Below are 72,089 nucleotides of genomic sequence, written 5' to 3' on the forward strand. Positions count from 1 at the left end.
AAAGATAAATTTTGAAAAAGATAAAATTTATGATGCATGCCAATTAGATAAGCAAACAAGAGTTTCTTTTAAACTTAAGAACATAGTTTTAACTTCTAAACTATTAGAAGTTTTACATATGGATTTATTTGGTCCTACAAGGACAATTAGCTTAGGAGGTAAAAGATATGATTTTGTGATTATCGATGATTTCTTGTATTTACTTGAATTTTGTTTTTAGCTTCTAAAGATGAAGCATTTTCAGTTTTTTCTAAGTTTTGCCGAAAAATCTCAAATGAAAAAGGTTTACCAATTGTTTTAATTCATAGTGACTGCGGTACCGAATTTGAAAATAAGAATTTTGAAAAATTTTATAATGAAAAAGATATAGATCATAATTTTTCTGCACCTAGAACACTCCAACAAAATGGGGTTAGTAGAAAGAAAAAATAGAACTTTTGAAGAAATGATCCGTACCATGCTATGTGAGAGCAATTTTTCAAAATATTTTTGGGTAGAAGCTATCAACACAGTATGTTATATTTTAAATCATGCTTTAATAAGATCAATTTAAAAAAAAATACCTTATAAATTATGGAAAGGTAGAAAACCTAATATAGGGTATTTTCATATTTTTAGTTGCCGTTGTTTTGTTTTAAATAATGGTAAACATAACGTAGAAAAATTTGATGCTAAATCTGATGAAGCTATCTTCCTTGGCTATTCCACTTCTAGTAGAGCTTTTAGAGTTTTCAATAAAAGAACTCTAGTAGTGGAAGAGTCAATCCATATAGTTTTTGATGAGGATAATGATCTTTCATCAAGAAAGAAAGAGAGTGCTGATGATGTAGGTATCATAAAAGAAGAAATGAAAGAGCTAGCCATCAAAGACTCAAATGAGCAAAACAAAGACCAGCTGGAAGAAAAGCATGAGGATGAGAGCATTAATGATCAAAATGTTTAAGAACAACCTCAAGGTATAAGTGATTTTCCAAAAAAATGGAGGTATATCCATAATCACCCCAAAAAATTAATCATTAGTGATCCAACACAAGGGGTAAGAACTTGATCTTCTCTTAGAGATGTATATAATTATGTAGCTTTTATTTCTCACTTAGAACCTAAGACAATAGAAGAAGTTGAACAAGATCATAACTAGATTAATGCTATGCAAGAAGAGTTAAACTAATTTGAAAGAAATAATGTATGGACTCTTATTGCTAGACCTAAAAACCATCCAATAATTGGAACAAAATGGGTATATAGGAATAAACTAGATGAAGATGGTAATATAATTAAAAATAAGATAAGATTAATTGCTAAAGGATATAATCAATAAGAAAAAATTAATTTTGATGAGACATTTATATTTGTTGCTAGATTAGAAGCTATAAGAATGTTGCTTGCTTATGCATGTTTCATGAATTTTAAACTATTTTAAATGGATGCTAAAAGTACCTTTCTAAATGATTATATTGCTGAAGAGGTATATATAGAGCAACCTCCAGATTTTAAAAATCATAAATATCCAAACCATATATTTAAATTAAACAAAGTTTTGTATGGTTTGAAACAAGTCCTTAGGGTTTGGTATAAAAGACTAAGTAAATTTTTATTAGAAAATAATTTTTCAAGAGAAAAAGTAGATACAACTCTTTTTACAAAAAGAAAAGATGAAGAGATACTAATTATACAAATATATATTGATGATATTATATTTAGATCTACTAATGAAGCTTTATGTCAAGAATTTGTCAAGCTTATGCTGGGAGAGTTCGAGATGAGCATGATAGGAGAATTTACCTTCTTCCTCGGACTCCAGATCAAGCAAATGAAGGAAGAGATCTTCATCACCTAAAGCAAGTACATAAAAGAATTATTACAAAAATTTGGGATGGAGAGCTCTAAAAATGTAAGTACTCCTATGATTTCTTCTTGTAAATTAGATAAGGATGAACATAGTAAGTTTGTTGATTCAAAATTTTATAGAGACATGATAGGTTCTTTGTTATATCTTACAGTTAGTAGATCTGATATAATATTCAGCATATGTATGTGTGCTAGATTTCAGTCTAACCTTAAGGAATCACACTTGAATACTGTTAAAAGAATATTTAAATACCTAAAAGGAATACAAAATCTAGGACTCTGATTTTCTAAGCAATCTTCTATAGATTTAATAAGTTACTCAGATACTGATTTTGCTGAATGTAGATTAGACAGTAAAAGCACTAGTAGAACTTGTCAACTTAATCTCTTGGTTGAGCAAGAAGTAAAATTCGATGGCATTATCTACGACCGAGGTCGAGTATATTACAGTCGAAAGTTGCTGTACTCAAATCTTGTCGATTAAGCAACAACTCATAGATTTTGAGATTGAACTTAAAAACATTCCCATAAGATGTGACAATACTAGTGCCATTAATTTGACTAAGAATCCAATCCAATATTTTAGATCAAGATATATTAAGATTAGACATCACTTTATAAGAGAACATGTTCAAAATAATGATGTAATGCTTGAATATATAAATACTGAGAACAATTAGCTGACATATTTACTAAAGTATTAAATGAAGATAGATTTTGTAAAATTAGAAGAGAATTAGGCATCTTAGATCTTTTTGCTTGATCTCTCATCATGGTTCTTCTCTCAAAATTCTTCCAAAATTCTTTACTTCATCATCTTAAATTTAGATGGCATCTATTTTTTATTTAAGATTTTTTTCAAGCCAATTAAAAATCATCAAAGTTATTCAGATATGATCTTAGATTTTTTTTCGTTAAAATTTTTTATCAAAAAATCATATCAAAATTTATTTGAGCTCTACAAGATCATCTTAAGTTGATTCAAGTCTTTTTCAATTTTTTTCTTTGATTTTTCTCTTGTTTTTAAATTTTTTCTGCATTGCCTGAACCAACCCTGAATGGGATGACCCATGGGACGTCCCAATTGTCGAGTAAACGGGTTCGACTGTGGGTCGATCTGTTTAATTTTTTTCTAAAATCCCAAAGGGGCCGGCTCATCTACTGTTCATCTTCTTCCATCTTTGTCTCAAATTAAAGCCCCTCTCCAAGCTTTCCATCAGCCATAAATCTCTAAATCTAACCTTTAATTGGCTGAAAAATCCCTAGAATCTACCATAAAAACTCAGGTAGATACTTTCTCTTAGCCTATCCATGATCAAAATCAATTCTTTCTTGATCTTAACCGAACTGTTGAAATCTTTCTTTCAAAAATCTTAAACGTAGACCATCCATCTCTAAATTCTTCATTTCTCTTCATCCCCATTATCCTTTCATACTTCTTTTCTCTCTTGACCGATTCTTTGGCCCTTATTGTACCAAATGGCTCCTAAGATGTGACTGTCCCAAAGAAGAAAATCGATGAGGTCACTAGAGGCAGAAGAAAGAAGAAAGAGGGTGACTCAGATCCCAGCTCAAGTCTCTCCTCTCAGGACTCCTAGTAAGGTTCCTCTTTCTACCAAAAATTTGCTTTAGGGAGAAATATAGATTTTGGTTTCTTAAGAAGAGATAATTTTTCAATTGGAGAGAAGATAGTTAAACAAGGATGGAGGTTCCTCTGTTGCTTGTCTGAGCCGGTGTACATAGACTTAGTTAAACAATTTTACTCAAACTTAGTGATTAATGATGGATTTCTAAGATCTGTTGTAAAGGATGTTGAGATTGTCTTGAATGCTGCAAGGTTGGGTAGATTGCTTCAAATACCTTGTGAGGGAAGCTGTCTTGATGAGCTGCCTAGGAAAGAGGATGGACTCAGGTCCATCCTAGGGAGAGATGATGTTGCAGGTTTCATGACGTTAGAGGTAAAAGACTTGAGTGTGGAGATAGACTACTCCACCATATGATCTCTAGGATCTTCTTCCTCAGAGGGAGAAGATATGACTTGATGAATGGATGGGATATATGTCTGATGCACCATGTAATATCTGAGTCTCCATTGAATCTTCTGTTTCTAATGATTGATGCCATGAAAGAGGCCTTGAATAGATCCAAGGCTTCCTTATCTTATGGAATGGCCCTGACAGTTATTTTTAGATAGTTTGGTGTGAGTTTTGAGGAAGAGGCTGTGTGCTGGCTGTTGAACACTGACACTTACAGCGACCATTCCCTTCAGCGTATGGGTTTCATTAGAGTAGATGGTCATTGGATCAAGGGTTGTGGTGCTGTAGTTGTGGAGGAGGTGGAGAAGCATGCTGAGGGGGAGGATCCCTCATCACCACTTGAGCCCAGGCCGAGCCCTGATATTCATTTCGTGTTGGAGCCTGAGGCAGATCTTTCAGTTAGTGCACCCCCATCTACGAGCCATACCGTGCCATCGTTATCTAGATTGGGGGAGGATAAGATGGGACTGCTAGCTAAGCAGATAGCAGACATTCTTTCCATCTAGCAGCAGCTATTCTAGGAGCAGCTCCTTCAGCAGTTTCAATAGTTTCAGCAGCAAATCATTCAACAGATGCAGCAGCAGCAGTATCAGCCTCCTTAGTCGAGCTCATTCTCTTCTTCCTCATCGGATCTTTCAGTTATGCCATATATCTTATCTTTAGTACAGTTGTTGACTGACCTGAGCTCCAAATTGGAGAGTATGGAGAGCTCTATGCTCAGATTCAGTGACAGACTTTTCGATATAAAGAGAGAGATCAGATTGGTCTTGGCTTCACTGTCAGCAGGAGCGAGCACCTCGAGCAGTTCTTCATCTCAGTTAGCTGATCTTGCTCAGGAGTAGAGAGAGTTCATGGCTTGCTCAGATCGACACTTGAGTTGATCTGGTTGATATTAGAAACTCGAGGAATTTTGTCTCATCTGATCTTGAGGGGCTCAGAGCTTCGGTGAGAGGTGCCTTATCTCAGCTAGATACCATTAAGACTTAGCTCCAGTTCAGATCCTGTGTATCCACTGAACCTACTCTTGTTCAGTCTATCGCCTTTCATCCCCCGACCTCTTCCACTCAGACCAGATCATCCAGTCGAGGCTGAGGTAGACGTGGTCATGATTCTACTTCGGAGTCATTTCTTTATTTTATTCCTTCTGATCATGAGCCTGATGCCTAGTCTCCCTAATCATGATTATGCTATTTTGTATTAGATGCTTTAGGTCTCATACTACTTGGTTATTGTATTTTGTTAAGTATACGAGAACCTGATGATTATAGATATGTATGGTAATGTATGGATGTATTATGACTTGATTATGTATTTGACTTTTGTAACCTCCTATTTTATTGTATTTAAATGAGGTTATCTATTATCATCTTTTATGTTGTTAACTTATGATTATAACTTCTCAGATATTTGTAAATAAATTTTTATTCAATTAAAAGTTACTCTGATATCTGCTGTAGGACTGAAGCCCATAACCTACTTCTCTCACTTATTAAAAATTTTACTGTTTATAAACTCTCTTTAATTCATTTTTGATGATGTCAAAAAGAGAGAGAAATAAGAAAGAGAGAAAGAAAGTAAGTATTTTTGCAAGTTGGTTATGTGACTAGAAAGGGAGAGAGAAAGAAAGAAAGTATTTTTACAAAATAATTATTTTATCTTTTCATATAAGAAAGGGGGAGAATTTTGCTTTTAGAAATAATTTTTGATAAAATTTTGATATTTCACAAGCAATTTTCAGCAAAAATAGAAAAGTATGGTTTAAAACATCATAACTTACTGATAGTGTGGAACTCATGATTCTCTATAACTTGTGTTCAACCTTTGGTATGTTCTCTTAACTTTCAAGTACTTTAAACACTCAACCTTTTGTGCTTTATTGATCTTTCTTTGTGAACACTCAAATATTTTATCAGTATCAAAAAAGAAGAGATTGTTATCTCAAAAATTTATTTTGATGGTCAAAAACCATTTGAGGAGACTATTAATGAGTTTCTTATCCTTGAAGAATACTTTAGTGTGGTTTCAGACAGTCTAAAAATGTTGAGTTTGAAAAGCTTCTTCAAAGATGCCAAAGTTGAAGATTTTGCATGTTAGAGATGATTTTGAAACCTTTTGGGAGTGTCAAGCTCATTCAAATCCATTTAAGAGTGTTTGGTAGTGTTTTGATAAGTTTTGATCTTTAAATATATGAAAAACTGGATTGAAACAGAATGGGATGATCCATTAGGACATCCCCTTGCAAAGGAGAGCCTGCACGCATCTGTCTTGCCCTTTGGCATGCAGTGAGACGACCCATGGATCGACCCCTGAGAGCCTAAGATCAAAATAGAGAGCATGATTCTCTATCTGACCAAATGGGAAACTCATGGGTCTACCCCTTGCTAGTGAGTCGACACATTGCAGTGCAGACGCATGTAATGGCTAGTTTTCAGTTCATTTTTGATGCATTTAATATGCATTAAACATACTCCAATGGCTCTTAACCGATTCTAAGACTCTCTCAAGACTTAATGAAGACTATAAATACTTTCTAGAGGTAAAAAATCAAGACAAGATGAGAGGCATTCAAGCTCAAATCCGAGAAAGAGAAAGAAAATTCTAGAAAGAAAAAGAAGCATTCAATCAGCTCACCAACCACTCTCCAGCTGCATTCAAGTGTTTAAATCATCTAGGGGTGTCCAACAAAGACTTCTACTCTTTGAGTATTATATTTTTATAATTTTATTGTGCTCATTTAAGGAGCTCTTTTATACTGAAAATTTTATTCATTTACCGTTGTATTTTGAGTTTTGGAGGGTTTCAAAACTCAGATAGATTGAACCGAACCTGTAATCAAAGGATTTGTGGATTGGCTTGTACCTGAAAAACAAGCGTTCTTGCTTGGACAGCAAGGGTCGGTGTAATCTGATGAATTGTAATTAAAAATTCTTTTAGTAGATTGAATTTTTAAATTAGGATTTGGAGAGTGGATATAGGTACAAGGTTAGCATCAAATCACTATAAATCCTTAGTGTTTGTTGTGCTTGCATATTTTCTTTTCCTTATTGAGCTCTATACTTGTTCATTTGTTAATTGTGTTTGATTTTTTGTTATTATTAATTAACTCACCTTACTCATCAAGTTGAGCATATTCGTTGTGAGCACTAATCACTAAAAATTTTAAGAGACCCAATTCACCCCCCCTCTTGGGTTTCATATCTGGGCAATATTGGTACATGATTTTATCAATGGATAATAGTAGTTGATGCATGATTCTGCTAATGGATGATAGTTGTTGGTACACGATCTTGCCAATGAATAATAGTAGTTGATATTTGTCGATGATGGCCCTATCATGGGTATAATAATAATCTTAGCATTTAGTCTGAGAGAATTATTAAAAATTATGATGTGATAAAATGATATATGATTTATGACTTTATTCTATAAAGTTAACATGATTTATAAATTTATTTATATTTTACATTGAAAATCATATTTATAAAAATTGTATGATTTATGCATATGCAAAAGTACGATTGATTTATGATATAATGTTATTATGAAAGTTTTATATTCTAATGATAATCTTCTCTAAATGATTTAGTAATGTATGTAAAAGCTTATACTTGATCTAGATAAGATAGTGTAAAGTTTACTTACTGAGTTGGTGTAGCTCATATTTTTTTTCTTATTCAGCTAAGATGAATAAAGTTAGGAATGAAGGTTGATTCAGGTTTGAAGGTCAATGCTAGTGAGCTTGAAGATTTTATAGTTGAATCTTAATTTATAGGATAATTATGGACTTATAGTCAACTATTAATGAATATTTAGATTTGGATTTTGGTATTTGATATTGGATTTAGATACTCTAAACTAATCTTGATTTCATTACTTGATGAGTTAATGATGGAATTGAAGCTTTTATTATATTTTATTTATGATAGATTTTAGTTGATTATGATTAATTGACTTCATATTATCGAGGATGGTACCTCTCGGTAGTATGGCCGTATTATACTACGACCATCTTATTGTTAAGTAATGCTTGCCGATGTCTAATCTACACAAATTTAGAAGTGCATATAGATATCTTAAACTACATTGTTTGCTAATGTTAACATTGCTATATAATTATTGAATCATTATGACATCATGATATTTATAAATTTGAATCATGTATTAATTATTTTCTTAAATTTCAAGTGTATATATATGCTTCTAATACATGTGTGCATTTTAGAAATAAAGAAAAAATTAGAAATACTAAGTGTGTCAATGAGGCTGATATTTGGCTAACATGATGTTAGTCCAACCTAAAATATTTGGGTTTTAAATTTAATGTTGAAATATTTATCGGGTGATATAGGTAGGGAGGTGATAACACGAGCTTCAAAGTAGCACCGATGCCTTGCTATAACTTGCTATAATATAATAAGAGATAACTAAATTAGAATTAAAACCTAAAATGATAAAAGATTACTAATAGGCATATCTCACTTTTGAAGGTCTCCGTCAAATCTTGGGATCCACCATTATCTTTTAAGGATGTTGCAACTTGCCAAATTCTAATAATACAATGATGATGTTTCTAGAATCTACTGGGGCTTATTCCAAACTCCATCAAAACTTGCATTAATTCATTGTACAAAAAATAAATAATGAGTAAACATATCCTTTCACATCACCCCAGTGATGTGAGTTAGGTGATGTGATCATCTTATTTGGTATTATAAAATTCTATCCAATGATGAAGGATTCAGTGATAAATTCAGTGATAGCATCACTGTATTATGTAGTGATGCTATCACCATACATACCTTAGGTGATAGCATATCATCGAGTGTTGGTGATGTGCTGAAGTTATTGTAGGATAAAAATATCTCTAGTCATTAAATTGTGGAGAAAAAAATCCTCCTCATCTCTTTTTATGGATGCCTATCTATTAGATGCCTATTTTATTTTGATTGACAGGTTTCGTTAAATTGCATAGATACCTTTTATTTATTTATTTATTGGATGTCTATTTTATTTCTGTAGGTAGATATAGTTAATTGATATGGATGAATCATGCTAAACCCTTCATGCTTTTCTTTTCCTTATTTTGTTTTGATGGACTAAATCATTCCTAACGGGCAGCTTTGATATTGATGGTCAAAATTGACTAAACCTAGCCAAAAATGATGATATATAAATATTATCATAATATCATTTTAATAGCCTAATCAAAATAGATACCTATAATAATAATAATAAATATTATAATTATTATAACTACTACTACTTCATATTTTTGTGAGGAGTTGTGAATGAAGAATATTTAATCAAATTGTAAAATAATTATTATATACTAATGTATAAGGCTATTTATGATATTTTATATATTATTACTATTATTACTTATGATATATTAAATGCAGTGAAGTTTTATTTCCAGTGATATTCCAATGATATACCAAATACAGTGATCACACATCATCTTAGTATTTACACATCACTCCCGTGCTTACATTACTTCGGTGGTCACATTGTCCTAGGGATCACATCATTAGTGATATACCAAACAGAACCTAACTAATTTATTCGAATACATGAGGAGGATACTTAGAGATTTAGATTTTGTATACTGATGATGACAAATAGATGTCAATATAATCGATCTAAAACTCAAATTAGATCTACAGATAGACTTCTTGGACAAAAACAACTTGGATGATAGTTACTCCGCCATCCCAAATTATTCGGAAACATGCTATCTAGACTAATTAGGTAGCACCCGAACTACTATTGGATGACTTCATAGTCAACTAGGATTTCTTTTTTTTTCGGGGGGTGGGGCGGGGAGGGGGGGGTGTGTAAAGTCTCACAATAGGTTTTTGGTATCCAAACTAGTCGAACAACATGGTTGTTACCATTTTTGGCTGGACAACATTGACATTATTTAAGTAATTGGTTGTAACTTTTTCATTCAAGCTTCAGTTGAGACAATTTAATAGAATTTGACAACAAAAATCCAATCTGGGATGCAATAGAAGTAGTTTGAGCTTCAAATTTTATCTATGAATATCATAATAAAGTCATCTTTTGAGCTGACATGCTCTAGACAGCTACTATAGTTTGCAAGTGCGCTAACCATTGGACTATTTTGCAAAATTTAAGTCCATTGGAAACTTGTGAGTCAAGTATCACATTTCTATACCCTCTTTAATTGGACTATGAACAATAATTTGGTCATCTAGGGGTATGCTAGTGGAAAAGAGGGCAGGCATGACCTTTAGTCCTATTTTTGAATAATTTTTGATGCATCCATAATATATCCTTCATCTTTAAGCAGTCTTTGGACTTCTGGGACAGTTCTTTTGCCCTTTGCACCAAACGTATGGTGGAGAGTCATAAATTTTGATGTGAAGGACTAAGCTTACGTTGCCACATGGTATAAGGTTTCTAACCTGCATCAGCTCATCCTAGCTTGAAAAATCTGGCTCCTGATGATAGAAGCTGTGTCAGTGCTCGAGGATTTTTAATATGTTTCTCCAAGGCAAGCTAAGCTAAAGATTAAGCATGTTAAGAGGAGTGCTAAAGCTCTCTACCTTTTTCTTGAGTAGGTCCTCAATGGTTTAGGTGCTGGTCAAGTCTTCAGGTGGTGCTGTGCTAGAAAGAGCTTTGGATGCCTTCATCTTCTCATGGTCCTTGAGCCTGCAATTGTGCTTCTATTTGCAATGGCATTCAAGACTGACACTGCGTGTGCAAACCTATTGCTCCATCAAGCAAGGGTTTAGTTTGGAATATCTGCTGAAAATTTATTGTCCCTAGTTTGAATGGTGGGGCCGTCATCAACTTTTAGTTGGTGCTGAATCTTCAAATGATGACTTTGTCCTTCTTTGATCATTTGGCAATTGTTCCTTCTTTTCCCCATTGGATGTTTTTTCTGATGATGATCAAGTGATTTTGGAGGTTCTAGCTCTATATCATGTGATGTCTCGATCTCGTTAGCTTGGACATGGCTGTCTGCTTTCATCTCCTAATCAAGTTCTTCAATAGAGAAGACTGCTTGTTCTTCTGTTGTCTTTGGTTATTTTATTTTATCATTTTCTTCTTCAACCTCTTATTGGAGAGTAAAAGAGTAAATGTTGTTTTGGACATGGTAGGTGACATCATCATGATCATATAGCCACGACCGACCCAAAAGGAGGTAGTTAACCCTAATGGTTAGCATGTCATGCCATGCATAATCTTTTTATCTTGTATTCTACCTAAAGGTCATGAGGCACTGGTGGTTGATTGGAATGGGTTAGCTATTAACTCAAGCAATTCGCTGACCCTTGAATGATGTATGGTCTTGAATCCAAGTTTGTTCATGAGCTTCTTGGAGGCCATGTTCTCATTGCTACCATCATCAATGATGATTATAATGTAGGGGGCTAGAGGCCCCAGTAGATAAAACATATTGTTCCGCTTTTAGTTCTATTTGTTCATGAGCTCCTTCAATAAGGTTATATTTGGGATTGTTGTGGACAAAAGAGCTTTTGAAAGTAGAATTTTAATAAAAAATTATTTACTGTTTGATAACCATATTTATAAATTATTTTGAAACTTTAACATATGTTTGGTAACTAAAATAAAAAAATATTTTTGATATAATAAAATGATAATAAAAAATATTACATAGTATTGTGTAGTGGAGAATAATATAATATAATCTTATATATTATTATGTATTAAAGTATTATTATATTATATAATATTATTATCATATAATATAACATTAAATTGTAATATAATATAATATAATTATAATTATAATATAATTTATAATGTAATACAATATATCGATTATAATCTAATCTAATAATAGATTATAATATATATGATATTATTATAATATAATAATATTATAAAAGTTTATATTATATATTTATAATATTAATATTATTTTTTTTAACATATTATTTTATTGTATAATATTATTATCATATAATGTAATATAATATAATATTATGTTATATTATAATATTATTATAACAATGATGTAATATATAATATAATATAATATAATGAATTATAATCTAATCTAATAGTAAATTATAGTATAATAGATTAATTATATTATTATAATAAATGATATTATACTATAGTTAATATTGTTATATCAAATTATATTTATATAATATAATAATATCATAATAGATTATGTTATATATTTATAATATTAATTTATTATTATATTATGTTATATTTATATTATAATAATATAATATGATATGATATAAGATATATTTATTAGATTTGTTAGTAGGTATTTTTATCATTAAAAAAAAATTAGTTAAATCAATATAGCTTTTCGATATTAGGCAGGAAGTATTTTTAGAAAAAAAAATTAAAATAAAATTTTTTTCAACTAGATTTTTTTAGTTTTTTGATAAAGTTAAAATAATTTTTTGATTTTTTATCAAATATCAGTATACTATTTAAAATATTTTTGAAAGGATAGAAAGTATTTTTTGGTATTTTAAAAATTTAATCAAAGAGGATAAAAATTTTAGAAAAAATAACGGAGATTCAAGAGAGTTGTTGAGTGCGAGAGAGGTTAGAAAAATGTACTTGCATGTCTCCCTGGATACCGTTTATATAGAGCGAAGGTTAACACCTTTTTACCGAGTAACATTAAAGTTGGGTAAATAACTTTTTTTTAATATTAATTAGGAAAAAGACTCGTAACATTAAAGTTGGCTTTAACTGGTCAATAACGGTTTGTACGTTGTGCATGTCATGGGTCCGTAGCTGCTCAATTATGCAGGACAAGCTGCAATCGCCCTACAGCACCCCATAAATGTTAGGATCATAATCATGCATTTAATCGGTTTTAATTACCTTTAACATACTTTGAATTGGAAACATTTTGTTAGTTACAACCGCAGGTCGACCAATCTACGCAAGTCAGCATGATGGTTCAAGGCTATAATTCGGTCGATGTGGAGATCGGCAATGTGATCAATTCCCATGGTTGGTGGCCCGATCGATGCCGAGGTCAGACGATGCTGAGGTAGGTTGACGAATTGGATGCATCTCATATCCATACCAAATGCATAATCTGCCATCAAAATCTGTTAAATTATAAATTCTGCTACCATACATACTTTTATGCTAAGATTAAACACGTCATGGTTTCTTTTGTCGGAACATATGTAATGTCGAACATATAAAATTCTTTTAAAACATTTCTCGCTACAACAAAGAAATGGGAGCTCGACGATCCACTAATGCTTAACCTAAACACAGAATAATCCCCCAACCTCGTGACACGTACCCCCTGTTTTATTTTATTTTATTTTATTTTTTCAATTAAATGCATGCATGAAATGGACTTTCCAACCTTGCAGCCATCGTTATATTCGCTCGTACGACAACGATTCATTTTAATATTTGATCCCTCTGCTTTCTAAATATTGTTGTCTAATTATCATTGTTATGTGCTACATATGATCCAATAAACTGGCGGCCATGGTCATCAACTACTCCTACTCCCTTGGCCTTTTGTTTTTTTGCATGTGGGATGAATTGAAGCATTAATTATTGCCATTTTGTCCACCTCCACGGTCATCGGCAAGGAGGTCACCATGAAGCGATATTAAATTATTGGTGATTCGTTTAATCTAGTTGCAAAACCTCCACATTATGATGCAAGCTTAGACCATCCCGACTTCAATGATGATCCCAAAGCTTTTCATGTTTGAGTTCTTCCTGCAATCACCAATCGATAAGAAAAATAATAGTTCATGTGAAAGGAGTTGGTTGATTGGAAGGAGTAATCTCTTTATTTGTTTAAAAGTAACAAAATTAAAATGTGGGTTTTTAATAAATGAATAACCAATTCATGTTTCAATCCAAATATTATAGAGGACTGAAAATATCAAAACCTTTATTATCTTGTGATCCTTTACGTACAATGAAAATGTCCTTTACCTGATATCATTATTGATCCAAATTCTAAAAGCACTCAAAAATTCTATCGGTTTGATTAATTTTAGAATAAATAGCCTATATTTATATATAAATAGAGAAGCTTCCTTCTTAAATGTTGTTTGGTGGCATGACTTTAGTCTTGCTTCGATATCACTCTGTAGTATCCCTCAGCAGGCTAAAAGAAATTAAGGTTTGTCTTTTTTTCTTGAATAAAGCTTCATTCTAATAGTAATGGATGATGGCAAACATTAAGATATACCCAACTTAATAAAATAATGAAATGTATCAAGAGAAAGGAATGTTTGATAGATACCCATGATGCTATCAATTACAAGATAATATATAACATATGTGATGGGTGTGACAATGCAAAAAGAAAGAATATTTAATAGGCATACACCAAGAATGCAATTTAAGATGGATTCTTTCTGAATCTACGCATGCAATCCGCTCACAAGATAGGGTTGCATCGAGATATTATAAATTTGAGTTAGACTCAACCTCAAAAATCCCAATTTGAAAATCATCCTCAACCTAAATCATCCGAGCTGCAGCCCTAGCATCCATAATAACATCAGACGATAAAAATCTACTACAATAATGCAAGCACATTTCTTAAAAATATTTTATCGGTATTTCTAACCACGTATCCTAAGTGCTCTATCCATTGGAAAGTGGTGCAAAAGAGTAGTTAAGGCTAGAGTATTTTTGAAAATAAAAATTATTTTATAAGTATAAAAGCTGTAGAGTTGGGCAACAACATCCAAGGGCCTTGAAGTACAAATAATCAGCTCAAACAACCATTGTTTGCTTAATGGATCTATGGTAAGCAAAATCCCAAGCTACATGGATGAGGCTTGTCTCAAGACCCCTTAGTTGCTGGAAAACATGAGATCCAAGGCCATCATTCCCCTAAGGGACAAGAAGGCGCCCCACCTGAGGGAAACACAACATGCAGGATTGGACCTCTTGCCGGCCAAAGAATGGGAGTCCAGCTAGTAATTTAAAGATGCCATCCAGCTGCAATAACAAATGGCGTATAAAATTCTAATATATATGCGTACCACAACCGAGAACTGAAGCCAGATCATTTCTCCTCTTGACAAAGTATAAAAGAGATTTATTTAAGTTGTTTGCCAGCCATGCATCATTATGCATATGCATGATAAGGACATGAACTTTATGCGAAAAATGAGACCAATTCGGCATGATTTCAGATCCGAACCGACAATAGAGCTCAACATTTAGACCTTGTTCGGAAATTGAGCCCGTTGGTCTATCCAACTCACATCTTCTAAAAATTTATATAAGTTTCAATCTAAATTCTACCATGTGGGTCTCTTGGCCTGAAAGAATAAAAAAACGTCAGAGGATTCAGACTGAAGATCTTGAGTTAATATGAGCCATGCTTAAATTGGCAGAGCAATATTCTACGTCTTATAGGAAATTCAATCCAATTTTATTGGATTATCCAAATCTGTTAAACTTATCAAACTGACGGACTGCTGGCATGCATGAATTTTCAAATTTATAACCATTGATATTAAATCTCACATAGAGCTTGTCGTTTGATTTCTGGCCAGCCAGGTTGGAAATTTGAAACCAAATAAATGTTGTGCCATGGATATAATTTGGTAGTTCACTTAAGATCAGAATGATTCACTAGGAGGGAAGGCCATGCTAGGTCTCTATTAAGTTTGGTTTGCTATTTCTATGAGAAATGTGCCCTTGCATTCTAAACTTTTAAGGTTATGCAATGCTTCTACTCAACTCTTTTGCATGCCCTTTGCTCGATTCTTGATCTTCCATTTGCTTAAGTCATGCTCATGTTAAAAAAATATTAGTTATGACCTAAGGCTGGTAATATTTCTAGTGAGAAACTCAGCCAGATCTATGATCTTTCTTACATATTGTAGCCGCCAAATTTGAGCACCTATTTAAATGTCCTGTATGTAACTTAATCTCAATTGATGAGTTGGATTTGGATGTGACTAAATGATCACTAATTCCCCTTTTTGTTAAACAATCTAATTTGATATGGAGATCAGTTTGTTAGGATTTGATGCCTCGAGATTTGATCCACTTTGAGCCCATAACGAGATCTGCGACGAAAAATGGAGTTCAACGAGATCAAGATCACCTCAAACGGAGCTCGGACAGAGGAGATACGAGCTTTTGAAGTCGGCACAGAACTCAGGGTAGTGGAGGACCGCCGGTGGCTGACAGCGGGCCAGTGTGCGGTCCAGGCGTGGCCAGTGTGCGGGCTGAGCCAACGAGACCAAGATCACCTCAAACGGAGCTCGGACGGAGGAGATACGAGTTTTTGAAGTCGGCACGGAACTCGGGATGGTGGAGGACCGTCGGTGGCCGGCAGCGGGCCGGCGGAGAGGCGGCGGCGCCATCGCACGTGGCAGTGTGTGGCCCAGGCACGGCCAGGATGCGGGCTGGGCACGCACAGGGTGCGGCCCAATGGGCGGTCCTGGCCCAGGCCTGGGCACACGGGCGCGTGGGCCGGCCTAGGCCTGGGTGCGTGGGGCTCGGCCCAGCCCAGCGTGCTGTGCTGGGAGCCCAGATCCCGGTCCACTGTGGATCGGGTGGTCTGTGACAGGGTCTATGTGCTGCAAATCCATTTTCCATCAGTTTTGCGTGGTCCACAGCACTGTTTCGTAGACCGGCACGCGATCAAACATCCTAGGTGACTCCCGGTGACGATCCGACGGTCTGAGGCTTAATCTGGAGTTTTATGGCTTGGTTTAGGAGTCCTAATACGGATCTAATTAGTGTTTAAGCTTTATAAAAGGCCCTGATCGTAGAACGGAAGAGCAGGGGGTGCTGAGGCTCGGTTTTACGCCGCAGGATCCGTGAAAACCCGTGGAAGAGAGAGAGGGCCGTGTACATTGAGAGAGAAGGAGCAGGAGGCTCCTGGACAGCGGACGTCGGTCACTTCAAGGGTTCAGGGGGTCTTCTAAGAGAGAGAGTTTTTATGAGGAAGAACTTTCTTTGAGAGAGAAATTGGGTGTATGAGGATTGAGGGTGAGATCTTCTCTTGTAAAATTTATTTTTCATAGTGAAGTTTGCATGCTACGTGGAGGTGAGTCCTTTTTTGGCTGATCCACGTATTTTGATTATTTTGTTTTATTTCTTCTTTCTTCCTACTATATCGTGCGGTACCGAAAAGATTTTGGAAGGTGGTGTTCTGGCCAGACATCCATCCAACAAGTGATATCAGAGCAAGATGGTACAAGGATGCAGATTGCCATGGTGGTGAGCAAGACTGAAGATGGAGAAGACAAGAACAATCAAGATGAAGATCAACAAATTTGATGGTAAGAGTAATTTCTCCTTATGGCAGGTAAGAGTGAAAAACGTGCTTATTCAACAAGGGTTGATCGATACTCTCTTATGTGATGAGAAGCCAACCACTATGGAAATGCAGGATTAGAGATGGTTACAGATGCGGACAGTGAGTACCATCCGCATGTATCTTACGGATGAGGTGGTGATCCATGTGCTGAGCGAGACTTCCTCGACGGTGTTGTGGTCGAAGCTCGAGGAGTTGTACATGACGAAGTCTCTCACCAACACTCTTTTTCTCTAGAGACAGTTTTATCAACTGCGGATGGTCGAGGGACAGAGCATGTAGGAGCATCTAAGCCACTTCCAGAAGATCCTCACCGACCTCCTCAGCGTTGGTGAGAATGTTGAGGAGAAGATCAGGACGCTGGTTTTACTAGCGTCGCTTCTCCCTTCGTACGAGTTCTTGGTGACTGCTCTTCTAGTGGGGAAGAGCACCATCAAGATGGACGAGGTCACCGTGGCGATACTCCAGAACGAAGTTCTCAGGAGGGAGAACCCAGCTTCGAGCTCAGGTGGTGGTAGCTTAGCTTTGGTGGCTTCTGGAGGAGCAGGAGGTGGTGGACGGAGTGACAGGAGATCGCGATGAGGGCGGTCCAAGTCCAGGAGGGACTTGAGCAAAACCAGGTGTTACCGGTGTGAGGAGTTGGGGCATCTAGCTAGAGATTGCCCTCAACTCAAAAATCGGACGATGGCTGCTGTAGCGACGGTTGGCAGCGATTTAGATGGAGATGTCTTGGAGATATTTGATGAGGTATCTACTTCTTCCCAGTAGTGGATATTAGATTCTGTATGTACCCATCATGTATATTGCAGAGAGGAGTAGTTTGACTTTCTGGAGAATAGTGAGGGCACTGTATATCTATTGGATGGATCGAGCTGTGCGATTAGAGGCATTAGGATGGTCAGCTGGAGGACACATGATGGTGAAGTGAGAAGATTGGGGGAGGTCCGATACATATCCGATTTCAGGCGGAATCTTATCTCACTTAGCAGATTAGATTCGAGAGGCTACAGGACGGTAGCTAGTGGAGAAATCCTGAGGGTGTTACGTGGCGATAGGATTGTGCTGGAGGGGAAGAAGGGGAGCAGAGGACATTATTACCTGATAGGGAGCCTAGTGCGAGGTGGAGCTTCAGGAGCCAAGTGGAGCCCAGAGCGAGGTGGAGCTCCAGATAGAGATGGATCGGGCACGAGACAAGAGACTCGAGAGGAGAAAAGGCGATGTTGCAAGGTGAGATTCCTATTACCACAGGATGATGCCCCGAGTAGGTTTCAAGTCAGGAGGAGCACAGCATATGATGGAGATGGGATCGAATGGCTTGGCTCGACTCTCATATTTGTCCATCCATGATCAGCAGGCGATTGCCCCAGGACATGGGGACGGAGAGATCCAGAAGCTCTCGGAGTTAGGAGGAGGCAGAATATTGAGTCGAGGTAAAAATTATTAGGATTTGATGCCTCAAGATTCAATCCACATTGAGCCCACAGCGAGGTTCGCGATAAAAAACATAGTCCAACGAGATCAGGATCACCTCAAACGGAGCTCAGACGGAGGAGATACGAGCTTTTGAAGTCAGAACGAAACTCCGGACGGCGGAGGACCGCTGGCGGCCGGCAGCGGGCCGGCGAAGTGGCGGCGGCATGGCCGCATGTGGCGGTGCGCAGCCCAGGCGTGGCTGGGCGCGGCCCAGCGGGCGCGCCTGGCCCAGGCCCAGGCACACGGGCACGTGGGCTGGCCCAGGCCTGGGCGCGCGGGGGTCGGCCCAGGCCCAGGCGTGCCTGTGCAGGCATGGCCCAGGCCCACACGTGGGCCGGCCCAGCCCAGCGCGCCATGCTGGGAGCCCAGATCTCGGTCCATCGTGGACCGGGTGGTCCACGATCAGATCTGTGGACCGCAGATCCATTTCCCATCAGTTTTGCACGATCCATGGCACTGTTGCGTGGACCGACATGCGATCAAATGGCCTGGGTGACTCCTAGTGACGATCCGACGATCTGACGTTCCGAGGCTTGATCTGGGCTTTATGGCTTGGTTTAGGAGTCTTAATATGGATCTAATTGGTGTTTAAGCCTAATAAAAGGCCCTGATCGTGGAACGAAAGAGTGGGTGGTGCTGAGGCTCGATTTTACGCCGCAGAGGACCCGTGAAAATCCATGGAAGAGAGAGAGGGTTGTGTTCGCTGAGAGAGAAAGAGCAGGAGGTTCCTGGACAACGGATGCCGATTACTTCAGGGGTTCAGGGGATCTTCCAAGAGAGAGAGCTTTTGTGAGGGAGAATTTTTTGTGAGAGAGAAATTGGATGTACGAGAGCTGAGGATGAGATCTCTTCTTGTAAAATTTTTTTTCATAGTGAAGTTTGCATGCTCTATGAAGGCGAGCTTTTTTTGGCTGATTCACATATTTTGATTGTTTTGTTTTATTTCTTCTTTCTTCCTGCTGCATCGTACGGTACCGAAAAAATCTTGGGAGGTGGTATCCTTGCTAGACATCCATCCAACATAATTGAACATAATAGTCATGATAACTAATCCAATTAGACCATGTTTATGAATTTTAATTTGCAAGTGCGCTAACCATTGGACTATTTTGCAAAATTTAATTCTATTGAAAATTTGTGAGTCAAGTATCACATTTCTATACCCTCTTTAATTGGACTATGAACAGTACCTTGGTCATCTAGGGGTATGCTAGTGGAAAAGAGGGTAGGCATGATCTTTAGTCCTATTTTCGAACAATTTTCGATGCATCCATAGCATCTAGTTCATCTTTAAGCAGTCTTTGGACTTTTGGGACAGTTCTTTTGCCCTTTGTACCAAACGCATGGTGGAGAGTCATAGATTATGATGTGAAGGACTATGCTTACGTTGCCACATGGTATAAGGTTTCTAACCTACATCACCTCATCCTAGCTTGGAAAATCTGGCTCCTGATGATAGAAGTTGTGTCAGTGCTCGAGGATTTTTAATATGTTTCTCCAAGGCAAGCTAAGCTAGAGATTAAGCATGTTAAGAGGAGTGCTAAAGCTCTCTACCTTTTTCTTGAGTAGGTCCACAATGGTTTAGTTGCTGGTCAAGTCTTCAGGTGGTGCTGTGCTAGAAAGAGCTTTGGATGCCTACATCTTCTTATGGTCCTTGAGCCTGCAATTGTGCTTCTATTTGCGATGGCATCCAAGACTGACACTGCGTATGCAAACCTATTGCTCCATCAAGCAAGGGTTAAGTTAGTTTGGAATATCTGCTGGAAATTTCTTGTCCCTAGCTTGAATGGTGGGGCCATCATCAACTTTTAGTTGGTGTTGAATCTTCAAATGATGACTGAGTTTGTCCTTGATTATTTGACAATTGTTCCTTCTTTCCCCATTGGATGTTTTTCTCTGATGATGATCAAGTAATTTTGGAGGGTCTAGCTCTATATCATGTGATGTCTCGATCTTGTCAGCTTGGACATGGCTGTCTTCTTTCATCTCCTAATCAAGTTCTTCAATAGAGAAGGCTACTTGTTCTTCTGTTGCCTTTTGTTATTTTATTTTGTCATCTTCTTCCTCAACCTCTTACTGGAGAGTAAAAGAGTAAATATTGTCTTGGGCATGGTAGATGACATCATCATGATCATATAGCCAAGGCTGACCCAAAAGGAGGTGGTTAACCCTAATGGTTAGCATGTCATGCCATGCATCATCTTTTTATCTCGTATTCTACCTAAAGGTCGTGAGGCACTTGTGGTTGACTGGAATGGGTTAGCTATTAACTCAAGCAATTCGCAGACCCTTGAATGATGTATAGTCTTGAATCCAAGTTTGTTCATGAGCTCCTTGGAGGCTATGTTCTCATTGCTACCATCATCAATGATGATTATAATGTAGGGGGCTAGGGGCTCCAGCAGAAAAAACATATTGTTCCGCTTTTAATTCCCCTTTTGTTCCCTCCAAGGGGTAGTAAGGAATCAGTGAACGATGAGAGTAGCAATAGATTAGCTGTTTCTCATCATCCATGCTATATCTATCCAGTGTCTCTCTTGAGGTCCTCATTAATAAATATGACTTCTTCAAGCATCTTGGTCTACTCTTTCCAACCTAGTTGATAGTAATTTAGTGATTTAATGGGTTGCTGAGAAACTATTTGTCCATAAATTCATAGGACTAGATGATAGATATAAGTTGCATTTGGAATGGTTTGGGCCTTCAGCTTCTTAGCATTGGCCTTGGGTGAGTCACCTCTGCAAGATTCTTCATGGGTGGCTTTGAGGTTGCCTATGTTGCATTTGAGTTTGGCACCCGAGAAATTCTTTGTGCACTCGCCGTGGTATAGAAAATCTGACATAAAGTGCACCACTTTATCCTATTAGACTACATAGCCATCTCTTTCCAATGCGCATTTAATGTCTGCAGTTCTATTTTTTCGTTTGAAATTTTGAATGATAAAAATATCGTTCTTAAAAATTATGACATCCTTTCTTAAAAATTATGATATTCTTTTTCTTCCAAAAAAAAATTATGACACCTCTTCATAGAATTATAACACCTTTCAAAAAAATTATGATATCCTATAAAAAAATTATGATATTCTATGCAGAAAGTCATAATTTCAAAGCAGGATGCAATAATATCAGCATAGGATCGATATCATAATTTTTTCGGAAGGGAAGGGATGTTATAATTTTGGTGAAGAGGTATCATAATTTTTAAAAAGGAATGTCATAATTTTTAAAAAGAATATTTTCATCGTTCAAAATTTTAAACAAAAAAATAAAATTACAAATATTAAATACGCGTTAAGAAGTGATGGCTATATGATCCAATAGGATAAAGTGGTACACTCTATATTAGATTTTTTACACCACAAACGGTGCACAAAAAATTTTTCTTTGGCACCCTGGCTCATAGTCATTATATGGGCTTTGTTGTTTACTCGGCAGGTTTCCTTTAGGTTGTTAATTTCGGCTAACACAATCTAGTCCTGGATTTTCAAGTGAAGGCAGTTGCAAAATAAAGTACAAGTCAGATATAAAAGTATATATATAAGTACAATATAAGTCATATAATTAAATTTTATGATCATAAAATTAAAAATATTATTAAATAAAAAATAAATTTAATTAATAATATATTAATATAATCATTTATTTTTATTAAAAGTTCATTAGTGCTAACTAAAATTAAATAAGATTATAAATAAATTTGAATGTATAGATTATATGATTACCTATCCATATCCATATTCTACTTTTAACACATATACCAGTCAAATGCTCGACTTTGCAACTATAACCAAAAAGATTCAGATTTGAAACTGATTTATCTAATATGCTCCAGCGTCACTTCAGCATCTCTCTTGTCCTTGGAAGGACACCGATTATTTTGTTTCCTAAGTAAGCCAATTTCCGTACGAACACAGCTTATATGCATGCATTGCCAAATTAACGGAAGTTGTAGACATGAAGGACTACTCTTCTAGCATCTCCCAACAAATATGCTGCTTGTAGCCACCTTTCACCATAAGAAACTTTGCCATGTTATACCACCGCCTGTGTCTTGGAACGCAGTCTCACAAGTGGTCACATTGGGTCCCAATGCTACAACTGGTGATGCCACAATGGGATTGTCAATGAAGACACGCATAATTTTGCTGGTCCAAGCTATGTGAGGACACAGTCGTGCTAGGACCATGATAAGATTTGTGAAAAAACACAGGCACAGCACCCTAATACAAACGGGCGTTTTTCCCCAAGGTCAGGTTTAGAGGTTTTGTCCCAAGTTTCAAGGGTCCCACCGGCCTTTTGGACTGCTTTCGCTTTCAAATTTGTAGTAAAAAAAAAAATCTGAAAGAGAGATTTTAAAAGATCAGTTGGAAGGACATCCCTTGGTGACTCCTGTCATACGCTTAGATGCACAGGTGCCATAAAGTTATAATCCATGCCTCCATGGCAACTAGTTAAGGTGTTAATTCATGTTGGAAGGTAAAAATACAACAGATTAGACAAGCACCTTGTGTTGGAAGAAATAGTTTGATCTTGTCTTCAAAGTGAACCATTCTTCTTCAAGTACAAGCTTTATGCAGTGCAAAGTGCATTAAAGTTAACAGCAGAAACATATCATATTATAGCTATGCATAGACAAATATGAATTTTAAGTTTGAAGGGTGAAAAAAGGGATCTACAAAAGGACATGTACAAAGCTAATGACATGATGGTAGCTTAGTGGGAGTAGGGTCATTTTTCCAGCAGGAGGGTGCTGTTAGACTATTAGCACATTATTAGTCTCTTCCAACTTCATATGGGAGTAAAGACACTTTATTTCATAGTTCTCAACTTATGTAAAACACTCTGGTACTCCACCATACACCAGGGCCGAGAAGTGAACTATTGGCATTTAGTAGATAAAAATCTACATTAACAAATTTAAGAAAGTCTAAAGTTGTAATATTTCCTTATCAGTTAGAGTAACAAACCAGAAAACAGTTAAAATACTTTGAAGCATATAAGTTATATGAAACATGAGAACACAACAACAATCTTGTTATTTAACCCTTCAATGAGTATTTCTTCCCAGTAAATGCCTGGAACTTCGGCTCTTCTTTCTTTGCTGGCTCTTCCTTTGTTTGTTTCAAGACCTACAAAGATAAGAAAACATACACTATGTTTAATAGGAGATTGATACAAGAGCTCTAAAACTATCAACAAAGAGGTCCATTCAAATTCATTATAAAAGCAAATTGGTTTTAAGGATCGACTTGGCATGTCCATGCCTCCACATGGTCAATATAATTATGTTATGATTCCATGGTAGGAAAGATGAGAGATTTGAAGCTATATATATCTTAGAAACAGGAGCAGAAAGTTAGATCCACATTGGTACATTCATATGAAAATGTCGCACACCTGTGCTTCTTTTGAAGCACGATTTGCATTTGAACCAAAGACAAGCTTTCCCTTAGTCTGACGGGAGGAACTGCTCTCGGAAGTGGATGCTGTTTTCTTCACACCATTGGTCGTTTCAGACTGTTGTCCCTTTGCTGAGGAAGAAACAGTTGGAGCTTGATGCTTTAAAGGTTTTCCATCCAATCGTCTCCCAATGCCAGTAAATGGGGTGAATTTTGGTTCAACTTCAGCTTCAGCTTGAGCATCTTCAACTGAATTTTTCAAGATAAATCCCATTTCAGACGGGAAAGGCCAGTTGCATTTTAGCATGAAAAAAGGCAAACTCCTGTTACTCTAACTTTTCCAGTTAAACATGCAAGCTGAACCACAATGAAAATATCTGTTCTACAAGAAAAGGACATAAAAGTAACACTAAGAAAATTGCCTGACAACAAGGATTCAAATCAGCAATTTCCAGCATTACCAGAACATAAGGAAATAGGTCTGCTGATCACCCAATCCTGATTTTTTTTTTTTTCCGAGATAATGAAAATCATCCCTTCAGTAGATTTTGATATCAAAAAAAAAAAAAATCTGAACATGAGTGATCAGTGACCTCAACCTTGTAAGTTCCTTTTTTCTTTCTATCTCTAACAAGGTGACACCCATTGTCAGATATAACATGGATGGGAAATCCAAGCATCCAAACAGGCCTGGAGCATCACTATGTCATGCATCAATTTGACTGATCTGCACAGAATATGAATCATAGGTATTAAATAGCAGTGCAGCATGCAGAGAAAGGTTGTTCCAGATACGCAGATGGAACTTACCAGTCACTGCAGACCATATTCTCAAGACAAGTGAGACTGTCAGTCAGCAAGCTAGACAACATGTCCCATTCAACCACATCAACTAAAATAACCAATAGTATCATAATTGAAAATACATGGAAAGTAGTAAATCAACTCTCTATTAGGGCAGGAAATGGAAGGCCCACTGGCCAGTATTTATTTGGACTGGGCCTTCAGGCCTTGGGTTTCCATTATCTGAGCCAGCCTTAAATATAATGAGTGAGCTAAAATACAGTTGTTTGTCATAAAAGATAATTGACTAATGCTGGTCTGAAAGAAATGTGTCCTGTAACAGAATGATAAATCCATTACTCCACTAGAATCAATCACAATAAATGCAAGACTCAACATGACAATTTCACATGCATCTTCAACTCCTCGATATATCACAACAGCTTGGTTTAAAATATCAGTGAGTGGTGCTGCACATAACATAGGTGAGGATAATGTATCTAATAGCTGTGGGATAACGGGAATCAATTATATTTAAATTTAGTTATCAATTTAGTGTATTTTCTTTTATTTCTGGTTTATTTTTAGTTTTCAGTGGGTTAACTTGACACAGTAGTTCAGATTAAAAGATCTTAAATCTTTTGACAATTTCATGTATCTGATTTCTGCTATGGAACTCTTCATGCTGCAACATAACAATAACCATTCCTCATAAGGCTTAGTAATGAGAGAAAGAAAAATTGTTAAAACATCTTTTTTTGTTATAAATAAAGTTCTATGTAATCAGTTAGATGGCTGGTTAATAAGGAACGATAATCTACAATGCACCTTCTTGTTCCCTTGTGCTGTGATTCTCCAAAGGAGAAGTGAGATCTTCAAACCCTTTGTGTGATTCTTAGGCCCTAAAGTCACTTCTATATTATCTTTCCTCACTCTTATTCTTTGTTACTTTCTTCATTTTCATTTAGTGTTTCTCCATTCTTTTCTTTTTCAGATCTGGTTTTGTTTCCCCCTTCTTTTTCAGATCTGGTTTTGTTTCCCTCTCCTCTTCAACTAGTAATCTTCAAACTTAAATCTATTGATCCACAACTGGCCTTCCATCTAGTTTTAACCCTTTTACACCAATCAGTTGTTGAAAAGCTCCTTCAAATTCTTTACTTATTTTTCTTAAGATATTAATCCACCAGTTGAACCCTAAGTTCTGAACCCTAGGCCCGATTCTAGTCAATTGATTCCTCTTTCCTATAGAAAGTTCACCTTCTTAGTTCAGTTAATACAGGAAAACCAGATTTCAACAGCATGGTCAGCAAATCATTAAACGTATGCCAAGCACCTCAAAACACATTCTTCCCGAGTTAAACCCTTCATAGTCTTAAGATTCAACACCACTTTTACCATCAATTTTGCTTTGAAACTCCAATATTCATAGTTCAACTGTAAATAAAACTCATGTCTCAATTGAACTTTCCAACATTTCAAGCGTTAAGTGCTATTTTAAACCCTAGAAGTTCCCCTTCCACAGACTGTCTTACATCAATATCCACATCCACTGACGCATCAACCACCAACTCACACAAGCATCCACATACAATAATTACCCAAATAGATTAAAATAAACTTTGAGATTGTCCAAGAGAGTATGACATGTCAACCTCCATAAAGCCTGACTCGTCATGCCTGTGTGACTGTCTGTACATTATGATAGAATCAGTGGTTACCCCAAAACTCGAAAAAATTAAGACCATCGTGGTGATGTTAGACTAGCAAAGTGGCATGTGCAATGCACATGGGAGGAAAAATATTCATAAAGAAAATATGCAAAAAAAGTAAAATGGCAATATACACTTAACATATAAAAACAGAAAACCTAGAAAAGGAATAAAATGGCAAAGTACATAAAAGATAAGCAAGCATAGAACTTAGTAATGAGAATAGCAAATTTCATGCTAATTATTTTATATAAATATCCATCTTATCGGCGTCTAATCCTCACCTTCAGCTTATGGCTGATGGTCTGATTGGTAAACATTATTATTAATGCATTGAGTTGGATCAACGGTTTGCCTAATCTAGATGCAACCCACTTAAATTTGAATCCAACATGTTATCCAATCCAACCATCTTCTAAATTGAGATGTGTCAAACTGGGTTCCCCATTTTATTTATTGGAACCACTGGTGACAATGGGTTAGATTGGGTTTATCCAAATCCAAACACAACTCCATATTCTTGGGGGCGAATTAGAGTCAGGTTCAGGTTAAATAAATCTCAGGGTGAGTCTCTCTTTCAATATGTAAAGATGGAGAAATCCATCACCAATTCATTGAGAGAATAAAGAGGGAGGTCGGGATTTTTCTTTAGAATCAACTGTGCTCTAGCATGTGCCATGCACATGAAAACACATAGAGAAAACCTTAAAAGCATGGATGGTTATGATCTGTTTATCTCACTCAAGATTTATTTTATACCAACGAGAGTCCAGTTTTTTAAGAGAGAAACGGAAACCTTATCGAGATACAAATTTTTTAGAGGATTTATGAGTTGGGAATTACAAGCCTTGCTGCTCCGAGAGTCTGATCATTGCATGCCTTTCATTTTCAGTTCATTTTTCTCCCTTTCAATTTTTGCCTCTCAAGATGCTTATTTTTTTCTTCTTTTTAGGTATATGAGTTGGAAGTTGAGAATGGCATTTTCTTTTGATTTTTTAGTGAGATGAGAGTTGAAAATCCTGTACCTCAGAAAGTACAAGAGTCAATGCAGATAGAATTGATCTATTCATCTCACTCCTGAAAAAACATGTTTCTCCCTTCAAAGAAGAAAATTCAGGATTCTTAGAAAGAATCCATCAAGATCTAGCTTTCCTTTTTAAGTTAGAGAGACAGGCTTCTAAAAGAGCACAATATATTAGATGCTTGACACATTTTAACTATTTCTATCATGCAGAATTTTTCTCACATGACCACTTGTGAAGTCTGTTGAATGTCTGAGTTACACGAAGGGAGAAGGATGGATAGCTTTGATTAAAGAATGTGAAAGAGAGAAACACAAGGTATGATGTGTTTGCTTATTGGGAAGTCGTGCTCATCCTAATTTTCCTTCTCTTGGTTACAACCTCAAATCTCAATTAGAAATAGTAGTTCTGATTTTCCATCTCAATTTGTGTGAGATTCTTATTGTATTCGTATTAAAGGAGAAAATACATAAATTATTAATCTTCACTCCTTTTTAGTCTCAAATCCTAAAAGATTATATATAAATGGAATTTTGGGAAACATCGATGGCATTTATGTAGTTCGCTTTTTTTCCCCTGGTTTGCAATATCGGCATTGGACCCAAATAGGTCACATTTTAGTATAATGTTGGTACAGTTAGTACAGGGGTCGATTCAGCATATTGATACTCGGTATGCTCCCTATACCATGTACCACTTTTGGTACCAATATGGTATGGAAATGCCCAGCATGCATCGGTATGGAGCCAAACAACATACCATGTTTTCCCAGATCTCCTTAAGTTCTTTTTTCCATTTTTGAAATCTAAATATTTTAAGAGAGAGAGAGTAGATCAGCTGAGTTGCTAACTTTCTAAGGATTTGAGTAAGGAGTAGGTATTCTCAATAGAGTCCAAGAAAGAGCAATTCTTTCTTTTTTTTCTTTCCTTTTTCTTTTTATTTGACATGTTGCTTCCTCACATGATCAAACATGAGACAGAAGAACAGTTGACAACAAATAACAGACATTTTGTAGGGAGTTTGAATTATATCTTAAGTAAAATAGTAGTTAAGCAAACACTGACTCAACTCTTGTTTAGGTACCAAAAATGAATGTGTGTAATGCAACTTATAACCAAACAATCTCAGATAAATGCATCTGAGAATTTTTCATTATAACTCAACTAGTTGATAACATGGGATAACAAACAAGATGAAATACCTTTGTAACTCATAGCAATGCCATGCCATCCAACTCAAATTCATAAAAGAACAGTATGTTGACAGATGGCATACTAAATGTGCTAAGTTATTGGACTGACTGACATATTTGACTCCCCTTGCTATGGTAGCCTAGCATAAATATATCGATATTTATGTCTGTGCATGTACATTGGGGAATTGGGTTTATGTTGGGTCCATACATGGAATATCTAAGTCTAACCCCAATAAAGATGTAGACCCGGGACCCAACATTCCACACGGATTGTTTGATTTAGATCTTACCCCAAGAGATTCAGATCTTATTAGGTTGCAGTTTGGACCAGATTTTAGGGTAACACAAATCCCAATCCATTTGCAGCCTACTACTAAGGGCTTAAAGTCTAGGATGATAAGATTCAAAATCTAATTTGCATTTGAATGGGAACAAAGAGGTCCTATTGAATGGATATTTAATGATTTGCTTCCTTTCTAGGACAGTATGACAAGAGATTTGGAGATTTGATACCATTTTACCGTTTTCTTTTTTTAAATTTAAGGTGTAATTAATTGAAGGGCACTTCTATTAAAATATTTGAAAGACAAAAATCAAAAGGAATATTCCAAAATTTAAAACTCCTTTGGTATAGTATGGTATAGATGACTGTCATTGGACACTGCATGCTATAAGTGCCAAGTGATGGTATGGAATGATCTCACCATAGCTGAATTTAAGGATGGGCATATAGTGTTTATAAAGTGTCCGAGCAACCTTACTGTATACATATCAAAAAAAGAAAAAAAAAAAAAAAAGAGTTTCCACATAATGTGTATTACTCATACTATTGAACCAAAAATCTAATCATGTGCAATGGTACATATTTGAGCTTTCTAGTGTGCTGGAGCAACCTGGTGTCTAAGTGGTACGAGATAATAATACCAAATATTGTCACCAGGTAATACTGATAGTTCTCACACCACCATTTCTCCTTGTGATAACCATGAGATCTACAAAGTCTATGGAAACTTCGTAGGCAAGTTGTAATGTAATTCTGATGCAAGTTCATTCTTAAGGGATACATTCTTTTTATAAATGTTCAAGATTCAATCAAATAAAAGCATTTTGTCGAGAAGGTATCTTACAGAGGAAGCCAGTCCTGGCTCTTAGGGGTTTATTGTAAGTGGTGACATAGTGGACTCAAAAGAAAGTTTATTTTTTGCCTCCTCTTCTGATGGATGCGTGTTAATAGGTAGAATCTGATATTCTTCTGAAAGGAGACATTGTAAGAATATGAAAATAATAGCTTTGTTTCTTTCCTCATTTCAGAAAAGTGATTTTAAATCCTTCCATGAAGCTGAGGTTTGTGCATGCATTGATAAAAGTTCTCCTCAAAGGTAGATATCCAAGCTAAAAGCTGCATTAACCCACTACGATGTAATTTTTTCACTCATTTAATCCTTTTCCCCATTCTTTCCATAAGCATCATTTAAAGAATAAAACAAACTAAAAAATAAAGGAGTACTACGTCACTTCTATCAAACTTTTCAAGCAAAAAATATTCTTCATTGTCCAAGATTGTGTTTCACAACCAATATCTTAAAAATAAAGTCAAATATTGCCAGTTAACTATAAGCTTGAAAAGTCTAGCTTATCGGTGTAGGTAAATCAGACAAGGGAAAAGAAAAAAGATGCAAATCCTGATTCATATGTAAAAATGCAAGGTCTGTCCCTATGTTCCTCATAGCAGCGGGGGTAAACTACTCAAAAACCACTTGAGATAATCATCCATGCATCACTAAAAGGAAGTTTTACATCGATGAGAAGGCAACTTTACATTTTCACAAGCATGGGAAATTGAGGAAAACTACAACTTTATGAGAATATTGTTGCTCCCTATATAATTTATTTATGAAAGTCCTTGGATTTATCAATCATTTGCTCGCAAATGAATGCTTCACCTTGCAAAATTAGTGAACCACAATATTCATTTTTTTCTTTGCACTTGGTATGTTTTATAGTCTTCATACATAACTCATCTTAAGGTTAAACCAGTCTTCACATCAACAACAAACAACTGTGGGAGTCTCTCATGTATGGTTTGTTTTGTAGCACCCCTACATGAAGATTGTTTAGGGTGTTAAATTCCTGCATGGCATATTTAAGACAACCGCCTAGCTGACACATTTCTAGAATCTCTCTAGTTTGAATTGGTTCTAGAAGATGGAAAGGATGGTTCACCTACTACTCCTTCCCAAAGTTTCGGACTTCCCAGCTTGTTGCTCAAGGATTTTAGAGTCACAAGTTATAGTCTCATTTTATTTTTTTTCAAGTCATGGGTTCTCTATGTACCAAAAAAAAAAAGTCATGCATTCTCTTTCCTTTTGCAACTCCAGACTTTCCTTTTATCTTAACTAGCACCTGAGCACATGCAATGCACGTTTTAGAAAAATATAACATAACTATTTAAGTTATAGCATATGAATTATTAAAAATAAAACTAAACCAATAATTAGATTTTTCCCTATATATTTACATTTTTTTGTTCTTTTTCTATATTTATCTACTCTCACAAATATAGTAAGTAAATATTTCCTTATACATCTAAGCTGGTATTTCCTTTTTTTTTTTGCTAATATGTTCTCTCATAAATTTTTATTGGTATTTTCTCTATTTACTTCCAACACAATTTTAAGTTATTTATTTTATTTATTTATTCCAACAGAAATGGCGGTGAGAGATTAACAAAGAGAAAGGACTTTTGTAGTATGGTCTCACCAAAAGGGAAATATTTCATTACATTTTCGTACTTGTTTATAGTTGGTATTTTCGATTTTCTCTTAGTTGTTTTCTACCACATTTTTTTGTTAGGACCCTTTTGTTATGATTTCTTAACTGTTTATTGCGATAATTGCAACTAGGTAAAATTTCTTTATTCGTCTAAAATCGGGGTTTTAATTTTGTTTCCTTATTTGTTTATAACTGGGATTTTGTAGGCATCTAGAAAAGGAAAAGAATATTTTTGGGATCAAAAAATGACAGATGGAATCTGGAAGGAACATTCCCAAATTTCAAAATTCATATTTTTATATAGTAAAGATGATGATAATACAACATGTAGGTCTTGATCTAGCAAGATGAAAAATTAGATGTGTTTATAAGTATAATCCTTCAGCCAAAGAGTTTAAAATATGTCATCTTTTCTACAGATAAAGTAGAAATGTAAAAAATGCTCCAGTGCATTACATTCACAGCAAACCATGGCTTCAAATATGAAGATTTTTTGAAAAAATAGAAACAATAGCCAAAATGAGAACCTGGAACTGGTGCTTTGCTTGTAGGAATAGAAGGTTGTGGTCGTTCAGGCTCTTTATAGTCAAGTGGAGGAGCAAAATCGACTTCACAGTCTGTTTCAATGATACTGATTGCAGAGGAGGGCTTTGTTTCGACAATGTCTATGTAGTATTTCTTATTATTATATGCTACCATGATGCTGTCACCAGTGGTTAAGCAGGAGAAGTTCCTTAGCGTTGTTTCCAAGCTGCAAATGTTACGCAAAGAATATGTTAGTATCCTTACAAACAATGAGTAATATTAGAAATCAATATTTTTAATGCAATAAATTCATTAAAAATGACATGGGGACGGAAACAAGGGGTGTGGGAACAAGTATAAAAACAATATCAAAAAGTTACTAACATGGCTTTGGGATTTGAGATATCTAAAAAGTCTTTTGTGTGAGGCTGCAGCTTGACATACGTTCCCTTAGGGAGGGTGGCATTTTTGACGCGCACAGTATCTCCCTCTTGCAAAAGTAAATTTTGCATCATCTTAAAAAAAAGCAATAAAACAAAGCAATAAGGCCCTATTCACAGATAAAATAGAATCAAGTAAAAAAAAAGGGGGGGGGTGCAAATTAGTAACAATATATTCTTGACGAGACTTACCCAATATGGCATGTAGATCATGCCTTCTTCTGCAATGAATTCCAGCACACCACAATGTGAAACTCGCTCGGTGGCAGAATTCCGCAATTCAAATAACATCGGATAATCAATGTGCAAAGATGCTGCATGGTAAAACAGAAGCAGGATATGTTCACAGGTAGAGCACATGAATTGTCCACCCAAAAAAAAGGAAACCAGAACATCTTACTAAACATAATCACAAGTATTTATTATGGAAGAATATCAGGAATAATATCCGCAAAGAAAGATTAAACATAAACATAGGCTCGACTCACCAAGACGATCAAGGGCAGAAGGAGGCATTATAACTGTAAAAACACAAAACATGCTCAGTCATCAAGGTTAAGGGAGTAAAAAAGGAAGTCCAATGATGATACCAATAAATAAGACTCATAGAAGGCATACTTTTATCACCACTTTCCAGCTGCGGCTGCACAGACAAAGAAACTACAATTATGACAAATATTGCAGCTCCAAAATCCAAATATCAGCTTTCACAAAATAAATGTCATGTTCCCTCAAAATCAATTGGAAACACATTCGGTAAAACTTCTACATTTAGCCATGATACTTCAAAAGCTGACTCCATAAAGTGAAATTTGAATATACAAGAAACCACAACCTAATGACTTCCAGAAGAGCAGTGTCATTAGTCTGTAGCATGAGTGGAGCACCAACTTGTGAAAATTATTGTGCACACAAAAGTTTTATAATTTTGGAGACTTCAATCCAACAAATGCAAATGATTGTTGCATTTATTAAACATCGGGAATGCAAATCCCTTATATAAAATGCAATGTCTCAAGGTGGGGACTGAGCCGGCAACCTATGAGTCTCTCCTTGTAGCTCCATGTGAGACTAATTACACATGCATTTTTACAGTAGATAGTTGTCTTCATCCTTTTATCTTCTTTAAGCAAGTCTAAAGTGAGAGAGAACAAGGGGCTATTTGATTGTTTTTGTGTTTTTTTTGTTAAAAAAAAAAAGGAGGAGTGGATAATCATAATAGCTGACATTTTCTAAAACAAGTCTTAGAAAAACAGGGAGAGACTGCTCTATGGATAAAACTTATCTTCCAATTTTGATGACCTGTTTGTTGTTACAGAACAGGTCCCATGAAACGCCACCAAACAAATATTGCCAAAAAGAATCACTCATTTTAGGCTTTGTGAACCTATTTTAGTAGAATCCAACAACCAGACGGCCCTAACGGGAGTGCATCAAATTTAAAAGATAATCTACACACAATCATCCAGTCAACCCTTCACCATAGCCCTCCTTAGTCCTTATAGAGCTAGAAAGTGGCACAGCGCAGCTCAGTAAGGATTAGTGCATGCCTCATTTAGATGCCAGACCAACTGATAGTCACAAGGTTTGAAACAATCTCAAGTCAAGTTTCAGCCACCCTTTGCCCAACCTAAGCCTAGTCCTAGATCTGTATGTACAAACTACTCATTATCTTTCCTTTGATGAAGACATACAGACTAATGCAATAATGTCAACATTAGTGAATAGGTGTAATTATCAATCTCGTTTTGGGATTTTTTTTTTTTTTATCTTGAAAAGGATCTTTGCTCTTGCAATAGAATGAGTACTTCTAAATATTTAAGCAGACTGTAATATGTCTCAAAATGAATATTACTATTTTCACTGGATTGGAAGGAACACAACCTTTCTCAATATTAGATGCTCTAATACCTTTTTAATGACTTACAAACTCTGGGGACCTTTCCCATCTCTTCGCGTGAATGTCTGTGTTTCTTATTGCCAGTTTATAGAGCTCATAAACTTTTACTGGTGAGGCTTTACAGGTGGCAGGGACTATAAACTTGTGCATGGGAAGTATGCTTAAAGAAAGCCTAAGAAAAGGAACAATTAGACATTTCATGGCAGTGAAGATTGTAGAATGTCTATGGACGAGCTTGACATTAGTAAAGTACACGATGTGTTTAGCCAGCGGGATGAGGCTTGTTCTCAATCTTTATATGTTTTATTAGCAGAGCTCACGTTAATTGGCAAAAGAATGGAAATAAAATAAAGTTTGTTCTGCATGGTTGATTGTAGGAAATTGGAGGGATACAGTGGATAAAACTTAGGGAACTTCCAATTCTCTGTATGAAAATGTAGACAGACTGAGAATGCATAAGCAATGGGCAAAAAGACGTGACTAAACACTTGATCATAATAAACCTTTTTGTACCAAATTTATCACATTCTAATAAACTCATGACTCGTGAGAATGTTCAACCAAGATTATCACCAGAGAAGATGTGGCATACCAAGATAGATATCCAACAAGCATTTCATTTAGAAACTCACTATTTTTCATTGTCATCATCACATGTACCAAATTATTTAGAAATTAATTTTGGAAGTCTGGTGGCAAAGAAGTGTTAGATGGTTTGGAAAAATGCAAGATATAACACCATCATCGAGTATTATATCTAGAGGTAAGTTGTGAACTTAATTGGATATATACTAAACCAATAAGACTCTGACAACAAATTGGTTGGGCATACAAGTTATCTAGCTTGTATCTCGATAGAGTATGGTTAGCCTCATGCAAGGCATACCAGATCCATTTTTCAAGGCCAAAGTTGCAATGATGATCATTATACGTAATTAAACTAATGTTTACAAAACCATACCAGATATGCAAAGTTGTTCAATCTGTTTCCGCCTGGTTGAAACGGACAGTTTGCATGGTCAAATATGATAAAATGATCAGCAAGTTTCTTATTCATCAATTTCTACCATTTTTCATAATGGCATTTATTACTCCAGTGGTAGAGTTTTGTTTCATCTAAATGCTTGTGTTTGGATCTTCCATCAACAGTATTCTGAAATTCTCTATTCCAAACCACTTTTTAAAACCAATAAGGTCACTCCTATGCTTTGTTCTTGAATTTCCCCAAATGTAAGATGGTTTACCCAGCAAGAAGAACCATCTAATATGAATGGTTCCAACAATGTACAGTTTATTATGGGGCCAGAGTAGAGTAGTGAGTGGTTTTAGTTGACCCTGCTTTGACCTGCTGATCCAATTTCATTCCAGCAACATTGCATTCAACAAGCAAGTTTTAAGTTTCATTTTTTAGGTATTTTTCCTGAAAAGAATGTTGATTATAAAATGTCTAAAATGGGTTGAATTTAACCATTGCCTGCAAAATGGGGAAAAATTGCTTAGATATGTGAAAATTAGATGTGTTATATGTGAAATAGTGATAGAAAGAAATGGACCCATTTATATTAGGGTTCACTAGCAGTTGTTTTGGGAAAAACTTGTTCATTTAAGCATAATATATGAAGATATGCATTTAGATTAAAAGTCAAAATGACTCCTTAATTAGGTTTAAAGCCAATATTTTTTCAGACAATAAAAAAAATAAGTATTGACTGATATATTTCTTTGTTTCAAACCAAAATCTTATAATGATTGTCGGCTTGCCTCTGTTCTTTATTGACTGATTTGCAATGTTACCTGGATAGGGGAACAGGTGTGAAGTGATCAAGTGCCCATAGAACCTGACATGGCAATCTCAATAATAAGACATGTTGATACATACATTCATTCATACATATATTTATATTAATATATTATGTGTATATATACATATACCATATGTATGTATGTGTGTGTGTGTATATACATACGGATATATATACAGTCATACATATAATACATATATAGTTCAAGGTTAATATTTTGTGCATTTAAATTCTACTTGAAAAAAACGAATAAGATTTTTAATGAAATCTGGCAGCCATATTAAAATTTCAGCTTTGGGAAACATTAAATGGGTTTTAAACATGCTATATAGCACCATTGCATGCTAGCTCAGCTCATTTAATTACTTGTCTGATACAGCAGAGATGTGCCGCTCCATGAATGTCTCAACCCATGTGAATTGCCCTTCTCTTGGTCCTCACGCTTCAGAGGCCACAAAGAAAAGACGTAGTCAGAATATTTAGAGACTTATAATAGCCCTAAGCTAACAAGGGCATTTCCAGTGGCCCAACCAATGTGAGAGACCCTGCCCCATCCCCTCCCTTCCCTCAATTGGGTGAGTGAGTGTGTGTGTGTGTGAGAGAGAGAGAGAGAGAGAGGATGAAAAGGAATGGATGATGGCTTGGAAGCAGCGAGACAAGCTCGAAGAAAGCCATGCACTCTAAGCTTACACCTCTTTTTTTCCTATTTTATTTGTTTGGCATAATGTTGGACTAGGAAGACAATGGAATCAGGATTGAGAGGGATCTTGCCAGCTTAGAACTTCTTTTAATTTTTTTAATCCTCGTATTCTCTGAGAAAGAGAAAAGGAGGTGGGTGGAATAAGGATCTCATCTAACTGGGATGGATGAGGATGGGCAAGATAGTAGATTAAGATAGTCTACTGCAAGCATGTCCACCGTGCAATTGAAAGGTGTGAGAGTCCAGTGTAGTCATGTCCTCCACGTATAATGGCATATTTTGCTGTGCCATGTCCTGTTCCAGTGGGAATAAGGCAAAAAACCCAGAAATAGCCATGTCTGGGTAACACTGCTGCTTTGAGACCTAACCATTGTCTTTACCATGCTTAGCTTTCGTTGGTGGCCTATCTTGCAATAGCATTTCCTATGCAAAGTTTAGTATCATTTCCTATGGTGATTTTGATGGCTATCTTTGCTCTATTTGTGCCAATTGACTTTTCAGAACCAACTTATTCTATTTGCAGCTTTGTGCTGTCAGCCTTCATAGTTCGCTGTTCTCTACTATCATAGTCGCCATTTGATGGAGGACCACCTTAGGAAGTGCAGGCTATGCATTAGAAAACTTGGGAAGGACTAGATGAGGGTTTGGAGTGATTTGGTTGCTCATTATCCAAAACCTGAGAAGTGGACAACAATGAAAAAGATTTGAGCTTATAGGCAAATTAAAGGTTAAAAAGATCTGCCTAAGAGTTTGTAAATGAGGGAGATGATAACATAAGCTTCTAAAGTTTTTTGGGCTCAATTGAAGGGCCTAAAGTAGTCTTATGACCAAAAATTCAACAAATAGGGAACACAGTTTTAGCAACATAATAGTAGGCTTGAGAAAAATTATAACATAACAACAGTAAATTAAGATAAAATTTTCAATTATATAAAAGAAAAACGATTTATAAATGCATGCATGGTAGATTATAAACCACAAATAGTCAAGAATGAAAGCTGAAAGAATCACAGTTCTCCAACAGAAGTAAGATGATGTCAAGAAGAGATAGAGAAGAGAAACAAAGAAGTGAAAAAAAGGGAAGATTGGAGAGGATAGAAATAAGCCAGACAAACCTGGGAAACATACATACATACATACATATGTATGTATATATGTATACATATATGTTATATACATGTATGTATAGATATATGTACATATATCTATATACATATATACATTTGTATGTATATGTATGCATGTATACATATATATGTATGTATATATATATATATATATATGTATGTATGTATGTATGTAATGCATGTATGTATGTAATGTATGTATGTAATGCATGTATGTATACATACATACTTGATTTTTCTCATGGATTATAATGCATAACCACCTCTCTTGTAGCTCACCAACCCCTCTTATTATAGGCCCAGCCAGCCCATTATCACTTGGCTTATTAAGTTAATGGTTGTTATTATGCACTTCGACCTCAATTGATTAGTCGTTGACTCAATAAATCCAGGATCTTTAGGACTCCAAACTTGGAAAGGAATGGAATATCATGGGCACTGATATCTTGTTGATAAACCCAGGATCTTCAAGACTCCAAACTTTGAAAAAAATGGAATATTGTGGCACACATATGTTGTTAATTTGGCATCCGCATCATCTATTCCTAGGCACATACAACTCCATCATAAAAGGACAAAATGCAAACTGGCTAAACCATGGACTTCAATTATTTATAACCCCTAGAAACTCCAGTCCGAGGATCAAAGAACTCCAGAACAATGACCAACATTGGGCTGTCAAACATGATGGTTATTGCAATCATCTCAAGTGTTAGTGATGGACAGCATGATAAGGGCCAACATTATCTCAATGATGAGACAGATTTGAATGATGAAACTAATGGCCATTAATGACCTCCTCTGGTCCATAAAAAACCAACCTTAATTGTAGCCGCATCACCATTTTAGTGACTCTCCAAGCCGTTCAAATTATTTGAGCCTTGTGGCCATAGTTGGACCTTCCATCATAATGTGACACTTGGTCACCAGCTGAACCTTATATCATTTCTTTCAGCACAATTATAGCTAAAGGCAATAAGGTCACATTATCTTATTGACTTATTAGCTTCAATAGTGCATCATGTGATTATCTCTCCTTTTCATCACCGTGCATCCTCAAAGATCTTTGCATCTCAACTCATGTGCTTTACACTTTAGCAACCTCCTATGTGGTCGCACTCTAACGTGTTTTGGATTGCTAAAAAGCCTTCTTTTACACTCCTTTACTAGCACATCTACTACTTGCTATATAGTCTATCTTAACCTTTTATAAGGAGGTCTTGTTTGAGTAGGCATTGGGCCACCCATAGGTCGATCTAATTTAAGTTAACAAAAGGTAATGCCAAACATGAGATAGGCCTACACAACGTTGGCATCAAAGAGGAAGAGATTGGAGAGGCCAGCTGTTGACAATGATGGTTGGTGGATGAGTATAGAAGTTTTTTGTGGCTAGAGGTAGGCTAAGAGAGAAGGCTAGCTGGTTTAAAAGGAAAGGAGGGAAAATAATAAGAAGAAAACTGCAGAGGTGAATGGCAATGATGATGATCGGTGAGCAAGTTAGTGGTCGGTGGTGACAGTGAAGATAATAGGTGTAGATCTAACAACACGATGGTGATGAGCAATGGTGGTTGCAGAGAGGGATAAAAGAAGATAAAAGAGGGAATTCATTTAACTACAGATTTCACACATGGAAATTAGTAATCATTATTTCAAGATAGTACAGTCTGCTTGAATTTTTAACCAAGTAACCAATCAACTACAATACAATGGATGATGAGTTCCACCTCTTCAATTTGTTATCAAACCCATAGTTGTTGATCATAAATCCTCCATAGTCCCTCGTTCTTTATAAAGAAGTCTAATTCTTTAAATGCACATAGACACTCCACTCAATTATCACATAAACTCTTCCTAAAACAATACCATTATGTTGGATTGGTAGGTACATGAACCATCATTAAAAATCCACAAGGCATTGAAAATAAGCAATTTTTTAGCCACTAGATGCTTACATAAATGATATCCAAAATATATAAATTTTTAGATATCTTTAAACAATTATGAAGTTTCTAAGAGGGATCATTTTCAGTATTTAAGATCACTTATTCATAAGGAAGATTGAAGAGGATGTTATCCACAAAATTAAAATGGATTGAATAAAATAGAAAAAAGAATTGTGCGATCATTTGATACCTACTAAGTTAAAGAAAAAATTTCATAGGACAGTCATATGACTTGCTATGCTTTATGGTATAGAATGTTGAATTGCTAGAAAACAACATGTGCATAAGATGACTATGATAGAAATGAGAATGTTGAGACAGAGATGTTGTAATATAGAATAGAATAAGAAATAACATCATTCATAAAAAGGTGGAGATAGTGCTAATTGAGACAAACTGAACGGACAACTTAGATAGTTTAGACACGTACAATATAGATCGAGATAAGGTTCGCAATCTCGATATTAGGTACCAAACCAATATCTTATCAATTCGGTACGATACAGTCAGTACTATATAATACACACTTTATATCAAAACAACTCTTTAACCATATTTCTACCTATATTTCTACCTTTATCCCAGTATGCCTCATTATGGATCGATACATGCCTCAGCACACCTTGATATGGGATGTACCCTTGGTACAAGACGATACAGGGTTTGCACTGATCTGAACTTAAGCTTCGTATTGGTTCCTATCCGGTTCGATACAGAATGAACCATATCAGGCTACACAGAACGGTATGACGGTCCATGGGCCAAGAGATACACCAAAACGAAGAAGTGATTTGATACATATAAAAGGAAAGAGGGATAGAGGTAAAATGAAAATCATATGAGATAAACTAGTAAGGACTTGAAATCTCAACATTTTTCAAAAAGTATGGCCCTAGATCGAGCAAAATGGAGGGAACTGATTCATGTAGCCGAATCCAACTAGTTTGGAATTGAGGTTTAGTTGAGTCAAGTTGCATACCTTTGATGTTGTAGATCATTAACAACGTGGATCGCCATTTTAGAAAGCCTGTGGTTGATTTTACATTGACTATATTGAAGCCTCAATGCGCTTAAGCATATACAGACTTGTCTACTTCATAACTATATATGAATATGAGTTTTTGAAACTCAACAAATCGACCCCCCAAATGAAATTGATCTAGCATACCATTATTCTTTTAAAAATCTGTTGCTTTGACTGCGATAGCAATTTCAACCTGAAACCTCATTTGCTAAGTATCATAGCAGCATATATCATGCTGGGGTATGAAGCGGCCAATATATCAGGCTAAAATCTACTGCAGTAACCAAGATTTTCAAAATCATACCAAACCGCCTAGTACACCCCATACCGAGCCGGACCGACGGAGAATCGGAATGGTTCCAACATCCAAATTGGTTCTCGGAGGGACAAAAAAGAAAGAGAGGAAGAGAGAGAGGAGGGGAGAAGGAGAGAGAGATGAAGAAAGGGCCTCCGACGGCCATCTGACGTCTTGCCCAGGTCAGTACGCGTGGAGGGAGGGAAGGAGAGAGTGGGATGTCCTTATCGGGCCTCCGGACGGACGATGCCTCCGTCGCGAGATCCCCAGTGGCTGGTGAGCCCACACTGATGGGCCTGAGAGTGGCCAAGCCAAAGGAGGGCCGCCGCGGCTCCACCCCCTTTGTTTTCAAAACAAGGGTTCGCTCCGGTTTTAGATTCTTTTTTTGATTTTAACACATGAAGTCAGCAACCCACTTGCCAACTTCCCGAATTTTTTTTTTTAAATAATATGGAGTCGGCATATCATCTGCCGATTTCGCCTGTTTAAAAGAAAAAAAAAACATGGAATAGGGGCGAACCCTTGTTCCGCATGAGAGGAGCACAAAGGCCATCCTCGATGCGCTCGACGTCAGCCGCCCTCGACGCTCACTCACTAGCCATCGAAGAAGTTGCATCGGCGTTGGCATCCATCTGGAGACATCCAACGACCTCTGATGATCCGATGAGTCTCTCCCTCTCTCTCCTTCCCTCCACTTGTCCTGAGCTCGGAAAGAACTCCGACGGCTGTCAGAGGCCCTCTCTTCCTCTCCCTCTCTCTCTCCTTCTCCCCCCTCTCTTCCTTTCTTTCTTTTCTCCCTCTAGGCCCTTCTCTGTCCTGTCGGTTTCTGCCGGTCTAGTCCAATACGGATCCGTACTGGCTCGTACCACCGGCCAGCTGACACGAGTCCCGATTCTGGCTCCGAGAACCTTGGTAATGGCAGCTATGCTAAGGGTTTAAAGCAGGTGATCTATTCCATAACAGGCTAACCAATTTCCAAATAGATGATTTGAACACCTTTAGTTCTAATGCTCAAATGACGGACCAATATAAGCAGTAGATAATGATTGATCATTAAGATAGTCAATCATCAATTTGTTATTTTTTTGTTTAGACTCTAATGGAGTCTTATTTATGGATGATGATGCTTTTTCTTAGTATGTTATATGATTACCGACAACTTTCTTCTATTGTTGATGCTTTGTGATTGTGGACATCCTTATTCTATGGACGATATTATGTGATTATGGACATTTTTATCTTATGAGTGATATTACCATGTTTGATGGATGATAATATTTCTCATGAGATTGTGGACCTTTACATTTTATGGATTTTGACATAATATCATGATGTTGGATGGATGATGTTATATAGTTTCGCACTTAATATTTTTCGCATTATTTTTGAATAAAGATTAAAATATTAACCTTCAATACATAGCAAGAAAAATATTAATATGTTTTAGCAGCTTGCTTTGGGTACACAGCAGCCACTATAGCACTCACTATTTGATATCTGCTATGAAAGCCCTTGATAGCTAAACGCCCATTATCCACTTTTTAATGCATTGCATGCTAGTGTCTTGCGCTGCTTTATGTGAGCTGCTTAATGTCAGGCATGACAGTTACCAAAAAGAAAATAATTCCTTTAAAAATGGGCAGATATAAATTAAAAAACAAATACAAACAGTTTTAGGTCAGTCCCAATGTATCCCAATCTAAATCATCATTCTTTAGAAAAAAGAACTCCCGAAACCAAGAATATGGTCTATAAAATTCACTAAAATGAATGTCTAAAGTCAAATAGTGATGTGTGTTTGGACTTCAATGATGGAAAGAGAAAGTTATGGGGTACCAGGTAGAACAAGAGCTCTTATGATTTGACTTGCATAATATGTGGTCAGCAAAACAAAAAAGGTTGCTTGTAGTTTTTTAGGAGGCCAACACATACTTTGATTCTTTCCCTAAGACTTAGTGACTTCTCTATCAACTTGCCATCAATTTCCAAATCCCTCAATATCTGATCGGCACCAATTAGATCACTGATACCTGGATTATGGGCATCATCTAAAGATATAGTAATGTCAGCCTTGTAAAAGCTGTAACTAACAGAAATCCATGAAAAGTTGTGTAGCAATGGCCCTCGTTAGTCTTGTTGAAGGCACTCCAAGCACTTGCCTACGCGCTCAGGCAAAGGGAGAAAGCCCAGGAGTGCCTCAATAATCCCCAAGCAAGGGGACTTTACTAAGGCGATACCTAGGCAAGCACCTGGGATGAAGTGAGAGGCATTTGAGTAAGTTCGTCTATGATGTCCGGCACTATTCTTCCTATCCCTGTTGGAGCTTCATTAGCTTTAATTTGAGAGCTATTTTTGAATAAAAGGATTCTTTAGAATGTTCGATGATTTTTCTTGTGCTGTATTATTTAGAAACATCGAATATGTTTTGCGAGTTGTATTTTGCTATCATGTTTGAATCTTGAAGCTGCTAAAGGATGTCCAGTGGTTATTTTTGCTGACTCTTGTTTAAAAACATGAAATGGGAAGTGGCATGTTAATGGTCAAGACTATTATGATTTTTGATGTTCAAACTTGAATAACTAAGCTTATAATGCTGGTATGTTTTCATATACATAAATTATTTATTTCTAATGCATTTATTGAGTTTTTAATAAATTTGAGCCTTGCTTTCCTCAGGCAAGCACCTCTTTGGTGCCTAGTTCCTCAAGAGATATCAGGGTCCTATTGCCTTAAGGGCGTTTTTTGCTTTTGACAAGCTTGGCCCTCATCCTAATGAGGTGGGGTTCAGGATGAGATGGGCAATACTCGTATGTTAGTCAATTATTTGACAAACTAGATTACATAGGTCCTAACAATCAATTAGAATGCATTAACTGAATATCATTAAAAATATTAGGGGAAAAAGGAAGGAACTTAGCAAGCATAATCTCTAGAATTGTCTAGTTAGTGTGCGATAAAGAGAACCATGTCTTAGTGTGAGAATAGAATACCTTATCGATAAATGATGCAGGGTAACAGCGATATGTCTGCTCGAAAGAATTTCCATGATAACCAAATCCATCAAAAAATGGATACTAGAATTAAAAAAAAAAATCATAGAGTTAAAGACATATACTGGAAGAATTAAGCAATCAAGAAGATGTGCTAGCAAAAGAATAATAAATGAAAAAGGAAATAAACTTCTCATCCCAAAATCATCTCAAGCCAATGCACCAAAGCACAAACTAAGCAAAAAACAAAAGGAGAGGGGGACAATTAGTACTCAATAGCAATGATATGCAAACAGCAGCCAGCATCTAGAAAATTTGTCTGCTAAATAGATAATCTAATCACTAAATTTAATGGACATTACTAGTGGCAATGTTGTTGAATTCTATACTATCAAAGAACACTGTTTACCCTCTATTCATGACATGTTTTTGATGGAATCATGCATCATAAATTACTTACTTAAGCAAAGGGTAAAAAAAGCAGGAAACAATATTAGGGCATGTTTTTTGATTGGGAGGAGTTGAACTTTGGAATGAGAATGGGAATAAGTAACTTCCATTCCAGCCATTTGGTTGCGGGGAATCCCATTCCCATTCCAATTCTTAAGGGGGGATGGGAATGTCCTAATCCCCCAAAACCCAATCGTTACTCTCCCCTCGGATTCAAATTTCATTCCCATTTTGGTCATGAACCAAATATGTCAGGATATGGCCATTCCGATTCCCATTCCGATTGATTCTGATTCTAATTCCGGTCACAAACTAAACACGCCCTTAGTGTAGAAATGGCAGGTAGGTTAACATGGTTGCCCACATTCAGTATCAGAATGTGATCCTTGTCTTTAGAACAAGATATTACCTAAGAAAATTTCTTTGCCACCCCTGATACAGTTACAGACATCTTATTCAACAATTCCTATTGTAGTATTTGCAGCTTGTGGTAGACAATTTCCTCTTCTAACATGTAGAATATCATAATGTTTTCCTCATTATAGCCCTACCAACATGGCTAAGCCATCTAGTTGGGTAACAGTATCAGAACAGAGAAAGTAAATGAGACTATTATCATATGTGGGACTGCATCTCAAATTCTGGGTTAACTGCATTAAGAAGAACAGCATTCTCTTTTATTATGACTCAAGCATGTGGCAAGATAAATTTGTGCATGCACATTTCTTTCCCTCTTTTCCCCTCAATGTCTATCTCTCCTCTTTCAAAATTCCCATCTGTGTCCTTTTAGTTTCAAATTTTCACAGGCCGATCCTTTTATTATATTGTTTACTCCTTTATTTTCTGACACAAATACTCTGACTTCCCCATCAATTTATACTGGGTCTTCAATGATTTTCAAGCATTTAAGCATTCAAAATTTCAGATCTAATGTTACTGAAGCTCTCTCAAGCTAACCATAAGTAGTAAACTTATATTGGTATAGAAAACCTTGTTTACCATCCTCTTACACTTCTCCTCTTCACTTTCCCACCTCATAGCATAAAATCCAATGTAGATAGCATAAAATATTAAGCCCTTCAAGATTATTCATCAGCTTCAAGTGCTTCCAACCCACTTTTGATTTCAACCTAAACTTTGTAAGGGTAAATTGCAGGTAGGCATAAATGTAGGTCACTCAGTCATCATTTCCAATGGTGTGTGGTGACAATAAGATACAGGTAACCTTAGCAATCTGATGCATGGTTGAAAACACACAGTCAAGAGACATTAAAATAGCTTGGGTGCATAGGACAAATCATTATACTATCTTACTATCTTATAATTTGACCTCTGGAAGTTCCTTCTTAGGACACATGTGAGATAATGTCATAGTCGAGAAGTGATGCAATTCATGTTGAAGAATATACTTTGCAAATGAAAGCAGGTTGTGAACAGGCATAAAGATCACTCCCTGCAGCCCTTCAGTCAATAAATAGACCAATGATGTGACATCTACTGAGGAATGTGAGAGTCTTGTCCTGCCACAATGAACCCGTTAGGAGAACTAAAACCCAACATCATCTAGTAACCTCAATTCATCACTAACTGAAGTAGTTGTCATGTCTAGTTTCTTCAATAGGGCTTTCAGGGGTAAGATTGAAATAAAGGTAAGCCTCTTATTTATCATTGGATGACTTTCTGTTTTATTTATTATGCTATTGTAGGATGCCCAGGTGAGAGGGTACAGATACCTGAAGTAACTGATATGGGTGTCATATTTTATTGTTGTAATGTTGTAAATAAAAAGCCTTTTAAGGACTTAAAGTTTGCTTCCAATCCAATTTAAGAGAGACTTTAAACAACCCTATGGTCAGTCACCATACAATGTATTTGGCCTTACATCCACCAATGCTGCATTGCCAGTCATTCTCTAAAAGGCCCGGTATCAAGAGACTTAAATGCAAATAACAGAATCACCTTATGAAATTATCTCATGAAGTTTTAATTTTAGAAAGTTCATCTATAATGCTGTTTTGCACGTTGTTTACAACTTACATGCAAGCATTGTGAAGATCAGGATCATACGGTAAAATTGTAGAAGGTGGATCAGAATTTCAGATTCTTTTTACATAATATGACGTTGCTACTAAATATAGGAATTGGCAGCATCATTATGGAAACAAATAAAACATATTATGTGGCATTACCCACAGGGTAAGAAATGCAAACCCACTCATCTTTGGACAAAGAACAACAGATTTAAAAGGATGGAAAATGCACAGCATTTAACAAACAAATGATCCTGGATGTAATGGATAGTGCTTAAATTTCAGATTCTGCAAAAGATAATAATTTGGGCTCAACTAGGATAGCAAGTAAATATATCAGAAACAAAAATGCTACTAAAACGTTTGATTTTGAAAGTTAAGGCCATGTTGCATACCATTTTGCTTAGATCCACGTGCTTGACTCTTCAGACCTCCTAAAGGAAGGCAGCAAATCAGAATAATTAAGAAGCATAACTTCAGGATTAAACTGTACATGCAAATCTCGCAAAAAAAACTAAGAATTGAAAGTAAGATACTAAAAATTCAAATTATAGTATAAACCCGGACTTTCTTATGCAACCTGCAACCGTGTTTATGGAAGACCAATTATTGAAATAGTATGATAACATGTTATATACAATCTGTACAGCTATCAAGACTTGCAAGCAGTCTAATTGTCAAAGTTCCCCAAACCAACCAACAACTAACCCAACTTAAGGCTACTCTAGAATCACAACCAAATACTTGTCTTCACATTGCATAGTTGTCAAATAGCTCAGGCAAGTCTCAGTGATGGACCCTCCCATAGCCTTGGCAATAGACCAGCCAAATAGTCAACCACCCAGGCAACATATTTTTTACAGCATTCATCAAATAATTTATATTCATATCCCCATTATTGACTAAAACTTGCATCCACAATAAATTATCCACATCAGATAACCCAAATATACATGGGTAACAATTCACATATGACTTAACTTATAATACTTCAAAGTCTATTACAAAATTATTATTTGATCTAAACTCATAGAATACAACTACCAAAGGTTATTGTTAACAAGAGTATGCTACTAGTATACAACAGTAGTAAGAGTAGAATTGTTGATACTATTGAAGATATATGAAAAGAAAGCAAAGCAATGTTTCTTCTTTCTATAGCATGATACAACGAAAAAATCAAGAATAGAGATCAAAATGTATAAAACATAGCAGAATATTTCTAACAACTATTTTGAATAGAGCAAAAAATTACCAAAAAGAAATTGAGAAAACTGAAATCAGCCATGTTTCCGAGAAAGAAAAAAAGGGTATCAGAGCATTCAAAGGTCTTTCACAGACAAGGAGGAGAGGGGAAAGAAAAGAAAAGAAATAAAAATCCCAGCCTATTTTAGAGACTTCGACCAATCTTATTCCTGAGGAATAGCAACAAGGAATAAAAGAAAAAAAGGAAAAAAAAAAAAAAGGAAGAGAGAGAGAGAGGGAAAAGAACTCGACTCACTTAGCCAAGATCGAGCGAAGTAGGATCGTGCGACTGAGAGGTAGACAGAGCGAGTCCCCTCTTGTGCCCTAGGTCAGATGAGAGCGAGAGGCGTTACCAAGTTGAACAAGATGAAGCAAAACATAGTAATATTGGAAAAAAATATGGGATAATTCGGAACTATGGATAAGATTCAACAACAAAAATTTAAAAATATTTCCAAATAAGAAAGAAATCAAGGGATAACCAAATGAGTAAAGGAACTAGATCGAGCAAGTTCTTCGGAGCGATCCCAACAAGGAGAGTCAAGGGAAGAATAGGTACCTTTGGAGGAAAAGACGATCGCATCGAGAGGAACCGGAGAATCTGGGTAGCGTAAAAGCGAGGGGAACAAGGTGGTGGTTGATTAAGAATCGACCGGGCCGGCCAGCTATCCGAGCCGGGGCCGGAATTTTATTTCTTGGGCTTGGGGGCGGATTTACGTTAGAAAATTTTAGAAAGCCGGGGTTCAAGCCCAAGTAGAACTCGGACCCAGGCCTGATCCGAAACCCTACCGAGCCAACGTGAATTACCCTATTTGTAGGGCCGCAGATGGGCTTAGACCAGGCCTAGGCCCATCAGGCCGGACCAACTTCCGATCCGGCTGCGGGCTAGATCCGAATAATTTCATTCCGAGTTTAGATTTAAATATAGAGTCCATTTATTTTTGAGGCTAGACTCAAATATTTTATTGACCTGAATCAAATCTGATCTGAGGTCAAGCCCAAACAAGACAAATGGAGCCTGAATTCAAGCCCGAATAAATCTCAAAACACTTCATCATCCTTTTTTTTAAATCTTTGAGCTCACAACTATTGAATATCAGTGTTTTCAAGGTTTTATAGAATCTTTTGAAGGGATAATAGTTAGAATTTGATTCAAGACATATTAAAATGATTAGAATTTTAAATTATTATTGAGAAAGTCATTTGTGATTTAATGAACTACAGTCCACTCTACAAATTCGAATTAGGCCAATTGGATTCGGGCAAACCCAAGCTTGGGCTCGAGCCTAGTTTTTCAAAAATTTTTGGGCTTAAGCTTGATCCGAAGCTCAATAAAACTTTCGGGCTCGGCTCAGGTAGGAATGTGGCGCAGCCCATGTCCAATCCTACCTATTTGGGACAAATATTGGGAGACCTAATTTGGCCGAATTGGAATTAGGCATCCACTAGTGACATAAAGCTTAAAAAATTACATTGTAACTATAAGCATCTCAAATCTCTATAAAGCCATTCAAACTAACAAATTAGCTATGTTCCACAAACACAAATAAAGCATAAATATAAGCTTCAATATTGATTTGGTCTTTCATTCATAATGATATGGATCATTATAATGGATTTTGGACCTGGTTAGAGCACAATTTTCAGATCTGGTTCGGGCTCATTTATGTATGTATATAAATCTTGCTCCTCTATATCATAATTTAACTTGTGGGAGGATGTTCTTTACATTATAATCATGCATGCAACTTTTAGATTCAATATTTTAATGTGCTGTTGTTGCAAGTCTCCAAGCTGATGTCAGTCACCTACCAACATGGAGCTCGAAAATGGTAGAAGGGTGATTTCTTCTTGAGAAACTTGCAATAAAAGTCCGTACTCATCAGAGGTATTTCAATAGAGAATCCTCCGATATCTAAGTTAGTTAGAGCTTGAGAACATAGAAGAAAGAAGAGAAGAGACACAAGAGTGAGAGTATGGGCATTATTCTCTATATATGTACTTGCTTAACTTAGTGTCTTTTTGTTACCTATTTATATAAAGATGGGGCTTTAGGTTGTTATGCCTAAATCCAGTAGGCCATTAGATCCTAATTTATTAGATTATTAGACCTTAATCAAATAGACCGTTAGGATAGAAAATCTATCCACAAATCTGTAAATCATAGTTGTTAGTCATGGGCGTTAGTTATCCATGTTCTAGAAGCCATTGAAAGAATTCAATGATTTGACCTCACCATTGAGATGGCTAGTGACTTGAGATTGGCATAGCACTAGGATGCCGCCTCCATTTGAATTTGTGATTGATCGAACATATATGAGGTCATAATCCTCAGGACGGCATTGTCTGACGTCTAGATCAATTTTGATGAGCTAAAGTTGGTATTTGCCAAATCGGCATGCATTCGGTGATGAAGTCAGCTATCATCCAGGGTCATAGAGTCGGGCTACTTCTTTTTGAGTTGGAGCTATGATGTGATTCAAGTCAACTCAGTTCTAAGCCAAGGTACTATGGTTGGTGAAAAATAGCTCACAGAAATAACTGACACTCCAACACGTACTCTCCATTTCCAAGCTGAAGTGACTTGATGACTTCAGGCAATGGGAGCAACTTGCCAGTGGAGCCATTCTTAGTTATTGGGTACTTCCGAGATCGACTTCGAGTTAATGCTAGGACTTGTGCTGTCATTATTGTGTAGAATATTGTAGGCTCTAGTTTCCAAGATGATACTTTCGATGAAGCACCATAATTATAGAAGTGTTGGAATTAAGGTGGCGCATTGAGATCATTTAAAACATACGATTCTGAGGGTTTCTTGGTTACTAGTACACCATATCGGGGGTTGACACGTGGTAGAGCACACATTTTTCATAATCACTATAGTTACTGCAATGATCAAAGACTGACATATGTCAACATCTCAGATGGATGTGTCAAACCACCGGATTGATCAAGATCGTTGGTATCATTATAAATATCGTCTCCTCCATGCGCTTATTTTTCACCTTTGACTGCTCTTTTGCCTAGTGTTCCACCTTCATAGCCATCGAAAGAGTTCTCTATTGCTATCCATCACTCTTAGAGCTTTCAATGATCAGTTTTTAAGCCACCACCAATCATTTGATGGGCTTCTCTCATCCATTCCTATCTTTTTTTTGCATTTTCTTAGTTCTTTCCTGTAGCTATTAGGATTTCTTCAAGTAGGCCTTTCATCTTGTTCTTTTCGTGCTTTTCTTTCATTTTCTTTACATTTTCCTCTTATTTTTGTCTTCTCTTTGATCCAAATGGAATCCGACGGTAGTGAGACCCAAGGTGATGATTGTCAGGCTGATCGGGCTCTTGATCAATCCCTCCTCGGATTGGATCCAAGGTGGAACCTCGAGCTGCTACTACCTCAAACCCTCCAACCTGGTCTGAATCCTTCAGTTCGAATGCTCCTTAGTAGGGTCTGGATGCAGAGAGGTCCACCCTTATTGAGTCTATTCTAGAAAGAATCCAAGCTCAGTATTAATTCTTTGATCAGTTTCGATTGGAGCCACCTGGTCGAGATGGCTGAGTGACTAATCTCCTCAGGAGCACCTTATGATTTATGAGGAATTCCTCTGAGCCAAACTCCAATCTTCCCTTTATCCTTTCACTTCTAATCTTCTTGATTTTTATCGACTCATCCCCATTCAAGTCAGTCTGAATGGTATTCAAATAATTATAGCTTTTATTGTTCTTTATATTCTTATCGAGATTGAACTGAGGTGCTCATTATTTTAAGCATTTTTTACCTTGAAGAGGCACCCCCAAAATAAAGGTTAGTAGTGGTACTTCACTCATGAGGGCTACTAGTTCGTCAAGGGATTGCCTTTCTCTATTCACGACTAGAAAAGCCATCTCTTTTTCATCTCTTTCAATCTCCCACAGGGCTTTAGTTGGATTTGGAGGCACCCATAGACCTCCTAAGTAAGTGTGTCAAGCTACTTCTCAAGGACAAGGAGTATATTCAAAAATTATAATACATGGAGATTTCTGATAAGTCATATATTTGTACATTTATTTTAGATATTTTGATAATAAATGGTGCTAACATCTTCTAAAAAATCTAATTTCATAAATAAATTAAATTTTTTATAAAAATAAATAATTTTAAAAATATAAAATTAGAGCATATTTATAAAAAATAGATGTCAAGCTAATTGAGTAATTTAAGCATCAAAATAATTAAAAAATTAATAAAAAAATTTAATTAATATTTTTTTCTATTTTTCAGGCATAAAATCTAAGCAAAATCAAGCAAAAATATTAAAAATTTTATTTTAAATAGCTTTCGTTGTACGGTGGACTGGCTGCCCGATCCACAAACTTAGGTCGCGGTCTACAGCACAGTACCTCCAATCCATGTCATGGCTCATGGTGGGTGGATGGCTTTTACACGATCTGACAGTTGAGATTGCGTTGAACATCTGATCGGATGGTCCAGAGTACGCTTTACCATATCAAATGGTGGTGGCCCACTTCTTTACAATCCAATGGTTAGAAATAATTCTGAAACAAGATCAGATGGCTGTGGTTGGTTGCCTACTGAGAACTAAACTAGAAGAGAATTTTTTGGTACCATCCGACAATCTTGAATTAATCCATCACATGATTCGACGGCTGACATTGAATCCAGTTGAGAATTGAAGATCTTTTGCATTGACCAACGATCGAAAGTTAATCCATCATGCGATCTGACGGCCAGTATCGATCCTGACTATGATAAAGAGATAAGCGATGATTTTTTGATGAAATCTGGATGGTCCAAACAAGATCCGATGGCCAGAAAAATTATATGCGGGGTGGACATGTTTTAAGGGATTTTAGGACTCCATTTTCTACTAGAAAAAGAAAAAAATTTCAACTATAAAAGAGAAAGTTCGGGAATAAGAGAAAAGGCAGAGAAAAATAGTGAAAAATAAAAAAATAAAAAAATTAGAAGAAGTTTAGAAATCTAAAGAGAAAAAAAAGAGAAGTCAGTTCGCTCAATGAAGTACGAAGAAAATAGAAGAGGTCGTCAATCATCTTTCCGACAATGTTGTACCGATCAACTTTAGATTTTTGTTACAATTTTATTTTATTTTATTATTTTTTTAAATTTTTATAATTAAATTTTAATTTTAATTAATATAAAATTTATTTTTATTATACTTTAAATTTTTGTTATTTATTTTTATTGTAAGTAGATACTAAGATCTAGTTAGTAGATCTTAGTATCAATTTATTTTTATACTCTTTAAATTAATATTTTTTATTTTTATTATAAGTAGAAGCTATGATCTAAATAGTGGACCTTAGTATCTGATTTATTTTTTAAATTTTTAAATTTTATTTTTTTACTTAAATTATTTTTTTTTAAAAAAATTTGATAAAAATTAAAGTTATCAAATCAAAGCACTGTATTTTCTGTGGATTCGACCTAACTCACTACTTTCTATATATTTTTTAATTTTTAAAAATTAAAATTAATTTGATAATTACGGTGTCCTAACGACAGCATCACGACATTATCAATTTTTGACATCGTTATCGGGAGAGGCATCAATTTTAATATTTAATTTTTTTAATTTTTTTGTAAATATAGCTTACTATTTTTTTGGATTTTTTATGTTTTTGTAGAAGAAAAAAAGAAGAAAAGAAGGGCAAAACACTTCAAGTTAGTGAGATCAATCCTAACCCTAAACTACTTTCTTTTTTTAGTATTAATTATTATTTTTTTAAATTAATATAAAATTTATCTAAATAAATCTAATAAAAATTACATAACAAGAGTAGAAACTTAATTATTTAGAAGTATTCATTATCTTAGATTTACTTTTCATAATCGCTAGAGATAAGGTAAGCTTTCAAGTTTGATTAATTTCATGAATATAATTTAGTTGCATAGAATCTCTTGTTTGAAATTAGTTGTGCATATTCATCTCAAATTAATTTAAGGACAACATCCATAACAAGATAAGAAAGAGATTTTATCATCCTTTCTTAGTCCAAAAATAACCAACCAGCATCCATCATTAACGCAAGCCCAATTAAAATTCAATAGACGTTGACTCTTAGGATCAATTGAGTTCAGTTAGAGTATGGTGATGAAATTAAGTGCAAAGTAAGTTTAGACTCACCTCTGAAACTGGTGTATAAGACAAGAGGTTATAAAGGCTAAACCTAAGTAGACTTATGGTTATTTAATTGGTTTCATTAGCTTATCTGGCCAATCCAATTGGTGTCTAAGGCAAGCAACGAGGGAACCCCTACAACCTCACCTCTTAACTGGCTAGTTGAAAGAAGTGAAAACATACCCAACTTGCATCTAGGCTAAGCCATTCTACATTGAACAGTTAGATCTAAGAAGTCCGTAGGTATTTTAGGTTTAATTGCTTGCTAACTTGATTGTAATTAACACTTAACCACAACTAATTCTTCTCATCTATCATATCTAGGGCTTTCTTAAGGTTCTTACCTTTAGAACTTCTCTCTTTCTTCCTCTTCTCCTTTCTTTCTCCCTCTACTTAAAAAAAAAAAAATCTAAACTACACATATTAAGATTTGCACTGATATATGCACGGTAGGAGGTCTCTTTATCCTGATCTAGTTGAACTTAATCCTGAAATTGAATGACTAATTCACGTTAAACTTGAAAATCAAATGGTTGGAAATCCTGAAGAACCACCTAGATAGATGAAGGAATATTTTATTCCTTCCACCTATAACCCATCAATTTGTATCCACTTCCTTGATATCCTTGCAAGCCATTATAAGATCAAGTCAAAAACAATCCAGATGCTCCCATCTTTCTATGGGAACACCAATGAAGATCCTTACAAGCATCTAGATGAGTTTTTAGAAATCTGTTCCATAGTAAAGATCCAAAATTTTATTGATGATGCATTTAGACTGACCCTATTCTCCTTCTCACTTAAGGACAAAGTCAAGTACTGGTTTGACACAATAGGGAGACCAATCCAAACTTGGGCTGAAATACAGCATGAGTTTTTTAAGAAATTCTATCCCATAGATCGAACCAACACCATGAGGTGGCCATCACTAGATTTACTCAGTTTTCAAGGGAACAAATTCATGAATCATGAAACAAACTTAAGAAACTTCTTAGAAAATACCCAGACTATGGTCTATCTAAGTGGCAAATTGTTCAAACTTTCTATGAGGATTTAGGTGATCAGTATAGATAGATGGTTGATGCATCTTGTGGAGGTACATTCATGAGTAAGAGTGAGGATGAAGCTTATACTTTATTTGAAATCTTGAGTGAAAACTCGATCAACTATGCTTCATTATCTTCCTATGAAAGATCGATTCCTCACCAGAAGCAGACAAAAATTTTTGAGATTAAACAAACAAACTCTAGTTTTAAGGCTGACTTGAATTTAATAGCTAAAAAATTAGATAAAGTCGACCTTCTTATCCAGAAGTTAAATCAGTTCCTAATCCTAGGTCATCAATCTCCTGTACAATACACACCACCTCTCAATTATCAAAAAATTTATTCTATCTGTGCTAGCCCTGCCTATCATGTGAGTGAATATCCCACGAATATATAATTTTTATCTTTCATCCAAAAATAAGTTTAAGCTACTCAAGCTTACTCCAAACCTATTAACAATTCATTCTCAAACACATATAATCCAAGTTGGAGGAACCACTTTAATTTTTCTTAGAGACCCCAACAGACTCAAGCTCAGACTCAAATTTTTTCAGTGCAAAACTTTCAAAATAGACCCCAATATTAAAATTATACCTATAATAGAGGTCAGCTAAGTCAGCCTATCCAGCTACCATATCACAATCAACCATCATACCCACTTCCTCAACAGACCAATCTAGCTGATAATAGATTTAATCAACTTCAACAATTGATTATGATCTAACAGTAATCTATTGTCAGGTTAGAAGTACAAATAAGATAGTTAGCTGAGTCTACCATAAGTAGAGAATCAGGTCAATTGCCAAGCCAACCAATACCAAATCTCAGGAACAATCCATCTACCCACCAATCACCTGGATCTAGTCATCAATCCAATGTCCCATCTAAGAATCTTCAATTTGAGAATACCAAAGTAATTTCTAAGCTTAGAAAAGGTAAGATTCTTAAGGATCCATATCAAGATCAGATGAGAGAGGCTAATACTGATGCTAGCCAAAATGAGAACTTGAAAGAAGAGATTAGTACTGAGACTAACTCAATAGAAGAATCTGAGCTCAGAATTGGTACTAATACTGATTCTAATCTGAGTGAAAAATATAAAAAAAAAGATATATAAATCAAGAGTTCCGTTCCCTTCGGCCCTAGAAGTCAGTTCTTCCCGCAAAAAATAAGGAACACACAACGAGGAACTAATGGAGTTGTTTAAGCAAGTTCATATTAATCTATCCCTCTTCGATGTGATTCAATATGTTCTGACTTACGCTAAATTTTTTAAGAAACTTTGCATCCAAAAGTGTGAGTCACAAATCACAAAGAGAATTATGCTGTCTGAGGATGTTAGTACAGTCCTATTGAACCTATTATCTCAAAAAATAAAAGATCCTAGTACTCCTTTAATTTCATGTATTATAGGAGGTATCACCTTTGATCGAGCTTTGTTAGACTTAGGAACTAGTGTCAACCTACTTCCAACCTTGGTCTATGAAAAATTTGGTATAGGAGAACTAAAACCTACGTCAGTTATTTTGCAACTAGCTGACAGATTTGTAAAGATGCCACGTGGTCTGATCAAGGATGTCATTGTCAAAGTAAATACATGTTATCTTTCAGTAGACTTCCTCATACTTGATATGAAACCATCCCAAGAGCTGAATCAAAATTCCATAATTTTAGGACGTCTATTCTCAGTCACTGCCAATGCCAATATTAATTGTAAAACAGGAGCTATAGATATTTTTTTTGAAGATCAAAAGATGATAATTAATATTTTTAATGCCTCGAAGTATGCTTTAAAGGAGAAAAGCTGTTCGATAATTGATCTGATAAATGAGATAGTTGAAATCAATTCCTTCTTAGATTTAATAGAAAATAATTTTCTGGATGAGCCCATTAAAGAAACTCAAAATCAGGGGGTGAATGTCTTGCTTGATTCACCTCACCCATTACATTCACTACTATGGTCAATGAGAATTGAGCCCTTACCTAAGCTAGAAACTGAACCACTACGTCCTTCAATTCAAGCCTCACCACAACTTAAACTGAAACCTTTACCTAAATCACCTAAATACGTATTTTTAGGATATGAAAAAATCCTATTAGTAATCATTGCTTTTGACCTAACCCCTGAGCAGGAAGACCAATTGCTGTATGTGTTGAAAATACATAAAGAGATCATAGGTTGGATCGTTGCAGATTTGAAAGGTATTAGTCCATCGATATGCATGCACCACATTTATATAGAGGACAATGCCAAATCCATCCGAGAAATGCAAAGATGGCTCAACTCGAATATGCAGGATCTAGTCAAGAAGGAGGTAATTAAATGATTAGATACTGGTATCATTTATCCTATTTCTGAGAGCCACTTGGTGAGTCCCACTCTAGTTGTTCCAAAGAAATTTAGACTCATAGTTGTCCGCATCGACCATGGAGATCTAGTGCCAACATGACTTTCTACTAGGTGGCGTGTCTGTATAGATTATAGAAAACTCAATGCAGCCACTCGTAAAGATCATTTCTCCTTACCTTTTATTGATCAAATCCTAGAAAGACTAGCTGGTCAATGATATTTCTACTTTTTAAATGGATACTCAGGATACAATCAGATAACAATCTACCCAGAAGATCAGAAAAAGACCACCTTCACATGCCCCTATGGAACTTTTGCTTTTCGTAGAATGCCTTTCGGATCGTGTAATGCACCCATGACCTTTCAAAGGTGCATGATGTCAATATTTTCAGATATGGTAGGAGATTTCTTAGAGATATTTATGGATGATTTTTTAGTCTTTGAAGAATCTTTTAAGAGTTGCCTCATCAATTTGAAGAGAATGTTAAAATGATGTATTGAGGTCAATCTAGTTTTAAGTTAGAAAAAGAGCCATTTCATGGTTCAAGAGGGGATCGTCTTAGGGCATATTATGTCAAAAAGAGGGATTGAGGTTGATCGAGTAAAGATCAAACTAATTTTTAAACTTTCTCCACCCACTTCTATCAAATAAATCAGATCTTTCCTTGGCCATGTAGGATTCTACCGTCGCTTCATCAAAGATTTTTCTAAAATATCCCATCTTTTGTGTAATCTGCTCGCTAATGATGTTCCTTTTAACCTTAATGAAGAATGTCTTAAGGCTTATGAATTTTTGAGAGAAGCTATGACCAAAGCTCCAATTATCCAACCTCCAAACTGGTCACTATCTTTTGAGATCATATGTGATGCTTTTGATTTTGTCATGGGAGCTATCTTGGGCTAAAGGAAAACAAATATCCCATGGAGATTTATTATACTAGCAGAACTCTGAATGAAGCTCAAATGAATTATACCACAACTGAGAAAGAGTTACTAGCTGCAGTGTTTGCCCTAGAAAAGTTTCGATCATACCTGTTAGGATCAAAAATTATAATTTATTCGGATCATACGGCTTTGAGATATCTGCTCTTAAAAAAAGATGATAAACCATGATTGATTAGATGGATCTTACTACTACAAGAATTTGATATTGAAATTCAAGACAAGAAGGGATCTGAAAATATTGTAGCGGACCACCTATCTAGGATCTTAGTTGAAGATTGTGAACCTATATCAATTAGAGAATCTTTCTCGGATGAGCAACTTCTAGTAGTTTCACACACAAAGGCCTCTTGATTTGTAGATATTGTGAATTACTTAACAGTTAGACAAATTCCTGATGGCTGGTCTAAGAATGAAAAAGATCGATTTTTTGCTCAAATCAAATATTATTTTTGAGAAGATCTTGAACTTTTTCGAATTTGTATTGATCAGATCATTCGTAGATGTATTTCTGAAACTGAATAATTGAGTATCTTGAAATTCTGTCATACTTTTACTTGTAGAGGATATTTTTTTGGATGGAAAACTATGGCCAAAGTATTGCAAAGTGATTTTTACTGACCCATATTGTTTAAGGATGCTTATACTTTTAGTCAGGAATGTCTAAGGTGTCAAGCTTTAGAAAATATTTCAAAGAAAGACATGATTCCTTTGAACCCCATCTTGATAGTTGAAATTTTTGATGTTTGAAAAATTGATTTTATGAGATCTTTTCCACCCTCCAATGGTTTTGAATATATTTTGGTGGCCATCGATTATGTTTCTAAATAGATTGAGGCAATGGCAACATGAACCAATGATCATAAGATAGTCATAAAATTTGTTTAAAGGAATATCTTTTCTAGATTTAGATTTTCATGTGATATCATTAACGACGGAGGTACCCATTTCACAAACTATCAATTTCAAACACTGCTGTGAAAATATGGGGTCACACATAAGATAGCTACACCATACCATCCACAAACAAGTGGTCAAGTTGAAATATCTAATAGGGAGATCAAAAAGATCCGGCAAAAGACTATGAGGCCTGATGTAGAGATTGATCAGATCGATTAAATGATGCATTATGGGCCTATAGGATAACTTATAAAAATCTATTGGAATATCTCCCTACAGATTGATCTATGAAAAAGTATATCATCTTCTGGTAGAACTTCAACACAAAGTATATTAGGCAATCAAGCAACTGAATTTTAATTTGAAACAAGCTGTTTCCAACCGGATGTTGCAACTGAGTGAATTGGATGAATTGAGATGGGAGACTTATAAAAATTCATGAATTCATAAAGAGAAAATAAAAGTCTTTCATGACAAACACATTTCAAGAAAAACCTTCAAATCAAATCAACAAGAGTGGTTATCTAATTCAAGGCTAAATTTATTTTCAAAAAAATTGAGATCTAGATAGAATGGATCTTACATAGTAAATCAAGTTTTCCCACATGATGCAATCAAACTTTATGATCCTAAATTTAAAATTTTTTTTAATATAAATGGTCAAAGATTGAAATCATATATTGAAGGAATGTCACTAAATCGAACTATTGATCAAATAGCATTAACAGACCCACACTGAACTGAGCTGTATTGTGTCTGGCTGAAGATAGTAAACTTAGCACTTTCTGAGAGGTAACCCAGCTTCTATTTTCTGATATCTTTTTTATTTTATTTAGGTTAATCAAATCTTACTTAGTATTTTTTGTAAGAATTTGAAGATAATATTGGCTAAGTTGAGAGTAGAACCAATTTTGAAAAGACTTCTGGATCAGGTGACATTTCTCCTTTTCTTTCTCTTTGTATGCACTCTTTATTTTTCTAACTCTATTTAGGATAATATCAAATTGGAGGAGAGAGAATAAAAAAATAAAAAATAAAAAAAAATACCTTCAATATTTTTTTTTGAGTTCTCAAGTTAGTATTTAGCATTTAAGTACCTTATTATACTTAAGAATCGAGTTAAACTAAGTATTTTTAAAAGAAAATTGATGCACAGATCAGAGAGTTTGTGAGATATCTAGGGATCAAATATTAAGAAAATTTAATAAAAAGTTAAATTTAGAACTTAAATAGTTTTTCTGGAGTATTTTTAAATTTTTCTACTAACATCAAAAAAGAGTTTACTTTCTATGGGCTTGTGTAGGGTAACTATATATTTCTTCATATATATATATATATATATATATATATATATATATATATATATATATATATATATATATATATATATATATATATTAGTACTTTATGCTGAGTAATCGAATCTCTTTGCCTAAGCAAGCATTGAGTTTCATGTCAAAAGATATAAAAAGCAAAGAAGCTTTGTTATAAAGTTAGTTTTAACTCGTAGCCTATTTAATTCGAGTAAGTAAGTCCGAGGCATATTCTATACGTAGTGCCCTAAAATAATTTGGTTTGAAAATCATGGTCTAAAAACTCACTATATAAATCAAATAAAAAGCTTAAAGGGTTAAGACACTTAATAGTGATGCAACTTTAAAAAAAAAATCAATAAATGAAGGATGGAAGTAACAATATACTTACCTATATGAAGGTTAATGATTTGGAGATAAAGATAGAGATAATTTAAAAAAAATTTAGTGTTCTTAGCTTAACTCTCATATTGATTAGTATTAATATATCAATGACGTACCTTGCTCACGCTTTACTGAACATCGATGGTCTTTTTGAAAATTATCTAGTAAAATTTAAAATTCTAAGTTAAACGATACTTACCTCTAAATTCTTTCTTTGCTCAAGGATGAGTAAAGTTCAAATTGGAGAGTGTGATAAGTTGTATATTTATATATTTATTTTAAATATTTTTGATAATTAATGATACTAATATCTTCTAAAAAATCTAATTTCATAAAAAAATTAAATTTTTTTATAAAAATAAATAATTTTTAAAAAAAATATAAAATTAGAGCATATTTATGAAAAGTAGATGTCAAGCTAATTTAGCAATTTAAGCATCAAAATAATTAAAAAATTAATAAAAAAATTTAATTCTTATTTTTTCTTATTTTTTAGGTATAAAATTTGAGCAAAATCAAGTAAAAATATCAAAAATTTCATTTCAAATAACCTTCGATGCATGCTGGACCGATTGCTCAATCCACAAAACTTGGGTCACAGTCTATAGCACAGTACCTCCGATCCACGTCGCGACTTATGGCAGGTGGATGGCTTTTGCACAATTCGATGATTGAGATTGCATTGAACACCCAATCGGACAATCTAGAACATATTTTACCATATCAAGTGATGGTGGCCCAATTATTTATGCGATCCAATGGTTAGAAACAATTTTGAGGTGAGATTGGATGGCTGTGGTTGGTTGCTAGCTGAGAACTAAACCAGAAGAGAATTTTTTGACACCATCCAACAGTCTAGAATCAATCCATCATGCGATCTGATGGCTGACATTGAATCCAACTGAGAACTGAAGATCTTTTGCACTAATCAACAATCGAAAGTTAATCCATCACACAATCTGACAGTCAGTTTCGATCCCGACTGTGATAAGGAGATAAGCGATGATTTTTTGATAAAATTTGGACGGTCCAAACAAGATCCGACGGTCAGAAAAATTATACGCGGGGTGGACACGTTTTGAGGGGTTTTAGGACTCCACTTTCTATCAAAAAAAGAAAAAAAAATTATCTATAAAAGAAAAAGTCCAAGAATAAGAGAAAAATAGTAAAAAAAAATAAAAAATTTAAAAAAATTTAGAGATCAAAGGAGAAGAAGAAGAAAAATCAGTTCGCTCCATGAAGTATGAAAGAAGGAGAGGTCCTCAACCATATTTTTGACAAGACTGCACCGATCAACTTTCAATCTTTATTATAGTTTTATTTTATTTTATTATTTTTTTAAATTTTTTATAATTAAATTTTAATTTTAATTAATATAAAATTTATTTTTATTATACTTTAAATTTTTATTATTTATTTTTATTGTAAGTAGATGCTATGATTTAATTAGTAGATCTTAGTACCAATTTATTTTTATACTCTTTAAATTCATATCTTTTATTTTTATAGTAAGTAGAAGCTAGGATCTAAATAGTAGATCTTAGTACCTGATTTATTTTTCATACTTTTAATTTCTATTTTTTGACTTAAATTATTTTTTTAAAAATTTTATTTTTTTGATAAAAATCAAAGTTATTAAATCAAAGCACTGTCTTCTCTATGGATTCGACCCGACTCGCTACTTTCTATGTATTTTTTAATTTTTAGAAGTTAAAATTAATTTGATAATTATGGTGTTCTGACGATAACATCGCAATATTATCAATTTCACTATTAAAGGAGCTTCTAGCAGAGCAGGTTTTATATGATGCTGGTATCAACTCAGCTAGTTCTTTGGGCATGGCCAATCTCCTTGACTTAAGCTTTTTATTTTGGCTCCACTTTTGTGTTTGGTAGAATACTATCTCTTTGTTTGTTGTTGCAGTGATGAGGTTGATCTTGGAGTCATTGAGGTTATCCCTAAAGAAGAGGTCGGGCCCTTTTGGTGGTGAGGCATCATCATCTAAGAAGAAGCAATGGGTGGCTGCTCCTCCACCCAAAACAATGCTGACCTCATGGACCTCCAGAAATGAGTTACTGGATATCGATGATGAGCCAGAGGTTGTCATTGCAGCCCCACTGAGGTTGGCTCCACCGACCTCTCCAAAGATGGGCAAGGCTCGGAGTCCGACAACACGTCGCCACTCTTCTCCTTTCTCAAATCTAGTTCCACCACTGAGGGCTGCACCATCTCTATTCACCCCAAGCTTATCTACAGCAAGAGCCTGGGGTCAGGCCCTCCTCATTCGGGAGTGAATCATGACTTTGATAAAGATGGCTAAGAGGTTTGACTCCAAACTATTAGATGCTCAACTCATCTAGAAGTTGATACAAATGATCCTCCTATTGATAGATTGGTCAATGAGCAAGTTCCAACACATGGAGAAGATTATGAGTTGGGGCTTCTCCTAGCTCCTTGCGGTAAATCTTCTTCTTTCCTCTCTCTGTCTCTTTTTTTTTTAAGTTCAATTTTTTTTTGACCTCCACAACTTGATAGTTTTGTCCCCTCTTTTTTCTTTTGCAGCTTCCATGACTTCGCTATGCTTAATGAAGGAATTTTGAACTTCTGCAACTTGAGGCCGAAGTTGAAGGATAGGACTTGAGCTGCTAAAGACTAAGCTCGGGTTGTCGAGGAGAGGGCTTCTCAGATTCTATCCGAGCTTTAGGAAACCAATGATAAGATGGGGATCCTTGAGGGGAAGGTCACCTACAAGAATGTAGCTACCGACATCCAATGAAAAAAGGTTGCTGAACTAGAGAGGGAGCTGGTGGCAGTTGTGGAGGTTCGAAGGGTAGCCAAGGTGGAGCTCATGGCAAGCAGGAAGAAGGTAGTCGAGAAGAAATTTTTAGCTGTTATTGAGGTAAAGCTCCAAGCTATGGAGGAGTACAAAGCCTCAGAGGCATTCGAGATGGAGATCACAGAGGGCTCCACATCGACCTTCACCATGGGCGTCGACCTCTACAAGATGCAGGTAGCCTGCTCTTCCTCAAAGTCAATATAGATCACCTGAACCCCGAGGAGCAGAAAGATGAGGCTGAGAAAGATGATACAAATGGTGCCACTCCCTCGATAGCACTCAGGACAAATGAGATAGAGGATGGTAGAATAGATGTTGCTCCTACCTCGATAGCACTGTTGGAGATGAATTCTGAAGATGAGGCTGATGAAGATGGAGCAAACATCGGTTCTGCTTCAAACACCATGCCAGCCACTGAGCCCATCACTGTAACTGATGCTTCTGCAGATCATCAACTGTGAACCATAATGCCAAGCTAGCCGAGTGGTATCAGATGGTGCTGACCACCCTTGCACATATAGAAATCATAATTTTATGGATGGAAAAACTCTAAATCAGGGGTAGGACCCAACAACTGATGATCCTCCTAAGGTGATTCTAATGTCTGAAGTCGAGATTGAAGCTCCTCAATTTTATATCTTTTTGTTCTTTTTTGTACCTCAAACTTATAATCGGAGTAGATGTTATATGAATCTTCTAACTTAATGAAAAAGAACTTCATTTTTTTTCACTTTGTCACTACTTTGCTTCTTTATTGCTTGAGATGTTTGAATCTTTGAGATCATAACCGAATTATCCGCATGTAATCAAAGTTAATTTCGGTTTGGAAATGAACTAAAGTCCAATTTAGCCTTTTAAGATAGTCATCAAGGTGAACTTGGGTTCGAAAAGGAGTTGAAGTTCGAATTAGCCCTTTAGGATAGGTCATCATAGCGAGCATGCAATTGTGTGTAGAACTAAAGTTCGAATTAGCCTTCTAGGGCTGGTCGTCATAGTTGTTGAGATGAAGTAAGCTCTTTGAAGCTTATCACCATGGTAATCCTTATCAAGTTTTCCAAGATCGGTCTCCTAGTCGAGGCTAGGGCCTTCGCATGATCATGTGTTGCTTTCCAGCATTATCAGGATCCAAGGTGATCATCAGTTCTTGATTTTGAGTTCAAAGCTCCCACCTTAGGTTGGGGTGTCTCCTCGTATCGGTGCTTGTCGATCATATGTTCGAAGGTCCTAACCAGAGCGAAGATATTTTTGAGAGGTCGGTCTCTTGATCTAGTCATGGAGGTCCAAGCCCGAGCTCAAGTGTCTTCTATGTCGGTTCTCGGTCGAGCACATTTTTGGAGGTCCTAGCTAGAGCTAGGATATTTTTAAGGGGTCATTACGCTAGCTTAGTCATGGAGGCCCAAGCTGGAGATTGGGTGTCTCCTATGCTGGTTGTCAGTCGAGCATGTTTTCAGAGATCCTAACCAAAGCCGGTATATCTCTAAGGGGCTAGTACACCAACTTACTCATGGAGGTCTAAGTTGGGGCTCGAGTGTCTCCTTATGGTAGATGCATCTTCGATCTTCTTCTTTTAAAAATCCTAGCAAAGACCATGATGTCTCTAGATCAAATTTGATCTGATTTTAAATACTTGGAATGTTTTCCTGAAAGAGAATTAAGAATAACAACATATATTCTATTGATTTTGCAATAATACAAGCTTGGAAGCTTACTAATAATACATCCTTAGGTTCTCGATGTTCCATATTCGCAGAATGATCTTGCCATCGAGTTCTTCTATCCTATAGGCCCCTAGTCGAACAACCTTTGAAATCCGATATAGACCTTCCCAATTCAAGGATAGCTTGTCCTATTTGATAGGTTTGGATACTTCAGCTCGCTGGAGCATAGGATCACCAGATCGAAAGACTTTCAGCTTGACTTTGCCATTGTGATATCGGCCTATCCACTATTGATATGAAGCTATTCTAATTCAAGTTCGTTCGCTTGTTTATTCTAGCAAATCAAGGTTTGTTCGTAGTTGACCGAAATTGGCTTGCTCGTTGTAGTTTTCCACTCAAGTTGAGGGAAAGCCAATCTCGATCGGAATAACCACCTCAGTACCAAAGGCAAGACTAAACAACATTTCTCCGATCAATACTCGAGGTGTGGTTTGATAGGTTTAGAGGATGCTGTAGAGCTCCTCCACCTAGTGTCTTTTGGCTTGGCTTAGCCTTATCTGTAAACCCTACAAAATAGTTTGGTTAATTACCTCAACTTCTTCATTGGATTGCAGGGGTCTAACCAAGATGAGCCTATGATCGATATGGAGCTTTGAGTAGGACTCCTTAAACTTTGAGTTGTTGAATTACTATCCATTATTGGTAATGATGGCTTGGGAAAGTCTAAATTGATAAATGATTAACTTTGGATGAAGTCCAAGGTCTTCTTCTCAGTGATTTACACCAAGGGCTCGACTTCAACCCACTTCATAAAGTAGTTGATGGCAACAATATGGAACTTTCTTTGTTCGGTCATCTGTGGGAAGGGATCAAAGATGTCAGTTTCCCACTAGACAAATGGTCAAGGTGTCGAGATCATTGTAAGCTGGCTAAAGATCGACATTGAATGTTGACGTACCTTTGATATTGGTCGCACTTTGATGCGTTATCGTCAGTGTGCACTAAGTAGTAAGTTTTTGAATTAGTGAGATAGCTGGAGTCAGATCAAATCCACAAGGATTATAGACTGAGTTACGTTCAATTTAATTTTAAGCAAAATAATTTTTTTTGTTAAATTAATTCTAAAAAATAAATTTTAGCAATTATAGTAAATTAGGATTGATTGAATCTAGTGATTAAAACAAAAGGAAAGAAGCAGAAAGGATCAAAAAATAATTAAAGGAGTCTTAGGATTTTGATTTCATCTCTAACTACTATCTTGATATTTTTTTTAAATAATTAGTTTAGTTGATTAAAATATTTTAAGCTCTGATTTGATAATAACCTATCTCACTCAAGTACAGACCATATCTCCCGATTATGGTCCATCTTTCTAAAGTATAAATTATTCAAATTAAAATTTAAAAAAAATCTTAAATCAAATAGATCTATAAATTGATCCTTAGGATAGCTTATATTATCCGAGCACAGATCATATCTTTCGATCATGATCTATCTCAACGATCTCATAAACTATTTAAAGATTATTCATAAACATTAAGCACCATAAATTTGAAAGCAATTCTGAAATATATTGATTGAAACTCATAGAGTAAAACTTACAAATTGATCTAATTGCATAAAAAAAAAATATAAGATTGAAGTTAAAAGATTTCATCTACTCTCCGAAGACTCAAGCCTCTAGCCATGCATAGAAGGGATGCTGTCCGCCATCTCTATCTTCTTGCTTCTAACCTGTCGGAGGAAGAGAAGAAGAAGAGGGAGTTTTTGTGGAAGAAAAGAAGAAAGAAAAGAAGCGAGAAGTGGAGGCTTACGACCCGATGGATTTCTGGATGATCTCCAAGGTTAAGGTCTGAGGTTTATTTAGAGGTGTAGGCAACATGAGGATTTATTTGAGTAGGCAATGTGGGACTAAGAATTAGAGATGGGAATAAAGGTGGCTAGAGTTTTTAAATGAAGATATGAGACACCTAAATAAATGGAAGGTTGGGATTTAATCAAGAGACCAAGGGGCATAGGATGTTGGCGTGTAAGAAAGAAAGAGAGGCGCTAATTTATTTTTAGCATGAAAGAAAAAGAAGTTGGGTGCATGAGATGGGTTTTTGCATGAGAGAAGAGAGACACATGGAGTTTGGCATGTAAGAAAATAAGAAGGCACAAGAGAGATTTGTTATGTGAAAGAGAGAAGGGAATGGGGGCATGTGTGCTAGAAAAGATGTGGCGCCTCTTAAAAATAAGGAGGGAGTTAGGGTTTGTGATGAATGGTCTTGCATCCTGGCCATTGGATGGAGCTTTGCTTCTAGATCGTTGGATCTTGGTGTAACACTTTGATTCTCTATGATTTGGTGATGTGGAGCTTTTAATCTCATCCGTACAGTGGAGCAATGCCTTTTAACCATTGGATCATTATCTTATTTAATTAACCTTTCAAATTGGTTGCTCTGGTGTATTTAGATCTGAGCCAAATCTAATTTTTCTTGATGTTTTGGCCCAATCGCTCATTTTTCTGTAAAATAGGATAAGAATTATCAATTATCTGATAATTTAGTATTTTTTAAGTTCTATTTAATATATATATCGCATCCCTCAATTTGAACTTTACTCGTCCTCAAGAAAAAAAAAAGATTAGAAGTATGTACCAACTCATCTAGATGTACAAATTACTTCAGACAATTTTAAGATTAGCTGATACCTAATCAGAGAATTAAGGAGATACGTCGTTAGATTATTAAATCAATCTCAAGTAGTGGTTAAGTAGAGAACATAAAATTTTAGAGCTTTTTCTTGACCAACTCTCCACTTTATTTTTTAAATCCTCTAGCTTTAATATGGGCTGGAGTTTTTTTTTTGAAAATAAGTACAATGTCTTAACTCATTAAGCTTTCTATCTAATTCTTGTAGCGAGTCTTGGACCAATGGCTCTCAAACTAGTTAGTTTTAAGATATTAAATGTAGAACACCCCTCAAATTTACTGACTCAAGTCAAACAGGCTATGAGTCAAGACTAATTGTATGATAGAGTTTTTTCACATCTTTATTTTTTGATGCGAGACTCACCGCTTGCTTAGGTGGAAAGGTCCGATTATTCGATGAGATAATATTAAAAACTATCTTTATTTAAGCTTTTTGCATATATTGATATTTTTTACTTATACCAATACAAAATAAATTCTTTATTGATATAGATTGGAAGAAGATTTTAGAATCACTTAAAAATTTATTCTGTTCTAGATCCAACCATTTATTGAATTTTTTTAATAATTGGATCCTTGATATTTCAAAAATTCTCTAGATCATTAATCAATCATTGATTAAATTACTTGATTAACTTCAATCAAGATGAAATTAAGTACATAAGACAAATTATTAACATACTCGAAGACTTAATTACTTTATTATCCCTCACCCCCCAAATAAAATGATATTGTCCTCAATGCAGGAGAGAAAATAATAGATTAGACAAGTAGATAAAAGGAGTTCATTTGAGCTTGGTTCATTCTTGGCTCCACCTGAGCCTTAAAGATAGCAGATGTAGTTCTCCCCCCAACTTGACTTCGATAGTCCTAAAAACTTAAAAAAAAAAAAAGTAGAATTGAAAAGATTTTAAAATATAAGAGCTGGATTACCTCCTAACAAGCACTAAGTTTAAAGTCTTCGATCAAACTCATCTCAATCTTTGATTTTATGGTGGTTCATAAAGAACCATAACTTCCCCCTGCTACCTTAGTGGTTAACTCCAAGAATGATTTTAGACATTGTCCATTGGCTTTAAAGATCAACCCATTACTTGGATTTTCTATCACTATAGCCCCATGTGAGAAGACTTCTTTTACTATATATGGTTCTGTCCATCTAGATCGAAGTTTACCAAAAAATAAATGAAGCCTAGAGTTATACAAAAAAAATTTTGACCACATGTGAAAGTTTTTCTAAGAATTGCTTTATCATTAAACACCTTAGTTCATTCTTTGTATATTTTAGCATTTTCATATGTCTCATTCTTGATTTCTTCTAGTTCATCAATTTGTAGTTTTCTATATTGTCCAGCTTCATCTAAGTCCATATTCAATTTTTTGATGGCCCATATAGCCTTATGTTCTAGTTCGACTAGCAAGTGACATGCTTTACCGACACAATCATATAGAAAGACATTCTCAAAATGGTCTTGAAAGCCGTGCGATAAGTCCAAAGTGCATTTATTAGCTTCAATGACCAATCTTTTCTATTGGTATTAACGATCTTTTTTAGGATTAGTTTGATCTATCTATTTTAAACCTCTACTTGCCCACTAGTTTACGAACGATAAAGTGTGGCCAATTTGTGGATGATGTTATATTTTTTAAGTAGGGACTCGAAGGATCAGTTGTAAAAATATGTCCCCCTATCATTAATAATAGCTCTAGGGATGTCGAAATGGGAGAGAATATTTTTCTTAAGAAATTTGATAACAACTCTGCTGTCATTAGACTTACATGGTATGGCTTCTACCTATTTGGACACATAGTCAACCGTAATCAGAATGTACACATTTCCAAAGAAGTTTGGAAATGGTCCCATAAAATTAATTCTCCATGTATCAAAAATTTCTACAACCAAGATCGGATTTATAGGCGTCATGTCTCTCTTTGTAATGTGGCCTACTTATTGGGACCTAGTATAGCTTTTGCAGTACTCATGTGTGTCTTTAAAAAGGGTGGGCCAATAGAATTCATATTGAAGAACTTTTGCAGTAGTCTTTTTGGATCCAAAGTGGCCACCATAAGCTTGATCGTGACAAAAAGATAGAATACTTTGGAACTCATGGTCTGAGATATACCTTCTGATGATTTGATCAAAACATTGTTTGAACAAATAAGGATCATCCTAAATAAAATACTTCACTTCAGAAAAGAATTTGTATTTGTCCTGACTAGTCCAGTAAGAAGGATTCTGTCCAATAGCTAAATAATTCACAATATCTGCATATCATGGTTCAACAGATACGGACATGAGTTGCTCATCAGGAAAAGACTCTTTTATTGATGGTTCGTTAGAGGGCACATCTATCAAGTAGGACAAGTGATCAGCTACTCCATTTTTTATTCCTTTTTTGTCCCTAATTTTTAAGTCAAATTCTTGAAGAAGTAAAATCCATCAGATTAGGCATGCCTTGGTATCCTTCTTTGTCAAGAGATGTTTAATGGCTGAGTAATCAGTGTACATAATAATGTGGGATCCAACCAAATAAAACCTAAACCTTTTCAGGGCAAAGACAATGGTCGAGAACTCTTCCTCAGTTATTGAATAATTAAGCTGTACATCATTGAGGATCCTACTGGTATAATAGATGACTCACAGCAGCTTATCAATTTTCTATCCTAGAACAACTTCGATGGCATGATCAGATGCATCACACATGAGTTTGAAGGGTTGAGTCCAGTCAGGTGGGTGAACGATAGGTACTGAATTCAGTTCTCTTTTTAGATATTCAAAAGACTCGAGACACTCAGAAGTGTGGTCGAATTTAACTTTTTTGGCCAGAAGATTAGTCATTGGTCAAGCAATCTTGCTAAATTTTTTGATGAATCTCTTATAAAAGCTAGTATGTCCTAAAAACGAGCAGATTTCTTTGATTGATTTGGGTGGAAGAAGATTTGCAATTAAATCAATTTTGACTTTATTCACTTCGATGCCCTTCTTTGAGATTACATGGTCAAATACTATGCCTTCTTCGACTATAAAATGGTATTTTTTTCAATTAAGCACCAAGTGCTTTTCTTTACATCTTTCTAAAACTAGCCTTAAGTGGCATAAGTATTCAGAGAAGGTGGAGCCAAAAATGAAAAAAAAAATTATTCATAAAAATTTTGAGAAATCACTCGATCACGTCAGAAAAGATGCTAAACATGCACCTTTGGAAGGTAAAAGGGACGTTACACAACCCAAAGGGCATCCTTCTATAAGCAAAGGTTTCAAATGGATAGATAAATGTAGTCTTCTCTTGGTCATTTGGTGCTATAGAAATTTGGTTGTTGCTAGAATATCCATCAAGAAAATAATAAAACTCATGTCTGGCTAATCTTTCCAATATTTGGTCAACAAAAGGCAGTGGGAAGTGGTCTTTCCTGGTGGCAGTATTTAATTTTCTATAATCTATACATATTCTCCATCTAGTTTGGATCTTAGTCAGAACTAACTCATTTGCCTCATTTTGTATTATAGTTACCCCAGACTTTTTGGATACCACTTGAAATGGGCTTAACCATGAGCTATTATAGATAGGGTAAATGATTTTATTACCAAGTAGTTTCAAGATCTCCTTCTTTACCACTTCCTTCATGGCAGGGTTTAGTCATCTTTGGGGTTCTCTAGAGGGCTTGGCTTCTTCCCCCTAGTGAATTTGATGTTAGATGATTGAAGGGTTAATCCCCTTGATGTCAGCCATGGTCCAATTAATAGCTTTCTGATTCTCTCTGAGGATAGCTAAAAGTTCCTCCTCTTAGGTTGGATCTAAGTTTGCTGCAATAATT

At 35.6% G+C, this 72,089-nt stretch overlaps 1 protein-coding gene across 2 annotated transcripts; it reads right to left on the reverse strand.

Moving 5' to 3' along the window:
• Positions 1–23,531: 23,531 nt before the first annotated feature.
• On the reverse strand, positions 23,532–48,679 carry LOC105059367 (uncharacterized). Of its 2 annotated transcripts, none has more exons than XM_010942641.3 (11): positions 48,573–48,679; positions 48,270–48,337; positions 47,164–47,202; positions 44,289–44,372; positions 33,126–33,150; positions 32,996–33,028; positions 32,700–32,821; positions 32,452–32,582; positions 32,070–32,293; positions 24,060–24,310; positions 23,532–23,791 (listed from the first exon to the last, which is right to left on the reverse strand). In XM_010942641.3, the coding sequence occupies exons 3-11, from the start codon at positions 47,164–47,166 to the stop codon at positions 23,702–23,704; spliced, it is 963 nt and encodes a 320-aa protein (XP_010940943.1). In that variant the 5' UTR covers positions 47,167–47,202; positions 48,270–48,337; positions 48,573–48,679; the 3' UTR covers positions 23,532–23,701. The 2 variants fall into 2 exon arrangements, with proteins under 2 accessions (XP_010940943.1, XP_010940944.1); XM_010942642.3 differs by having other exon boundaries at positions 48,496–48,579.
• Between the last annotated feature and the right edge of the window lie 23,410 nt (positions 48,680–72,089).

Source organism: Elaeis guineensis, chromosome 16 (genome assembly GCF_000442705.2).
Source record: "Elaeis guineensis isolate ETL-2024a chromosome 16, EG11, whole genome shotgun sequence".
Taxonomy (NCBI): Eukaryota; Viridiplantae; Streptophyta; class Magnoliopsida; order Arecales; family Arecaceae; genus Elaeis; species Elaeis guineensis.

Bases quoted from the DNA above. Each gene is read 5' to 3' on its own strand.
- LOC105059367 (XM_010942641.3), bottom strand. The intron at 33,151-44,288 runs GTATTCTATTCT...TTGTCTGTGCAG, and splicing joins CTGCATCATTTATCGATAAG to CCGCAGCTGGAAAGTGGTGA. The intron at 33,029-33,125 runs GTATGCCTTCTA...GTGTTTTTACAG, and splicing joins GCTGGAAAGTGGTGATAAAA to TTATAATGCCTCCTTCTGCC.